Below are 71131 nucleotides of genomic sequence, written 5' to 3' on the forward strand. Positions count from 1 at the left end.
TCTTCACATAACATTCTTATATTTGTTCAAGTCCTTCCCTTTCCACCTTAAATGGTGCATCAGCCAGCTTCTTGTTCACATTTTCCCATTCCACCTTAAATGGTGCAGCAGTCACTTTCTGGTGCCTGAAGCTGCACCATTTAAGGTGGAACTGGAAAATTCGAACGAGAATCTGGCTGATGCACCATTTAAGGTGGAATGGGAAAATGCGAACAAGAAGCTGGCAAGCAAGAACCTAACCTCAGGTTTGTATAATAAGGTGCTAATCTATTATCAATATCTACACGGATTAAGGAGTGTAAGGTCTATTAAATGAAATAAGCTTAATATAAACCAGAGGAAAAACAATCACATCAACAGGTTCTCTGTGCTTCACCAACCTCACGGCCATATCTACATAAACATCACACAAACAATACTCGTCACACAAACATGAGCGTGGATCGCTGTGTTCCCTTCGTTATATGATCCTATCCCGCTTTCTGAGAGCAATATTCCTGAAATAGTGTAATTTTGGACAGTATCTTACTTAAACTGCCGCTCTGTAATGGTACTGAATGCAGTCCAACAGCGATGCTGACCGCCCTAAAATGGCGGCGCCGTTGACGTGCCTGGCTGGACCCAATGCGGCATCAAGGTATGAAAATATTCACTCAAGACTCTGCGGCTGCTTGACCTACACAGACTACCGTCATTGCTGCCACCTGCTGGCGAAGAAACATAGCTGCAGTTTCCAGCTGAACAGTTGAAGAGTTCCATTCCAAAATGCCGTTTCCATTACTAAACATTTCGTATGCAACACGTTTTTTAAAAAAGAATCACAGATGTATAATGAGAAGCACATTTTTAATTTTCATACATTTCATATATTTTTTTCTCACAATAACTGTGGTATATATTAAGATACTTCACAGTTTTAATGAAATAAAATGCCTGTTTTTGCTAAATAAACTATATAAACACAGCATGATATCAGAGAAAGCACAGCATTTTCAGTGATCTTGTGATGAAACGTCTAAATACTGAGTTAGTGTGTTTCACTGCAGTGTTTAAAGAAAAGTCTACCTTTATAAGTAGCCATTAGTTTATCTGCTATGCTAATGCTAACTGCTGTTATGTTAGCGCCAAGCTAACAGCGCGTTTATGTTCAGTCACTGGGTTTCAAATGTTTTTTAGCAGCTCTTTCAACTTTCGAAGGCTTGAAAACGGGAAAACCTTAAAGCTGAACCGGTGTGTTGTTGGGTAACCGTGTTATCTGGTTCTCTGATCCTGTTTCCTGGCCGTAGATGGGGAAGAGGGGGACTTTCAGCTCTACACAGTCTCAGACTCAGGGAGAGGTGACTCTGAGGTGAGACCCACTTTAGCTGCTGATTCACTGCAGCAGAATCTCACTGAAGCTCGGGGGAGAAAAAAGTACCGAGCTCCTTTTTAACTGCTGGCATGGATTTTATTCAGTCTCTGTTTTAAACACATTTAAATTAGTTACAGATGAAACACCAGCAGCTTCAACTTCATTACTTTCAGAGTTTGTTTCCTTTTTTTCTACTTTTTCTTTTAACCTCTGTGGTTTTTATACTGGGTTTGTGTCAAACAAATGAAGATCTGGATTTGTTTTTAGTGGATTAAGAGACATTTTTGGGGATGTATTTACAGAGATGAGGTTGGTGAGAGTCCTACACCAGCATTTGTTAGTTAGTAATGTTAGCCTAGCATCTCCTGATTTGATTTTTTGCCGAATTATAATTACACAGTTGAATAAAAGCAAATAAAAACATATAGTCTCAGTATCATGACTGTTCTAAATGACTTGGCCGATTAGTGATAAGGAGGAAAAGGAATCTGGTCACATGCTTCTACCCAAGCCAGTCTACAGAGAGCTCACTGTACTGAAAGTTTACCGCAATACATTACAATACAATACAATAGCAACACAATACAAAACTAAAACTCATAAATAACTACAGCTGTATGGAAGCATATCAGTAGCAAAATGAAAACGTAATATGTAAAATGCCAACATATTCTTATGTTTGAATTTAAACTACCCAAAAAACTGAAAATTCAAATTCAGTTTTACAATTTCAACTTTCCATTTGGCAAACTAGCATTGATTTATACAGATTTAGACACTTTATAAGTAGCTTTCTTTACGCTTCTCCCCACGTCTAAACAAAGATGGCCTCCTGCCATCTGTTGTTATTTTAGAAAATCTCTGGTAGCACTGCTGAGGCAGCGGGGGATTAGAGCAGCAGCAGCGCCTCCCCCAGTTTGCAGCCTGTTATTACAGTATTTTGTGAATTTGGAGACACAGTTGAATAATGAAGAATAAATACAAAATACTGTTAAAGATTTGATCTAGTAATATACATTAATTTGGGGGGAAAAATAATCAATATAACCCCCTAAAAGTGGCCTAGCGACGCCCCTGGCACGTAGGTTGTATTATTTATATTGTGACTGCTAAATTAATCCTCTTTGTTCAGAGGATCCAGTGAAAAATGTACACAGGAAAAGTGTATAAACTTAAAAGCATTTTCGTTTTGAAAAAAGTAAGAAAAATCAGTAACACTTTATTTTACGGGGACATGATCTGCCAGTAGTTAAGGCATTGAGTAATGAATAATTGATCAGAAAGTAATGAGCCATTATGAGCCATTATTGATAACACAGAGCCTCATGAGGGAACAGTTTATCCTATATTTACCACTGAACTTGGAAATTAGTTAATGATGGATACAGACAGTGCGGTGTCTTTTTCTTAGATAAAGGCATAAGAGTCAAGAATACTTAATTCAGGGGTTCCCAATTCCAGTCCTGGGGAAAACATACTGCACATTTTTGTGCTTTTCCTCATCCAGTACACCTGAACTTATTTACTAATAGACCAATGTAGTTGTGAGTCATTCTGTAGTCTGTGTTATGCCCATATTAGCAACTCCAGGTCTAAGTTCAATTTCTCTATGGCCAGAATGAATGTGGTTTTTGAAAAATCGCCTCTATCGCACCCTGTGGGAAATAAAAATGTTCAAGACCTGATACGTTTTGTCCTGTGTACATTTTTCTCCCGAATATCACAGGATCCTCCAAATTACGCGGTCATTAAAGAGCCTTAAGGCTAATATTGCAAAATGCAAGCTAATGCTACTGTGTATCAATTTGATGTCACTAAGCTACACTAAAGTAAATTGGGCTTTGGTGGTGTTCTTGCGAGTTGTGCTACCTTATCAGAATGTTCTACTGTAGCTTATTTTTATAGGTATGCTGTAATAAAACCTGTAGGCAGGTCATTTTGATAGCCTAAAACTCAATTTCAAAAAATACTACCAGTGTTAAAACTACGAGGCTGAATTTGGCTTGTTTTTTGCCAGCTTTTTTTTTTCAAAATGAAAACGGTTTAATGCTTATACATTTTTCCTGTGTACATTTTTCACTGGATCCTCTGAACTAAGAGGATTCATTTAGCAGTCACAGTATGAATAATGCTACGTACATGCAAGGGGCATCACTAGGCCAGTTTTAGGGGGCTTTATTGATTATATTTCCCCTCAAGTGAATGTACATTACTAGTTCAATTCTTCAACAGTATTGTGTGTTTATTCTTCATTATTCAACTGTGTCTCCAAATTCAGTGCTGTAATATTAGGGCGAGAACTGGGGGAGGCGCTGCTGCTGCTCGACTCTACTGCTGCCTCGGCAGTGCTACCAGAGATTTTCTAACATAAAAACAGATGACAGGAGGCCATCTTTGTTTAGACGTGGGAAAAAGTGTAACGCTCATATCAGACCTCGTAAGTTATAAGTCAGTCATATCAGACCTTGTAAGTTATGTCAGTCATATCAGACCTCATAAGTTATAAGTCAGTCATATCAGACCTTGTAAGTTATAAGTCAATCAAGTTGTAAGTTTGTAAACCAATCATGTCACCATGACACTTTATAAGATGTATCAGACCTCATAAGCTGTAAGCCAGTGATATGAGACCTTGTATGATGTATAAGACCTCGTAAGTTATAAGCCAATCATGTCAGTCTTTGTAAGTTCAATCATATCAGACTTGTAAGTTGTATCAGACCACATAAGTTGTAAGCTAGTCACATCAGACTTCGTAAATAATAAGTCAATTATATCAGACCTTGTAAGTTATAAGCCAATCATATCAGACCTCATAAGTTATAAGCCAATCATATCAATCACATGCTCTCAAAAACAGTTGCCACAACCTTTGCTGTTACAAGAGGCAGCATCTCTTCCAGCTCATCGTGGATGTTAACAGGAGAGCCTTCATGATCACTCAGCTGGTCAGACATGGTGGACAGCTGAACAAAGTCCAGCATTTTACTCATCGTTGCAAACAGCAATTTTTGAGCAACGTCCTTCCTGGAGCTTCCGGTCAACACTGATCCGTGACGGGATACCTTGGTGAGGGGTGGAGTTCATCTAATGCAGTGAATTCACTGGTTGAGCCTTTATAAAATTCACAATTCAGACAGCAGAGTCTAGGACAGATTTTAAATCCTCAGGCATTTCCTTGACTGCCAGGGCCTTGCGATGAATGCTACAGTGCATCCATTTCATCTCTGGTGCAGCTTCTTTAATGCGTGTAAGTACACCGCTGTGTCGCCCAGTCATCGCTCTGGCACCATCTGTACAAACTCCAACGCATTTTTTTAGTCGATGCCATGGTTTTCAATCCATTCATTCAGAAGTTGAAATATGTGCTCTCCTGTAGTTCGTGTTGGTAGCAGCTTACAGAACAAAAAGTCTTCACGCAACCTGCCCTCAAACTCATATCTCACGTAAACAGGCTAATTACAGTGATTTTTCTTCATGCTCACAGTCTCGTCTTCACTCAGAGAAACTTCCTCTCAACGCGCCAAATATGCAAAGGAGCAGAAATCAAACTAACCCTTCCTTTCATTCTCCTCGATGTGACATCACTGCTGCGCAGCTCTATGGCTTCATCTGACAAACCCAATACAGTAACCACAGAGGTAAAAGAAGTATATATATATATAATATATATATATATATATATATATATATATATATATATATATATATATATTCTAACTATTTTCTTCAATTCAATTCATATTTAAAATATTAATCAAAAGCATGTTATAGCATCACTCAATCATTATGTGCTTCCTGTGCTTTATTTAGCTTGAGATTTGTCCCAGTGATCCTAAATTGACAATATTTGCTATGTCCATTTTTCAGCTGAGCGTGTCTTGGTTTCCAAATAATGAATAAAAACCATTAAAGTCAACAATAACTATTTGTTCTGCTCCAGAAATGAGTGAATACCGCCACCTCGTGATAAGAACGGGTATTGCAGTTTTGGGTTTGTGAAGAGTGCAGGTGTGCGACACAGATGCTCTACTTCTTATTTGGTTGTACCCCAGGAGTTTATGGCTGTGAGTGGTAAGCAATGTAATACCAACAGTCTACTTTTTACCTGTTAGAAGGTTTTTGAGTTTGCTGGAGGCTGGACATTTAGCGTTTACCTATTGTTAGCTAAATTTGTGAATTTGTGAAAATGTGTTAGGCTACCAACAAACAGCATACAAACAGACTGAAGTATGAGTTTAATAAGCTTTATTTGGGTGATTTTACAGAAACGTCCTCTTTTCTGTCTCTCCATAGGAGTCACTGGTGTTACCAGTCCTCACTGGTGTTACACATAAGAAAGGAAACACCAGAGACATTTTTAATGAAAAAAGCATTTTACAAAATGGCTGCTGCAGAGCATCAAACCACATGATGTCAATCATGGAATATCCACCAAAATATGTAATTTAATCCATTTGTATTCTATTTTTTCACAATTACCTAAGAATAAAGTCGGTCACACCAGTGACGTCAACTAAAAGCTTCATATGAAATCTTGAGCTAAATGAGAAAATCTCTGATAACTGAAAGACACAGTGGACTCACCATGTGCTTTTCTTCATAGATCCTCAGAAAACAGGTAAAAGGAAGTCAAGTGATGTCATCAGTGTGATTTTTATTTCAAAATAAGAGATTTTTTGTTACACCGTAACACCAGTGACACAACTCCTGGGGACAACAACTTTCATTATGTATTTTATAATATTTATTTGGCATTTGTTTTCTTTGTGTTATTTCATTTAGATATTCCATAGTCATGTATAGATTATTGTAGTTAAAATTGCAGAAAAATGTGGTTTTTTCTTCAAAATATGGCCTCAGCCTTCACACATGACTGTGGGGACGAGCTCTTCTATGGTGTTTGGAATTCTATATAATTGATTTAAAAACCAATATCGCTAAATTGATGGATCAAGAAAGTGTTTAAATAACTTATTGTTTTATTTGAAAATGTAAAAAAATTTAACCCTAACATGTTTTTTTAAGCGTAATATATCTGTAAACATTTTTGTATCATATTTCAGTTTTTCAAAGACACGAGAAAGAAAGAAAAGAAATCCAGAACCAATAAAGTGATTAAGCTTTCGCCAAGACTTGGTATTGTTAACTATCTGCTAAGAATCACAAACGGTGAATGCTCTCCCATTCATGTCTAACACAGGCCTCTAACTGTTCAATCGTCTTGGGCCTTCTTTGTCGCACCTTCCTCTTTATGATGCGCCAAATGTTCTCTATAGGTGAAAGATCTGGTCTGCAGGCTGGCCATTTCAGTACCCGGATCCCTCTCCTACGTAGCCATGATGTTGTGATTGCTGCAGAATGTGGTCTGGCATTATCTTGTTGAAAAATGCAGGGTCTTCCCTGAAAGAGATGACGTCTAGATGGGAGCATATGTTGTTCTAGAACCTGAACATAGTTCTCTGCATTAATGGTCCCTTTCCAGACATGCAAGCTGCCCATGCCACAAGCACTCATGCAACCCCATACCATCAGTGATGCAGGCTTCTGAACGGAGCGTTGATAACAACTTGGGTTATCCTTGTCCTCTCTGGTCCGGATGACATGGCGTCCCAGTGTTCCATAAAGAACTTCAAATCGTGACTCATCTGACCACAGAACAGTCTTCCATTTTGCCACACTCCATTTTAAAAGACCCCTGGCTCAGTGCAAACGTCTGAGCTTGTGGAGCTTGCTTAGAAATGGCTTCCTCTTTGCACTGTAGAGTTTCAGCTGGCAACGGCGGATGGCACGGTGGATTGTGTTCACTGACAATGCTTTCTGGAAGTATTCCTGAGCCCATTCTGTTATTTCCTTGACAGTGGCATTCCTGTTTGAGGTGCAGTGACGTTTAAGGGCCCGGAGATCACGAGCATCCAGTAGAGTTTCACGGCCTTGACCCTTACGCACAGCGATTGTTCCAGATTGTTTGAATCTTTTGATGATGTTATGCACGGTTGATGATGATAACTTAAAAGTCTTTGCTATTTTACGCCGGGTAACACCATTCTGGTATTGCTGCACTATCTTTCTGCGCAACAATGGTGGAATTGGTGATCCTCTTACCATCTTGGCTTCAGAGAGACACTGACACTCTGAGAAGCTCTTTTTATACCCAATCATGTTGTCAATTGACCTAATTAGTGTTAATTGGTCTTCCAGCTGTTCGTTATATGCTCAATTTCCTTTTTCCAGCCACTTATTGCTACTTGTCCCAACTTTTTTGGGATTTGTTGACGCCATGAAATTTTGAAACAACATATGTTTCCCTTAAAATGATACATTCTCTCAGTTTAAACTTTTGATCTGTGATTTGTGTTCTATTCTGAATAAAATATTAGATGTTGGCACCTCCACATCATTGCATTCAGTTTTTATTCACAATTTGTTTAGTGTCCCAACTTTTTTGGAATCCGGTTTGTAGTTTGTCCTGATAACATGACCAGTGCTGAGAACTGAGAACTGTTCTGCTGCCCAAAACCCTGTTGCTGTAGATGAAAGGAAATATGTACATCTTTGCTGTTTTAGTGAAATACATCCTTCTATTTTCTAATATTAAAGGAAAGTTTTGGGCGAGTGATTAGAAACTATTTTAACTTTCTGTTTTTAGCCATTGAGCTCCATTTACTCCCATTCATTGAGGACTCGCTCATGGGCACCCTCTGCTGTTTAGCAGTCCTGTTTTTGATATAACGGGTGAAATAGGAAGTGGCCAGGCTCCTCATACACTGGCTCTGAACAGCATCACATGAGGTAATTTTCCTCTGTGGCGGCCATATTGAACACACTGTGGTGAGCGTCCTCTTATTTTTTTCAATATTTTATCCATAATAGCACTTTGTCAGTGAGTGTATGTTACAAACATTTTTATTGGTTACAATTTTCATGATTTTAATTCAATTATATATTCAAATTAGAGAATAGTGTGTTCATGAAAATGACTTGTGGTCAGCAAGACAAGGCCTACCACTGAAGTTATGGGTGAAAATAGGGAAATTGTCAACTATGTTATCTGTCAGCTAAGTTACCTGGTAGTCTTCATCATTATGATATCATTATCAATATCAGTCTACATGTGTCACAACACATTCATATGGGCACAACTTCCCCAACTTCTTCATCAACACATTTTTTAAAAAATCCAGTGGTTTTTAATAGACGTCAGCAGCTGAGAAACAGCAAAGATACAGGGCTTGGCAGGATGCTGATCCTGCGAGAAGGGCATTTATTCATTTTTATACATATTATTTAAATATTGAAATTACTTTGCTGTTTTTTTTATATATTTATTTTTTGGGTCGGGCTTCACTTGGACCCATGCACTAGTTTGAACCCATTACAAAAACACTACTTTAAAACTGTTCTTTACTTGTTTCTCTTCTATAACAGTTCTTTCATTTTTTGTCTGACATATAAGTGACTGTCAAATTTCTCAATGTAATGTAAACTATTTAGACTATTCTGTATGAGCTGAATGACTCTAAATAAATTCTGAATGTATGAATAAAAAGCACCAGTTACTGATGAATAATGAATCACTAAATTCATACAAAATACTCAATACATTTTAAATTCCCACTGTGTGAATATGCTGTGCCACTAAAGAGCATACAAAAAACACTATGCTGAATCCAATACAGTGAAACATGTTGTAATATGTTGTTTTGTTTTGCTTGTTAATACATTTAAAATGTATTGATTATTTTGTCTGAATTTAGAAATTAGTGTTTTATCATTGAATTCTTTATGTATTGAAAGTTTTAGTAGAATTTTGTACTGCTGCCTTAAAATAAACATATTGCTGATGGTTAATAATGTGTCCAGTCAACTATGTTAGTTGCATCAGCTGAGGGTCAATTATGTTACACCTCATTTTTTAAATTTAAAATACCTGAAATAGTACTTCTGATAAGTATACCGCACATCTACACAGTTTGGAGTTTTGCGAGACATCTCTTAAAACTATTAAAGTGATCCTTTTTTATGATTTATGATTTATTATTTTATGTTTTACTTCTGTTTTTAAAGGCAGAGCTGAATATATCACATGTATATCTGAAAAAAATCAATTCTTAAAATTAATTGTATTCATTGTATATTTGGCAGAATAGAATCACAAGCCCTTAAAATTGTGTTTTACTTGAAGTGCAGGATTCAATCAATCGAATGACTGTTATCACACACAGTTTGTCCTTAACAAAGTTGACAAACTGATTAGTAAAAACATTCTTTCCCTTAAAAAAATAAAAAAATAATGTTTAAGCTTTGCAACTAGTGAATATGTAACACTGAAGGAATATATTAACCTGAACCACTGATTGTTCTAATGAGAGCCACTCTTTCAGCAATGCGGGTCCATGGGGGGGCGGAGTTTCTGAAGGGAGCTCTGTGTTTCTTTTTCTGTTGAGTTCAAATATCACCAATCACTCTGCGAAACTGTATACTGCTCCTTTAAGTTATTTTCTTAGTATAATACATAAAGCATGTCCATCACCCACATAATATCTGCTTAGTGGTGGTCCAGTGGAAATCCTGACCATTGATGAACTGGCTAGATGATGCAGAGAAATAGATGGACTATGGTCGGTAATTGTAGAAACACAGTGTATCTATATAGTAAGTGGACTTGATAAAACGGACAGTGAGTGTAGATACAAGGTGGGTGTACGAAGTGAGTGTAGTTTGCAGAAACATAAGTGTTGAAGTTAAGAACAGCTCATAATGAAACAGATGTTCCCTGTTGCTTCCACAGTTGGATTGATGGAAGTCCGTTCCTTTTGTTTTTATGTGTTCTCCTTAGGCTTCCTTAGTGCCTTTAGTTTCCAGCAACATAGGGAATATTTGGAAATGTGCATAAAAATCAATCTCACAGTTCTTTTAAATGGTCCATGAGCATTTTATTAAAATAAAAAAGTGTATCAAAGAGTTGCAGGTATTTAAAGGACAAGAAAAATAACAATTAAATAGACAAAAGTTCACATAAAACAACAAAACTGTCTGAGAAATGAAAAATAATTTAAATCAGTTAAATAAAATATAGAACTGAATAATTTACTCAATAATTTACTCTATAATTTAGATGTTGCCATGGCTCTGCTGCACCACTGCCTGCGTGGTATATAGACCTCAATGATTAACATGGTAAGAAATAGTTGTTATTAAGCACACGTAGGAGTCTTCCATAGCCAAACTCAAACATGCGTGGTCCGCTGTAGAGGTAGGTGAAACCTGAAAAAAGATGAAGAACAAGATGTCAGAATTCTAAAACAAACTGGTTTATTTTAGTCCAATTTGACGAGTCCGATTATTCAGGAGTTTCTTTGCATTTGTTAAATACTGACCCCTGTACTGGAAAGCTGCAGTGACTTTTCTGGTCATTCCTGGGAAGCCGTCTTCCACCCGTTTAGGGTAACCTTTGTCCATCCTCTTTGTGGTCTCATCGTAGCTGTAAAATGTTTCCATTAGTTAGTAACAGTCTGTGAAAAAGCTCTTGTATTACCAAATATTCTGGTGTTACTTACCTGTAATAACGGTTATTAACAAAGAACAGCGTCTTTCCAGTCTCCTCGTCATAAAGGGCGGCGCTGATCTTCTTCACTTTAGGGGGCAGGCCCATGCTGCTTAGGGTCTTGGGAAACCCCTTTGCAATGTCATAACCATAGAAAGCCCAAACCTTCTGACCTGAGGGTCAAGACCAGACATCCACATTAATTCTTAACTAATAAGACTATGACTTTATATGTTATATATGAGTCATATTCCAACTAGTTCTGACCATACACTCTGATTAGATTAAAAAAAAAATACTGGGCCACATAAAAGCACAATTTTTTCCTCCATACTTGTATAATTTTTCTGATCACCCACTGCTACAAAACAACAATGGTTGCTTTACTCTAAGCTGCCAGAACTTCAAAGCTGTTGTGTAAAAGCAATACAACATTTCTACTCATGTCCAGTTATCTTACCCTTAATGAGGTACACCAAGTCGTCTGATGGACTCTCATAAGCAGCGTCGATATTATCTGGAGCCTGAGGCCAGAGGCTCTTGATCAGATGTTGCTCAGACTGGTAACTGAGTGGCTGATTACGCCAGAAGAGGCTGAAAAATAAATTCGGTATCAGATGGTCAGACCTAAATCCTCTTAAGAGATCATGTAACGTTTTATTTAGTTCAATCTGTACCCATTTTTAAAGAAGAGCATCTCTCCCCGCAGCATCGTAACTGCATCCAGGACCAGTTTAGGGTCACAGGCGTTAGGGGTGACTGGAGCTGTGGGTTTAGGCTCTTCAGGGTCAACAGGTACTTCAGTGTTTGGGCCTGTTGAATTATATTCACCTTGTTAATTAAATATTGGACAAAACATGAAGTTACATGTTTGACTTTAATTAGAACTTACCATAGATAGCCTGAATTCCATTGACATCATCTTGGGGCAGAACAAACGTCTTAATGTCTCTGAAGCTGTACATAGGATACATCAGAGCACCGGGATCCCCGGAATGTTCAAGGCCCAAGGCATGTCCGAATTCATGGGCAGCCACCAGGAACAGGTTGTATCCTGTAGCAGACCAATAAACGTTGGCATACATGGCGTTGTATTGTATGTTGTACTGTGAATGTTTCAAGTGTAAACACATGTTCATTCTCACCATTAAAAGATGAGAAGGTAAAGGACTCATCATCATCAAAGTGGGCGTCTCCACCAATGCCAGTACCAGGGAAAAAGGCATGAGCCAAGAAACCATTTGGTCCATCAAATGGGTAGCCATCGCCATGATCTGGAAAAAGAAAACATTTGCTTTGTTTCTGGGAACCTGAAGATATGAGCTCTGACGAGAATCTGCCTGTGAGAAATGATGCCATCTTTAATCTACCCTGTCAACAAGAACTTGGGGGTGTATCACAAATTTTGGCCAGATAACTGAAGCCTAAAGTGAAGCCTGCTCAATGTAGAACAGTTGAAGGACAGTCGTGTTGGACAGTTCTCAAATTTTGGCTTTAGTTGTCTGACTAACTCAGAAATCCTGCTTTGTGAGAGACTCCTCTGTTCAACAGAGTCTGATGCTGCAGTAATCTTGCCAGTAAGAGCCCTGCTAGAGAAACGAGCTTAGGCCAGCATTGCTGGTCACCACCAAAACCAGCATAATGCTGTTGTCGGAAAAAACTCTGCATCATCATTTTGTGGTTTTTCACTTTTTGTCATAATCTGAAAATGCCTGTTGCCCTTTACATTGTGTGTAAACTTCATGAAGAATGGACCAAAAGAAACAGCCCAGAATGACTTGGAAAAAAATTCTTCCATTGACTGGTTGTTCCATTGACTTACATTAAAAGTAAAGCATGTTTTTTTCTGTCTTCTGTAAATTTACCATTTTGGAGATACGAGGTTTTCTTCCAACAACAGCTATGTATTGTGGTTTGGATGCTGGTATGCTGGTCAGCCAGAAAGACCATGCTAGGTGACCAGCTAAACCAGCACCAAACCAGCTAAAACCAGCATAAACCAGTTTAGACCAGCATGGAATCCATGCTAGTCTAAGCTGTTTTTCAGTGGGGAGGTACCAGCATTAATCCCTAAAGTTAACTGGGAAAATTTTTTTTGGTGGGAATTAAGCGGGAGACTGACCTCTGACACCGAAGGAGATCATGATGTCGGCTACACCACTGTAAATGCGGGTGAACCGGAGGGGAGTGACGTCAGCCCAGACTTTTAAAGCTCTCTCAATAGAACTGTCCACTTCAGCCTGAGACATGTCAGGAGTGTAGTTCTTAATCCTGTGGTGGAAAGAAATCACAAAACTTCTCTTACTGACCCCTTTAAACAACAGCTTTACAGAAACCTGGGCCCTGTTTCTCTAATGAGCCAGACTATGATGACTGTGGGAAGGAGAAACTCTCTAATAGCCTGAGGAAGAAACACTGTTGTCTGCTTGGAAGAGCTCTCATTAAGATAAAGATACCACTGAGCTAAAACACAGGACAATAGTCAGTGTCGATACTTTAGTCTATAAAAACACAATATACAGATTACAATAGAAACACTGAGAGGAACCTTTTAGCCCTTAGCAACAGGGCTAACACCTGCTAAGTACCTGTAGGTCAGCTGGTTTGTTTTCCATTTGTAGTATCCAGGAACAACAGCATACGCAGCCACATCTGGAACCCCACAGCGAGGCTTCTTCATCACCTCCAGTGTCTCAGAGTCCAGAGTTCCGGTCACTTTCAGCCCGAAAAACTCCTGCATCTCTCTCAGCTTCTCACTCATCTCACTGACTGAGTGGTCAGTGGACCGAGCGGACCGTGTGTGCTCCTCTTTCATGTTATACAGCTTCTTCAGGTAATTCTGGTGAGATTGACATGATCTGCAGTTAGAAATCTGACTGAATCAAAGCCAGTGCATTTCTAAGCTGCAGTAATTAAAGTTCTTACCTTTGCCAGGTCCTCCTCCTCCTTGCCAATAGGTGGCGGTACTGGACCTGAGTGAGTCTTGATCACCAGGCCAATGAGAATGCAGAGCTGATAGAAAGCCTTCATGTTGCTGCTCTTTCAAGAAGCTGATGCTGTTTGGAGTTCAGTGCCTGCTTTTATACGATCAACGACAACAGACTGAGCAACACTTTGAGTCATACAGTAATGAAAAATGAGGAAGGAAGTTAGAGATGACTGGCGTAAATTCCTTTTAATAGCCTACGAAAATTGTGCTTTGTGCTTCGGCAAAGTATACTGACAATATTTACATAGCAATGAGGATCCGTTCTGTGCTTGAACATTAATTTAAATATATTTTTTTATTTTTTTTATTAAATTTTATAGGCTAGGAATGACTAAACAAATCATATTTTTTACATCATGCCTACGACTCCCACAACGGGTATATTTTAAGTCTACAATTATTTTATATTTAATTTTATATTAATATTTATATTTATATTCATACAACCCTAATTCCAAAAAAAGTTGGGACGCTGTGTAAAATGTAAATTTATGTAAATAAAACAATGCAATGCATTGCAAATCTCAGGCACATATTTTATTCACAGTAGAAAACAGAACACATATCGGATGTTGAAAGTGAGACATTTTACCATTTCATGAAAAACATTAACTCATTTAGAACTTGATGGCAGCAACACATCTCAGAAAAGTTGGGACAGGGCCATGTCTACCAATATGTAGCATCCCCCCTCTTTTAACAACAGTCTGTAAACATCTGGGAAGTGAGGAGACCAATTTGGGAGAGGAATGTTGTCCCATTCTTGTCTGATATAGGATTCTAGCTGCTCAACAGAAGTAATCCCTGTACACAAGAGTCAAGAAAAAGAAAGGTCTGGACAGCAGGCAGGCCAGTTCAGCACCCAGACTCTTCTTCTGCGAAGCCATGCTGTTGTGATGAATGCAGTTTGTGGTTTAGCATTGTCTTGCTGAAATATGCAAGGCCTTTCCTGAAAGAGACGTTGTTTGGATGGGAGCATATGTTGTTCTAAAACCTCTACATACTGTTCAGCATTGATAGTGCCATTCCAGGTGTATAAGTTGCCCACACTATAGACACTAATGCAACCCCATACCATCAGAGATGCAGGCTTTTGAACTGTGCGCTGATAACAAGCTGGATGGTCCCTCTCCTCTTGAGTCCGCAGGACACTGCGTCCGTCATTCCCAAAAAAGAATTTTAAATCTTGATTCATCTGACCACAGAACAATTTTTACATTTTGCCTCAGTCCGTTTTAAATGAGCTTTGGCCCAGAGAAGACGGCAGCGTTTCTGGGTCATGTTGACATGTGGTTTCTTGTTTGCATGATACAGCTTTAACTTGCATTTGTGGATTGCACTGCGAACTGTGTTCACAGACAGTGATTTCTGGAAGTGTTCCTGAGCCCATGCAGTGATTTCCAGTGCAGAATCATGTCTATTTTTAATGTAGTGCCCCTGGGGGCCGGAAGATCACAAGCATCCAATACTGACCGTCAGCCTTGTCCATTGCATACAGGGATTTCTCCAGATTCTCTGAATCTTTTGATGATGTTATGTATTGTAGATGGTGTGATATCCAAAGCCTTTGCAATTTTACGTTGAGGAACATTTTTCTGAAATTTTTCCACAATTTTTAGATGCAGTTTTTCGCAGATTGGTTAACCTCTGCCCATTTTGGCTTCTGAGAGACTCTGCCTCTCAAAGTTCTCTTTTAATTCCCAGTCATGGTAGACACGGCCCTGTCCCAACAATTTTGAGATGCATTGCTGCCATCAAGTTCTAAATGAGTTAATATTTTTCATGAAATGGTAAAATGTCTCACTTTCAACATCTGATATGTGTTCTATGTTCTATTGTGAGTAAAATATGGGTCTATGAGATTTGCAAATCATTGTATTCTGTTTTAATTTACATTTCTTTACATTTTGCACAACTTTTTTGGAATTGGGGTTGTATTTGGAGAAAGATTAATTACAATCCCGCATAAATCCTTATATATCTAGGGCCTGCTGGCAGGAACAAAGTTTTACTACACACTTTTATAACCTAACAATAGCTTAACCAGTTTGCGTTGAAGTCCCTGTACTGAATAATAAATCTTAGTATGTAACAAGCCTGGGGTTGTAAGGAGTTCATATACTTAGTACCAGTTGCAGAACTGGAAAAATTATATATTTGGTTGTGAAGGATCAGTTTGAACAGTTTTACTATGGATGATGTTTTTCGTAGTAGTGAGGCTATTTTGGCTGGGGAAATCCAGCTGGTGTACTTTAAAATCAGCTTCCTTCATCATCTGTTAATGTGTAATGATGTAACTCATACAGGTCAGTTGGCTGCTACTGTGTTTGGTGTCTTTAATTGAAACCATTGCACATTCTGTCTGATGAGGTGTTACTGGGGGCTTTTTCTAAGAAATTATTGACCTCATTTCCACGCTGACAAAAGAAGCCCAGGTTTGTCTCTCACCAAAGTTGACCATATATGCTGTGTTTTCTCACAGCAAAGAGCTGATTAAGAACTCCTCATACATCACGTCTTCAGTGGCTGGACAATGATAAAGAATATGCTGGTTATTTGGGCTCATTTTTTTTGCATACCAATACATAGTTTATCATTATTACACACATATATAATGAAATACACACCAAAATGTCCAATCAGAGTGAAGAAAAATAAAACAAAACAAAACAAAAAAACAAAATTCACAATCAAATAACTACTGATTGAAGCAGTAATACTATGTAGATATTGTTTGATTTTCAAAAATTTTAAAAAGAGTTTCAAAAATTTTAAAAAGTTTCAAAAATTTAAAAAGACGTTGCTTGTTAAATTTCCTTTTGTGAATCTGAAATTTAGCAAAAAGTACAAGAAGGTTGATCACAGTATTTTTCTTTACAGCTATTGTAAAACTGAAGTAATGCATCTTCATGCATATATGTATTCTGTGCAATAATTTGTAATTAACATCCTTAATTTTATTTGTGATAAAATATCTGAAGGGAATAGTCCAAAGTTGTTTTTTTTTCCATTGAATTTCTACCACAAAATACTGCTAGTAAGAATTACATATGGAATGACTTTGATTTTTGGAAACAGGTAGATGATATGTTTATTTCGAGTGGAAGGTTAGAGCTCATTTTGTACTTTACTGCTAGTACATTTCAGTAGCGTAACCACACCTTGAGGTATGTCATCCATAAAAATACAGAATTCTTTTGAGAGTTAAATAATTGAGTAATTAATAAAATATTATTATGAAATCAATTATCAAAGAAGATTGAATTATTCTTATAAAAGATATGTAAAATTAAACAAATTTATGTTCAAAAATAAGAGAATTTGTTTATGAAAATGTGCATGTTTGCATGGTAATTTATCAATATTGTAGTTGCACATTAATAAAAAGGTCAAACTGCCTGGTCAATTATTTGGGCACATTCTCAGTTTGCATCTGTATCCACTGACATCACGTTCATCATTAGAACTGAAGCTCCAAGAGGTTTGATGTTGATACTGAAACTCTGTGAAAATCCTAATCATGTACTTCTTCACTGTTCAGGCTGTAGACCCCCCAAACTGTGCTGAAGGTGTGGACAGCTGACGTTTTGGACATGTCTTTGCTCATTGCCCGGTCGGTGTAGCATGTATCACAATGATGAGGTAACTGGCTTGAGAAGTGTCCAGTGACCCACGGTTCATCATATTTACTAAGAAAAGCTGAATATCCAGGTTACGTACAGTAGTTCTACAGTTCGGTTCCCTCATCTATTATGTCATCTAAGATTGTGTCAGCATCATGACATTATTAGCATCTTCTACAGTCATGTAGGTCATGTTTTCCCTCCTCCACATTGAAGCCGTAAGTTTTCAGGCATTTTATTATTTTAATAAAATTGGGTTGAGGTTTGGGTTGAATTCCAGATGCAGATTCCCCAGAAGAAGCAGAGAAGTTCTACAGACCAAGATGAACTGAAATGTCTCTGTGGGAGCTGTTTACCCTTATAAGTTACTCAGAGCTGGTCGTGACCTGCCTGGGGCCCTAAGAGAAATTCTGCAAAGGGGCCCAACATATAAACCATTTGCAGTTGCCTCACAGTCACACTCGACACCCCAGTGCTCCCACTGCAGTCCTCCCTCCTTTAAAAGTTTGTTCCATCTGTCCATCTAAGAACAGGTAGATCTATACACAACAAAATGAGGGATATACAAACAATATTTACTGACTTACTGACTTACTAACTAACTAGCCAGCCAAAACGTGGTCAGTGAATAATTAAAACTGATAATGATGATTAATAATCCGCTGTGAGTGTTGTATCTTCTGCATCATGCCCCATCCACCAAGCTTGAATCCTTGTTCCTCTTCTTCCAGTCCTGCTTCTATTATTATACAGGGCGATTCACTCGAAAGAGGCCCCAAATATTCTGTAATAAGTCTCGCAAGGACAAAGCAATCTGAACGAAACAACATGCAATGTGCTCCTCAGTATATGGAGCTTCGAACAAGCTGGGATGCCCCTGCGTCAGAGCGATGAGGTCGGCACCGGACAGCCGTCATGACGTTTAATCTCAGTTTGCAACTTCCGGGTGCAGACCCCCGTACCCCTTCATGTGTCTGGCAGAAAACTGAGATCACTTCCAGCATTGCATGGAACGCAATCGATTACACATAAATCAAGATATGTAGCAGGTATTTTTGGTGCAGATTGCTTCATCCTAACCGGAGTTACAACAGAATATTCGGGGCCTCTTTCGAGTGAATCTCCCTGTATGTTCACCATTCAGGATAAACAAATACAGTGATAGTTGGCAGCCCTGTCTAACTCCTTTGCCAATCTGGAATAAAGAGAATAAAAAGAGCCACCACGTTACATGCTTTCTTCTCCTCTGATTCATCTTTAATGAGCTCTTTGAGTTCCATCCATAGCTCCTCTGACTTTCTATCAGTTATGTCTAGCATCTGAAACTGGTTCCTGTTATTTTCTTTGAAGACAGCTAGTATGTTATCCAAGTCATATTTTGAAAGCTGGATGGTTTGATTGATTTTCTTCAACCTCACTAGGAGCACGAACATTAGAAGTTTGTAATCTTTTCCATAATCAGCTCTAAGCCATGTCTTTGTGATTAAAATAGAGCTCTTCCATCTATTAGTACCAGGAATGTACTCTATTCAGTTTTAGTGAACTCCATTGGTGATGTCTAGGTGTCATTTTGGTTGCTTGAAGAATTTATTAGCAATGAAAAACACATTGTACTCTCAGAGGCTTAGTCGTTCTCTTGCTTCATGACGGTTTCTTAGGCCAACTGTATTTTCTTGTAATTGTAGAACTACATGTGCATCTATATGGTAAGTGGACCTGATTAAAATGGACAGTGAGTGTACCAAATGAGTGTAGTTGCAAGATGCATAAGTGTTGAAGTAAAAAACAGACCATGTGCATAAAAAGGAAATCTCACAGTACTTTTAAAGTGTCCATGAATGTTTTATTAAAATATTAACCCGTGTGTGGTGTTGATGTTGTTGTTACTCAGTGGTCTGCTGGACCCACCGCATTATTGTTTTTTGAAATCAATACAGCCATAACAATTCATGTAAAAATATCAGATGTTTAAAATATCATAAGTGTCCAGCGTAGGGTTCTCCTTTAGCAACTGTAGCCAGTCAGCAGCCTGTCTGTGTAGTCCACCTCTCTCACACACACACACATATACAAACACAGACACACACACTGACAGCAGGCCATGTAGGAGGAGAACAGAGTGAAGGACACAGCACCTCCGCACTTTTACTCCCCGCTGCTTCACCCAACACCACATGTGTAATATAAATGTGTGGGGGGTGAACAGAGTGAAGACCCTGAAAATGGGTTATTTTATATGTTCTTCACAGAAAATGAGCAAAGACCAAAGAATCTGAGGTTGAAATTATAATAATAAGTTGCATCATTTTTTATTTTGGTAAACATTGAAAATGGGTCCCACAGACCTGAACACCACACAAGGGTTAAAAATGTAACTCGAAGAGTTCAGGTATTCAAAGGTAAACCAAAATTACAAGGACAATAAAACAGACAAAAGATGTAAAACAACAAAACTTTATGAGAACTGAAATATAACTTAAATCAGTTAAATAAAATATATGACTGAATAATTTACTCTATAATTTAGATGTTGTTACAGCTCTACTGCACCACTGCCTGCGTGGTATATAACCTTGAATTATTAGCACGGTAATAAGTAGTTGTTATTAATCACTTGTAGGAGTCTTCCATAGCCGAACTCAAACACGTGTGGTCCACTGAAGAGGTAGGTGAAACCTGAAAAAATGTGGAGAACAAGATCTGAGATTATAAAACAACTAAGTTTACTTTAGTTCAATTTGATGAATCAGATTATTCTAGAGTTCCTTTGAATTTGTTAAATACTGATTCCTGTACTGGAAAGCTGCAGTGACTTTTCCGGTCACTCCTGGGAAACAACACACACCTGTTTAGGGTAACCTTTGTCCATCTTCTTCTTGATCTCATCATAGCTGTAAAATGTTTTGATTCATTAGTAAGAGTTTATGAAAAAGCTCTTGTTTTTTCTTCACATAATATTCTTATGTTACCTACCTGTAGTAATACTTGTTAACAAAGAACAGCGTCTTTCCAGTCTCCTGGCCATAAAGGGCGGCGCTGATCTTCTTCACTTTAGGGGGCAGGCCCATGCTGCTGAGGGTCTTGGGAAACCGCTGTGCAATTCTTGTAAGCATAGAAAGCCCAGACCTTCTGGTCTGAGGATCAAGACCAGACATCCACATTAATTCTGATCTAGTGAGACTACAACTGTGTATCAGTCTTTATACAACAAGTAGTTCTGACTATATAATCTCATTAGCTTAAAATGAATTACTTGGTATGATATCAGCACATACCTGCATAATTTTGCTAATCAACCACTGCTAAATTAAAAAAAAGCAATTAGTTTGCTTTTTAATTTAACCTGCCAGAACTATTTTTTCCCCAATAAAACTGCACCAATTTAAATATGTACATATATAAGGACTAAAGATTGGGCAACACTTTGAGTCATACAGCGATGAAATATGAGGAAGAAAAATCCCAGATGACTGACGGGTATAAATTCCCCTAAACAGATTACAGTGACTGGGCAGCAGACTTTAGTCCAAATTCATTTAATGACAAATATCATTATTTTTATTTCTTGTGAAATATGAACGTAGCCATGATTTAAAAAAATAATAATACGGGCAGTGTGTGCTAAAATTATTCATTATTCATGTTAACACTATTTTAAGGGTGCATAGCCTGCCAGTAATTAAGGCATTTACTAAGAAAGTAATGAGTCATTAATCAGGAAGAAATGAGTAAGTCATATATTAACAACCATAAGATTAAATTACTCAGCATTAACTAATGCATGTACTAATGAATACAGATGAAGGTAATAAAGGCTTTCTTCAACAAGGAATTCATTTGTTAATAAAGCATGCAAAAAAGCAAGTTAATACACATCGACCTACTGCTAGAAGCTCTGTTGGTTTCATTCTCTCCATGCAGTTTATACTATTACCCATGTCATACTGCAGTGTCATACTGTTACAACATGAATGTAAACTGTTGTGTTTATTTTGTGTATCTACAAAAAAACAGACATTTAAGACTGTGAATTATTTTAATATCACTGTTGTTGTGAAACATACACACCATCTTTAGAAAAAAACAAAAATGTGCTTCCCATCATACATCTGTGATTCTTTTTAAAACGTGTTGCATACGAAATGTTTAGTAATGGAAACGACATTTTGGAATGGAACTCTTCAACTGTTCAGCTGGAAACTGCAGCTATTTTTCTTCGCCAGCAGGTGGCAGCAATGACGGTAGTCTCTGTAGGTCAAGCAGCCACGGAGTCTTGAGTGAATATTCCCATAGATGTACATTCCTAGACGCTGCGTTGTCTGTTGTTCTCTATGTGAGGCGATGCGTCCGCCATGTTGGAGCAGTCAAGATCCGCTTGTAAACAAATTCCCTTGTATTGAGAGATGACGAGTCTCAGGATTAAATCAGCCACAACTTCATTATTACTCAACCGATTCTCACCAAGTTAGTTTAGTTATAACCCTCAGACACAGATTAATCTGGGCTGCTCTCGGTAGCTTTTATGTCTTTAATAACTGATCGTGCTAATTATCCGTCCGGACAAGCAGGAAATTATTCAGTCTGCACCTGACGCTAAAAACCGAGTTTAGTGCGAGAAACAGAATCACACACAGCAGCAAATCCATCAGTGTGTGAATCACTTCTGATCTTAATGCACATAAAAATAAAATAAACCCCAAAAACACAGTAAGAGAGACGAAGCTGAACTTGGCTTCCAATTCGACATCTTGTTCGAGTTTTCCCGTTCCAGTCATTTTCTGCTGCCTGAAGCAGCACCATTTAAGGTGGAACGGGAAAATGCGAACAAGAAGCCAGCTGATGCACCATTTAAGGTGGAACGGGAAAAATTCGAACAAGAGGTTTGCAAACAAGAAGCTGACTTAAGCTTCGTGTAAGAGGTGCCAACGTGAATCTATTATGAATATCGTTACGAACATGTACACCTTTCTCATTTGTAAACAAACAGAACAGACACGCCTGAGGCCACAATATTAACAGCATCACACAATTTTCCTGAGAAACACAAACTCATTACTACTCTTAAACCAAAACGTTTTACTGCAAATAAGTAAGCACCAAACCAAACGATGAATAGAGCCTATTTTACAACGACGTCAGTAACAACAGCATCTGCAAATCCGTCCTCTTTCACCGCAGATACAGCGGCATGTTTTACAAGTCATTCGCACCAGCATAACCACAACTCTCAGACCTCCAGGCAACAGCACGTAAACATTACTTCAGCAATGAAAATTGTGTTTAGAATCCATCATATGCATTTTTTACCAATTCACCTGTAAAAGTAAGAAAAATGCTTTTATGTTGGAAAAAAAACAACTTTTTATTCGCTTAAACGGTTTCATAGAAATATTCACTCAAGACTCTGTGGCTGCTTGACCTACAGAGACGTCATTGCTGCCACCTGCTGGCGAAGAAACATAGCTGCAGTTTCCAGCTGAACAGTGAAAGAGTTTCATTCCAAAATGCCGTTTCCATTACTAAACATTTCGTATGCAACAAGTTTTTAAAAAAGAATCACAGATGTATAATGAGAAGCACATTTTTAATTTTATATACATATATTTTTCACAATAACTGTGGTATATATTAAGATACTTCACAGTTTTAATTAAATAAAATGCCTGTTTTTGCTAAATAAACTATATAAACACAGCATGATATCAGAGAAAGCACAGCATTTTCAGTGATCTTGTGATGAAACGTCTAAATACTGAGTTAGTGTGTTTCGCTGCAGCGTTTAAGGAAAAGTCTACCTTTATAAGTAGCCTTTAGTTTATCTGCTATGCTAATGCTAACTGCTGTTATGTTAGCGCCAAGCTAACAGCGCGTTTATGTTCAGTCACTGGGTTTCAAATGTTTTTTAGGAGCTCTTTCAACTTTTGAAGGCTTGAAAACGGGAAAATCTTAAAGCTGAACCGGTGTGTTGTTGGGTAACCGTGTTATCTGGTTCTCTGATCCTGTTTCCTGGCCGTAGATGGGGATGAGGGGGACTTTCAGCTCTAAACAGTCTCAGACTCAGGGAGAGGTGACTCTGAGGTGAGACCCACTTTACGGCCTGTGCAAAAGTTACACCACACTTAGAACTTTATAATTTAGAATTATATATTTTATATTCATCATTTCCTTTAAGCTAAACTAAGCAAACAAACAGAAAATGTGCAGAGAAAAGCCATATTTACGTTTGTTCTTTGTTGAAGATATTAAAATATTTTCACTTACAAAATTGTAAGCTGACAGTTTCAAATTATGTAAAAAGTAAAACGTGACAAAAGTGAAGAGTTTTGTTCTGTTAACAAACGGGTTGTGAACAGATCGTCTTTCTGTGCTGTAGGCTGGACAGTCAGGGTCAGCAGGCAGTGAGGATGAGCTCCCCTCTGAGACCTGTGGTGTGACCTCCATCATGAGAAAACAGATCAAGGAGAGATTTAAAAGAAAATGCTTGTCAGGTATGAAATACTTTCATACAGTATATATATAACATACAATATTTAAGTACAAATTCCTGTGCAGTTCTGACTGAATAAGAGTGAATATTTAATAATTGATATAATGTGATTTATGTATCATTAGTTTCTGCTCTGTAAGAATAAAGGCATAAAAATAAAGGCATAAAAGTGTAACATGGCTATTTTTGTTTTCTCAGTCTTTCCTTTCTCCACAGTGTTTTGTTGCATTGCGCTGAACGAGGATGTGGACAGCCAGGAGCTCAGAAGTAGCTCTGTCACTCTGACTGAGGAGTGAGTAATCGCTCTTTAACTATCAGCGTTTCAATATTTTCACCAACATCCTTATGTACATGTAATTAAATGTTTGTTTTTATTTTCTGTTTCAGAAAATGGCGTGAGATAAAGGCTGCAATGCCAGCTAGTGTAAGTATATCATGTTGAAAAGCCTGTGTATTTAGCTTGGAGAGTAAAATATGACCTGGGATGAGTTTACAGCTACTAATGATGTGATTGGCTGTTGTAACATGAAGTGCAGGAATAATGTTGAGTCTTTGATTCTTTGTTACACAATTTTCCAGTTAGAGGTCAACATGAACTACTAACTGCTGTAAATTCATATTTGTGTCGACCCTAACGTGACTAAGAAGTTCTCTGACTGTGTTCTGCTTGGTAATAGCCACGTCCAGTTTGTGTACGTGAAGGTTTTTAAGGTGATGTTTGTGTTGGTCGTCCAGAAGCACCAAAGACCCATTCATTATACCTCCTTATTCATTATACCTTCCACTCATTGTAAGTCTAAACTGCTACAATTAGAACCATACCCACGTACATAAAAAAGAAGGTTCTTTAAGGTTTCTTTAGTCCTATTCAGAACCATTTTATACTTAAGTGGTTCTTTATATGGTGAAATGGTTCTTCAGATTGATGGAGAATGTATTGTGAAGTTTTTTGAAAATGGTTCTAGATAGCACCTAAAAGCGTTCAGCTATTGTTACAATGTCAATCTTGTAACAATAGAGGAACATTGTTTGATGCTACACAGAACCATTTTCAGCATCATCTGATGTTTCATCTACAACATGTTCTCCATCACTCTGAACTATTTGACCATGCAAAGAACCATTAAGCATGAAATGGTTCTACATAGAACTCATGATTCTAAATAGAAACATTGTCTTTACTAAAGAACCCTTGAAGCACCATCTTCTTTAAGTGTGTACCTTTTCTTTCATGTTTGTTACATATAACATTGAAAATGATTTGAAATTGACTGACCCATCCATTTGAGCTCTGTTGACTCCATATAATTAAAAAGTTCTTTTTATTTCCGGTGAAACTATGACTTAAATATAATTTTTACTCTTTTTATTCCCTTTTAAAACATTAAAACAGATGACAAAGGAGGATTTCAGTACAGTGCTGGACAAAATCTCTGGCTGGGTGGAAGCAGCTGTGAAGGAGGTGTTTGTTCCGGCGTTACAGTGGAGCATGGAGCAGAACCTCTTCTCCTCTGAAAATATCCCGCTCTTCAGCAGCCCCGATGGAGTGGAGCGTGGAGAGACATGTGCCTCCCCCCTCTGACAGAATCTCCAGAGAGAGCCAGAGATCTGTTTTAAAGCAGAGAAGCAGTAGCAGCGCCTCTACTGGAAGCTCCTGCTCTCTTCTTTTGATGTCCGTTTCACCGTTCAGGTATGTTAACGCTCAAGACTTTTACCCTGGTGGAAAGTGTGGATCCAAACTGGTGAAACAGAACAAGAATTAACTGAGCTCATACAGAGGAGTGAGCTTGAATTGTGCCACTAAAATCAAAAATTAAATGTCCATTTCTTGTCTCTCTCTCCTCAAGGAGCACTGGGAAATCCCGGCGGGATGAAGGCAATAAGCCGCTGGTGGACTGAAATGTTTGTCCTCGGTGAGCTGCAGTGATATTAGCACAGCGCCCCGAAGTGAGCCTCTCAGATTCTTGTTTGGCATCACAAAGGACAGCATTTTCAGCAACGTCCACTCAGAGGTCACCAGTTCTGTGCGTAACATGCTGTTACCAAGGATGAAGGACACGCTTGCCATGAAAATGACGTGCAATCTCACCTCCACTCTTTTGGATCACTCGCTGATGCAGGTTAGTCACTATAACTTTCTGATTTCTTCCATGTTTCTCCCTACATTTGATGGGTTTATAGTCATATACGTCCCTGGTTAAATGATGTTTTGTTGATTTTCTATGTGAAAATAAGTTAACACATCATCCACAGGAAACAAACTTAAATATGAGATTGCTGTAATAATTGTTGTGTTTAATTTTTTGTTGTTTTTTATGTGTGATATTCAACAAATACATGGTAATTTCACTTAGAAAACAACCGAAACTTGTAATTTGACCGGGTGCTCAAACTTTTTCATAAGACTGTGATCACAGGGATTACAGAAGAAAATTAGGCAGTTTGCTAAGACTGACACGTTTACCTTTGGGTGAAAAATTGGCATTTTCTCATCTTCTTAGTTAGCTAGGCAGCTAGATAGACACACAGACAGACATATAGATAGATAGAGAGATACACAGATAGACCACACAAGATAGATAGATAGATAGATAGATAGATAAACAGAATCCTGAACAATTAAATGTTCTGTTATTGATTCTTTCATTCAGCTTATAGGCTTAAATGTATATGTCTTCTGTCTTTTTTGCACTAGATGAACTCCACCCTTACCGAGGTATCCCGTCAAGGATCACTGTTGACCGGAAGCTCCAGGAAGGACGTTGCTCAGAAATTGCTGTTTGCAACGATGAGTAAAATGCTGGACTTTGTTCAGCTGTCCACCATGTCTGACCAGCTGAGTGCTTCTGAAGGCTCTCCTGTTAACATCCACGATGAGCTGGAAGAGATGCTGCCTCTTGTAACAGCAAAGGTTGTGGCAACTGTTTTTGAGAGCATGCTGAACGTGTGCAGTGAGGGAACCTCAGAGGATTCGAAAGAAACTGGTTCCGATACACCTCTGTTTGACTTTGTCAAGGCTGTTCATGACAAAATTAAGTCTGATCTGTTCAAAGCAGCCACCCTAGGACAGTCCACTAATGGTTTCGGCGCCTGGAGGAAAGCGTCTTCTGAATCCTCCTCGACCGAAAGCTTGATCAGGCTGTGCTCGTACTCCACACACAGAGATACTGATGCTGGCAAGACACCAAGCCCGAGTAGTTCCTCACAGATCAGCTCGACTTCCAAAGGTCTGGCAGTCTGTTGGGTGAATGACGAAAATGATGTTGGCACTACAGTTCAGGATCTTCCCATGAACCTCGTCTCTTCCATTGGCACTAAGTTCCCAGAGGTAACATCGACTGCAATCTACCAGTCTCTGCAACTGGAGGAGTACCGGACACGAAAACCTCGCAGTGAGAGAGTGCTGGAGACGATCATCTTCAATGGCAAAGTGAATGGGAATGATGATTCGTCCCTCACTGAGATGAAGACACGACCACTTTTCAGGCTCTCCTGTGAGGCTTTTCTGGTTGAAGCCTCTCAAAGGATCAGCCATGTCATTGTGAATGAGACGGCAGAGATTACAAGCAACTCAAGTTTTGAAAGTGTGGATCTGAGCACGCCTCCTGCACTTGACGCAAAGCTGGAAAGCAGCTCATTAACTGCAGCCTCTGCAGTTGTAAATGCAGTGACAGGCAACTTAAAGAGCGTGTTAGCCGAGCCATCCATTGACACCTTGGTGTTTGCAGAAAAAGTGCGGATGGTGTCTGAAAAAGTGCTGGAATCCACCCAGGCTACACTGAAGGACGTTTTCTTGAGAAACCTCCTGACGAGAGCAGATGCAGCCATGACTGCCCACGACAGTGCTGAGCTCAGTTACAGCCTCCTGTCAGGCTCCAGAAACGTGGTGAAGAACATCATTGAGAGCATCACTGCCAAACTGCCACTCTCTGCAGTCAGTGATTCTATGGGAGCACTAACAAGACAGTTCCTGCAGACTTTGGATGAAGATCTGGACCTCCTGTTCATGTTGCAGCTTTCAAAGTCCTCTGCTGCATGTCCAGAATCATTCAGTGACCTCATTGTCACAGACATTTTTGAAGTGGTTGCTGATAAGCTGATCAGCACAGGTGCATGTGAGCCAGATGAGACATCTCCAGATTCTGTCTTGAAGACTTTGGACAGGATCTTATCCAAAGAGTCCATTCAGCAGAACTCCCATGAGCTGATCCCCCTAGTACAAAATCTAATCTTGGAGGGGTCAGCTGGTCTGGACAATGTGAAGGAGAAGAGCTCCACTTCTGATCACGGAAGCAGCTCCACACCTGGACCTCTGAACAAGAAAACACTGTCAGACATTGTAAGTGGCTTTATAAGGGCAACCACATTGAGGCTACTCCAGCAGTGCTTTGACTTTATTTCCTGCTGTGGGACCAAGACTCTCTTTTCTTCGAACCACCATCACTCTGAAACAACACCAACTGGGATGAAGCCTGAACTTCAGAGTGAGACCAAAAACCAGACGCTGACATTCTCTCAGGGCAGTGAGAGCAAACTTGCAGAGCTTTCCAGTGAGCTGGTCAGTCATGTGGTGGAATCTTTGCCTGCAGATCTGTTCAGTGAGGTTGAATCCAGGGAACTTGTTGCCAGTCCGTCTCAACTCAACCAGACCCTGCAGTCAAGTCCAGACTATGAGGATAAACCAGCCACATCCAAGAGGCTGCGCATCCCTCCATTCAGATTACCAAAAATTAGGTTTCCCAAGCTCAGACTTAAGGTAAGATCCTCAGACATATTTTCAAATGTTAGATTATTCCATATTGGAATCTTACTTCTTCTGTTTGTGAAAAGATGTACTGTGCTAAGGCATATTCAGTTATTGAGCTTAACACTGATTATTTAGTAGCTGCTATGAATTTTTCTTCAAGTTAATACAGTAATGAGAAAAGGGAACTGAAGTGTAGCGCAATGTTTTTGGATGATTGTACCACAAATGTCTCTTTTTACAGGGATGGAAAACCAAGGTGGAACCCCTGACCGTCATCCCATCAGACTGTGCTCAGCAAAGACCTTTTCCAACTGGTAAGTGTTTATGTTCCAAGCCCTAGTCCATGACAGCATTATATCCCCTTTTTCATACTGTTATGGAATTTGAACAGTCATTCATGTTAATTTTCTTTCTTATTTGCAGGGTTCCAGGCTGTACCGTCTGTGTCCAGCCCAACAGACAAATGATCAAAGTCTCTGGCTACCAGTGCGTCCACAGCCGTTCCTGTAGGAAAGTCGCTCTTCTCCAGAGTTTCCAAGGTTTTCTCTAAGATCATCAGAAAGTGAAGCAAACCATCTGCTTAAATTAATAGTTTCTTGAAAAAAAAAATAGAATTTATGCGATTTATCACTTACCCCATGTGCAGTCGATCAGCCAAGACATGTTTGATATCTGACGTCCACTTCTCTGGTGGGAGATGCTAATCTAACATTGCTACAAGAGCTGGTGTTGGATTATCTCTAAACTCATCTGTCTATCAAATATCTACGTAATTATAGTTAAAAACAACAATTTACTAAAAAGGCACAGATAGACCTTATTTAAACATTTAAGCTAAAATTGGAGCTACCTTATCATCCACATAACGCCCCGCTTTGTAGTGCTCCTCTGTCATTATGCAGGTAGCACACTTGTTTTTTAGCATAGCTAAGGCTTCATAACTGTTAGCTAGAAGTTGCATCTTGACAAAGCTACTAAATAAGGTTTTACTGTGTTTGTGTGAAACAAATGAAGATCTGGATTTGTTTTTAGTGGATTAAGAGACATTTTTGGGCATGTATTTACAGAGATGAGGTTGGTGAGAGTCCTACACCAGTGTTTGTTAGTAATGTTAGCCTAGCATTCCTGCTGTGGACTAGAGAAGCAGAGGTCAGACATCAAACCTGTCTTGGTTGATCGACTGCATCCAGGATAAGAGATAAATGATGTTAATTTGATTCGGATTTTGCTGAATTATTCCTCTAATTACACAATTAAACAAAGGCAAATAAAAACATATAGTCTCAGTATCATGATTGTTCTAAATGACTTGGCCAATTAGTGATAAGGAGGAAAAGGAATCTGGTCACATGCTTCTACCCAAGCCAGTCTACAGAGAGCTCACTGTACCTAAAGTTTAGTGCAATACATTACAATACAATACAATAGCAACACAATACAAAACTAAAATTCATAAATAACTACAGCTGTATGGAAGCATATCAGTAGCAAAATGAAAACGTAATATGTAAAATGGCAACGTATTCTTATGTTTGAATTAAAATTACCCAAAAAACTGAAAATTCTAATTCAGTTTTACAATTTCAACTTTCCATTTGGCAAACTAGCATTGATTTATACAGATTTAGACACTTTATAAGTAGCTTTCTTTACACTTTTCCCCACGTCTAAACAAAGATGGCCTCCTGCCATCTGTTGGTATGTTAGAAATCTCTGGAAGCACTGCTGAGGCAGCGGTGGAAGTATGTACATCTTTGCTGTTTTAGTGAAATACATCCTTCTATTTTCTAATATTAAAGGAAAGTTTTGGGCGAGTGATTAGAAACTATTCTAACTTTCCGTTTTTAGCCATTGAGCTCCATTTACTCCCATTCATTGAGGACTCGCTCATGGGCACCCTCTGCTGTTTACCAGTCCTGTTTTTATATATAACGGGGAAAATAGGAAGTGGCCAGGCTCCTCATACACTGGCTCTGAACAGCATTACATGAGGTAATTTTCCTCTGTGGCAGCATTATTGAACACACTGTGGTGAGCGTCCTCTCATTTTTTTCAATATTTTGTGCATAATAGCACTTTGTCAGTGAGTGTATGTTACGAACATTTTTAATGGTTACAATTTTTATGATTTTAATTCAATTATATATTCAAATTAGAGAACAGTGTGTTCAGGAAAATGACTTGTGGTCAGCAAGACAAGACCTACCACTGAAGTTATGGGTCAAAATAGGGAAATTGTCGACTATGTTATCTGTCAGCTAAGTTACCTGGTAGTCTTCATCATTATGACATCATTATCAATATCAGTCTACATGTGTCACAACACATTCATATGGGCACAACTTCCCCAACTTCTTCATCAACACAATTTTAAAAATAATCCAGTGGTTTTTAATAGACGTCAGCAGCTGAGAAACAGCAAAGATACAGGGCTTGGCAGGATGCTGAACCTGTGAGAAGGGCATTTATTCATTTTTATACATATTATTTAAATATTGAAATTACTGTACTATTTATATATATATTTTGTTTTTAGGTTGGGCTTCACTTGGACTCCTTTGCTGGTTTAAACCCAGTACACTACTATAAAAACTGTTCTTTACTATCTACTATGGGAGAAACAAGTAAACAGTTCTTTAAGTCTTTGACTTTAGTCACTAACTGTCAAATTTCTCAATGTAATGTAAACTATTTAGACTATTCTGTATGAGCTGAATGACTCAATACATTCTTAATGTAGGAATTAAAAGCACAAGTTACTGATGAATAATGAAGCATAAATAAATTCATACAAAATACTTAATACATTTTAAATTCGCACTGTGAAACATGTTGTAATATGTTGTTTTGTTTTGCTTGTTAATACATTTAAAATGTATTGATTATTTTGTATGAATTTAGACATTAGTGTTTTATCATCGAATTCTTTATGTATTGAAAGATTCAATAGAATTTTGTACTCCTGCCTTGAAATAAACATATTGCTGATGGTTAATAATGTGTCCAGTCAACTATGTTACTTGCATCAGCTGAGGGTCAACTATGTTACACCTCATTTTTCAAATTTAAAATGCCTGAAATGGTGCTTCTGATAAGTAAAAAAAAAATCAATTCTTAAAATTAATTTTAAAACATCATTATATATTTGGTAGAATAGAATCACGAGCCCTTAAAATTGTGTTTTACTTGAAGTGCAGGATTCAATTAATTGAATGACTGTTATTACACAGTTTGTCCTTAACAAAGTTGACAAACTGATTAGTAAAAACATTCTTTCCCTTAAAAAAATTTAAAAAATATTAGTTTCTGAAGGAGCACTAAAGGGAGGGCTGTGTTTGTTTTTCTGTTGAGTTCAAATATCACCAATCACTCTGCGAAACTGTATACTGCTCCTTTAAGTTATCTTCTTAGTATAATGCATAAAGCATGTCCACCACCCACATAGTATCTGCTTAGTGGTCGTCTAGTGGAAGTCCTGACCATTGATGAACTGGCTGGATGATGCAGAGAAACAGATGGACTATGGTCGGTAATTGTAGAAACACAGTGTATCTATATAGTAAGTGGACCTGATAAGATGACAGTGAGTGTAGATACAAGGTCGGTGTACGTAGTGAGTGTAGTTCTTTAAGTGTTGAAGTTAAGAACAGCTTATAATGAAAGAGATGTACCACAACAGTTGGATTGGAAGTCTTTTCCTTTTTATCTTTGTATGTTTTCCCTTGGCTTCCTTAGTGCCTTTAGTTTCCAGCAACATAGGAAAATTTGCAAATGTGCATAAAAATCAATCTCACAGTTCTTTTAAATGGTCCATTAACATTTTATTACAATTTTAAACAAATTTTATCAAGGAGTTGCAAGTGATCAAAGGACAAGAAAAATGATAATAAAATAGACAAAAGAACATGTAAAACAACAAAACTGTCTGAGAAATGAAAAATAATTTACATTTAAATCAGTTAAATAAAATATATAACTGAATAATTTACTCAATAATTTACTCTATAATTTAGATGTTGCCATGGCTCTGCTGCACCACTGCCTGCGTGGTATATAGACCTCAATGATTAACATGGTAAAAAGTAGTTGTTATTAAGCACACGTAGGAGTCTTCCATAGCCAAACTCAAACATGCGTGGTCCGCTGTAGAGGTAGGTGAAACCTGAAAAAAGATGAAGTACAAGATGTCAGAATTCTAAAACAAACTGGTTTATTTTAGTCCAATTTGACGAGTCCGATTATTCAGGAGTTTCTTTGAATTCGTTAAATACTGACCCCTGTACTGGAAAGCTGCAGTAACTTTTCCGGTCATTCCTGGGAAGCCGTCTTCCACCCGTTTAGGGTAACCTTTGTCCATCTTCTTTGTGGTCTCATCATAGCTGTAAAATGTTTCCATTAGTTAGTAACAGTCTGTGAAAAAGCTCTGGTATTACAAATATTCTGGTGTTACTTACCTGTAATAACGGTCATTAACAAAGAACAGCGTCTTTCCAGTCTCCTGGTCATAAAGGGCGGCGCTGATCTTCTTCACTTTAGGGGGCAGGCCCATGCTGCTGAGGGTCTTGGGAAACCCCTTTGCAATGTCATAACCATAGAAAGCCCAAACCTTCTGACCTGAGGATCAAGACCAGACATCCACATTAATTCTTAACTAATAAGACTGTGACTTTATATGTCATATATCAGTCATATTGCAACTAGTTCTGACCATACAATCTGATTAGATTAAAAAAAAATACTGGGCCAAGTAGAAGCATAATTTTTTCCTCCATACTTGTATAATTTTTCTGATCACCCACTGCTACAAAACAACAATGGTTGCTTTACTCTAAGCTGCCAGAACTTCAAAGCTGTTGTATAAAACAATACAACATTTCTACTCATGTCCAGTTATCTTACCCTTAATGAGGTACACCAAGTCGTCTGATGGACTCTCATAAGCAGCGTCGATATTATCTGGAGCCTCAGGCCAGAAGCTCTTGATCAGATGTTGCTCAGACTGGTAACTGAGTGGCTGATTACGCCAGAAGAGGCTGAAAAATAGAAATCGGTATCAGATGGTCAGACCTAAATCCTCTTAAGAGATCATGTAACGTCTCAAACTATTTATTTTGTTCAATCTATACCCATTTTTGAAGAAGATCATCTCTCCCCGCAGCATCGTAACTGCATCCAGGACCAGCTTAGGGTCACAGGCGTTAGGGGTGACTGGAGCTGTGGGTTTAGGCTCTTCAGGGTCAACAGGTACTTCAGTGTTTGGGCCTGTTGAATAAAATTCACCTTGTTAATTAAATATTGGACAAAACATGAAGTTACATGTTTGACTTTAATTAGAACTTACCATAGATAGCCTGAATTCCATTGACATCATCTTGGGGCAGAACAAAGGTCTTAACATCTCTGAAGCTGTATGTAGGATACATCAAAGCACCGGGATCCCCGGAATGTTCAAGGCCCAAGGCATGTCCGAATTCATGGGCAGCCACCAGGAACAGGTTGTATCCTGTATGAGACCAATAAACGTTGGCATACATGGCGCTGTATTGTATGTTGTACTGTGAATGTTACAGTGACCATACTTACCATTAGAAGATGAGAAGGTAAAGGACTCATCATCATCAAAGTGGGCATCTCCACCAATGCCAGTACCGGGGAAAAAGGCATGAGCCAAGAAACCATTTGGTCCATCAAATGGGTAGCCATCACCATGATCTGGAAAAAGAAAACATTTGCTTTATTTCTGGAAACCTGAAGATATGAGTTCTGAAGAGAATCTGCCTGTGAGAAATTATGCCATCTTTAATCTAACCCTGCCAACAAGAACTTGGGGGTATATCACAAAGCAAGATTTCTCAGTTTGGCCAGATAACTTAAGCCTAAAGTAAAGCCTGCTCAACAAAAAAGAGCTGAAGGACAGTCCTGTTGGACAGTTTTCAAATTTTGGCTTTAGTTGTCTGACTAACTCAGAAATCCTGCTTTGTGAGAGACTCCTCTGTTCAACAGAGTCTGATGCTGCAGTAAAACAGTAATGTTGCCAGTAAGAGCCCTGCTTGAAAAAACAGCTTAGACCAACATGGCTGGTCACCACCAAGATGAGCATATATTGTGGTTTGGATGCTGGTCAACCAGAAAGATCATGCTAGGTGACCAGCTAAACCAGCACCAGACAATCTTAGACCAGCATGGAATCCATGCTAGTCTAAGCTGTTTTTCAGTGGGGAGGTACCAATATTAATGCCTACAGTTAACTGGAAATAATTCTTTGGTGGGGATCAAACGGGAGACTGACCTCTGACAACGAAGGAGATCATGATGTCAGCTACACCATTGTAAATGCGGGTGAACCTGAGGGGAGTGACGTCAGCCCAGACTTTCAAAGCTCTCTCAATAGAACTGTCCACTTCAGCCTGAGACATGTCAGGAGTGTAGTTCTCAATCCTGTGGTGGAAGGAATTCACAAAACTTGTCTTATTGACCCCTTTAAACAACAGCTTTACAGAAACCTGGACCCTGTTTCTCTAATGAGCCAGACTATGATGACTGTGGGAAGGAGAAACTCTCTAATAGCTTGAGGAAGAAACACTGTTTTCTACTTGGAAGAGCTATCATTAAGATAAAGATACCACTGAGCTAAAACACTGGTCAATAGTCAGTGTCGATACTTTAGTCTATAAATACACAATATACAGATTACAATAGAAACACTGAGAGGAACCTTTTAGCCCTTAGCAACAGGGCTAACACCTGCTAAGTACCTGTAGGTCAGCTGGTTTGTTTTCCATTTGTAGTTTCCAGGAACAACAGCATACGCAGCCACATCTGGAACCCCACAGCGAGGCTTCTTCATCACCTCCAGTGTCTCAGAGTCCAGAGTTCCGGTCACTTGCAGACCGAAAAACTCCTGCATCTCTCTCAGCTTCTCACTCATCTCACTGACCGCACGCCCAAAGGACCGCATGTTCTCTTTCATGTTGTACAACTTCTTCAGGTAATTCTGGTGAAATTGACATGATATGCAGTTAGAAATCTGACTGAATCAAAGCCAGTGCATTTCTAAGCTGCAGTGATTACAGTTCTTACCTTTGCCAGGTCCTCCTCGTATTCGCCAATAGATGGCGGTACTGGACCTGAGTGAGTCTTGATCACCAGGCCAATGAGAATGCAGAGCTGATAGAAAGCCTTCATGTTGCTGCTCTTTCAAGAAGCTGATGCTGTTTGGAGTTCACTGCCTGCTTTTATACGGTAAAGGACTAAAGATTGGGCAACACTTTGAGTCATACAGTGATGAAGGATGAGGAAGGAAATCCCAGATGACTGATGGGCATAAATTCCCCTAAATAGATTACAGTGACTGGGCAACAGTCTTTGGTCCAATTTCATTTCATAACAAATATTGTTTTTACCTAAACACGTGTGTTTATTTATTGTGTAGTCGAAACATAGCTATAATGTTCATATATCAGTCTTTACTTGATTTTTTAAAAATGTTTTATTTAGGAAGATAATAGAAAATTAATAAAAAACTTAATGAGTGATATTTTTTATGTGAAATCTGAACATAACTATGATGATCATTTATGACTCTGTATTTAAAAATTAATTTAAATATGTTTTGCTGAAAAAAGTAAAGGTAATATGTGCTAAAATTATTTTTATAAGTCAGGAATGACTAAATGAATAATTTATTTTTATGTCATTCCATGATCCGCCCTATTTAATCACTCATAAACGTGTAAACTGTTAACCCCATAATGATCCTCCCACTGTCCGAAGACATGCAGTCAGGCCAATAGGACACACTAAATTGCACCTAGGCGTGTGTGTGAATGTATGTGTCTGTCTGTCTGCCCTGCAATGGACTGGCGACCTGTCCAGTGTGTATCCTGTCTTCCGCCCAATGGCCGCTGGGATAGGCAGTGATTATGAGGTATACAGCAAAAATATAGCCTTTTTATTCACTATCCAAAACCCCCAGTGAACCTACATGTGTCTTCTGAAATTTTATATTTAATAGTAAAAATGGTAAAATAGACATAAATCTGAAAAAATATACATTTACTTTGGGGACTATTTTGCCTCACAACACCCCGCATGTACCCCTCCACCACAAATGGATTAAAATAAATGGTTTAAGATACATTTTTAGTCAAAACTTTATCACAAAACTTTCATAAGACAACATGTCAGACATCAAGCAGTGAATTCATAACCATTTCATGTAATAACTTTCTTTGAGGGAGCTTTCAGAGGTATGAAACTCTTCATACGTCTGGTTCCTATCACCACCACTGTGAACAATTCTGAATTGGCAAATTTCTCTACAACAGAGTTTGACTCTGAATGACTTTGTTTACATCTCAATCATTTAATTATGTAGAATATTTTAAAAACTGGTGGACTTCCCCTTTAATGGCTGTTTTGACTGAAAATAAACAAAGGGTGGTCTGTGCCATGAATAGATTTTAATGAAGTATGCTTTAGGCCAAAACTATATCTCAAACTTATAGTAAAACAGGGAGTTGTCAGAGCCATTAAGCTCTTCAGACGTCTGGTTCCTATCACCACCACTGTGAACGATTCTGACTCACTTCAAACCACTGTGGAGCTTAATGATTTAATTATGCAGAATATTTAAAAGATTTCAATTTAATGTCGTATCGGTCTGATGGGTAAAGACTCCAGACAGACTGTACTGATGACATTTAGATGCTTCATTTCGTTCTAAAAAAATCAACCAAGTAGAGCAAATTAGTTGCTCAAACATCTTTTGTTTTCCTGCACTCTGTGGCTAGTTTGGCTGGGAAACTCACACTGGCTTAAAAATCACACATCAGCTTCCTTCGTCATCTGTCATGGTGAGATGAGACATGACCATACAGTTCATTGCGCAGGTTACTATGTGCATTCTGTGGTTTCTAGTGTGACGTCACTGAACACAGCTGGTCTCATATTCACGCTGCTAAAGGAAGCCCCCCTCAGCAGGTTTGAACTTGTCTTCTATGTTGAGTTGTTTACACTTTAAGTCTTTGCTCAAGGCAAAGAGACACTTAACAGTTTAAATCTCCTGCAGCTGGACACTGACAAAGAACACTGGGACCAACTGGGCACATTTTCAGTTTGACGCTGTATCCGCTGACGTGATGTTCGTCATTAGATTTGAAGCTGGAAGAGGTTTGATGTTCATATTGAAACTTTGAGAAACCCCTAATAAAGCACTTCTTCCCGGTTCAGGTTGTACATCCCCCCCCAAGCTATATGCCGACTCTGTAGACAGGAAACTTTGTTTGGGTACATACTGTCTTCACTTACTGCCTCGTGTTGCATGGATGTGTTGATTGGTTTGAGAAGCATCCAGTGACGAATGGTTCGTCATGTAAACTGAGAATGCTGATTAGTCTGGTTGGGTACAGTAGTTCTGCAGTTTGGTTCCCTGATCTGTTCTGTCATGATTTTGTTGACATCATATGACATCCATTAGCGTTTATAACTTGTAATAAATGGTTGTATTTCACTCTCACAGATTAGAGAGAGACGAGCTGCCCAGCACAAGTTTACCTGATTGCTGTTCTGCGATTCACTCTGTTTTGAGAAGAGAAATTTAACAAAGCTGGAGAAACTAGGGAAGAGAAACTTCCATTGTGGACAGTCAGCTCAAAAAATGGGATCTTCGTCAACATTTCACAAGTGTTTAACTTAATTTAACAATTCACTGTCAAATCTGTAAAAGGTTCTCCTGGATTCTGATTCAGATTGTTCAGGTTTTGCTATTACATTAAACCTATAATCTTTAATGTAAAGTAAATATAGAGCAACCACACTAAACAATGACCAAATTCCAAATAATCTATTGTTTTTAGAAACCTAAAGGCAAAAAAAAACAAAAAAAAACAAAAAGTCTAAGTGCTACAATTTTTGCCACTGCAGTAGTTAACTGTGCATACTTTTAGCTAGGATGATAGCTAACCAGCCAACTTACAGTATCTCCTTTATTATTAAGCTGGTTAGCACACTGGGCTAACTTTCTGGGCATGGGTGCCATACCTGACCCCTCAGCTGTGAGAGGAGGTCCCTGCACTCAGAACCCCATATATCAGAGACAGCAGCAGAGAAAACTATGGCTGATATGGCCATGTGGGGCCTCTACAACGGCGCGATGACTCTCCCATTGGACTTGGTCCAGCTCTGCTGGAATGAAGGGTAGTGAAGGGAAGGCATACAGCAGTTCCCTTGGCTTTCCTGCACCAGAGTGTCCTGACCCAATGGGCTGTCCTGACCTCGCTCTGAAAACCACAGTTGGCAGTGAGTCGTGTTCGATAAGGTGAACAGGTCCACCTGTGCCACCCAAAAAAGCAGCAAATAACTATTTTCTATGTAAAGACATAGTGGAGTAATGACTTGATGAGAAGAGAATCAAGTCCCACCCCCTCTGAGTGTGTTGTAATCTGAGCTTCTCTGTTTTTTTCTTTTCATAGCCGGTCCAGCCGTGTGTGCATATTAGTGCGGCCCGGTGAAAACGCTGGCTCTCCCCATGTTTTGTTTTGCCCTCTCCAGACAGTGACCACCCACACAGCATTGTGCATGCACCATTTAAGGTGTAACGGGAACATTTAAACAAGAAGCTGACTTAAGCTTTACTGAGAGTTGAAATGAAAAGGCATGAGGAGGTCACTCCTGTTGGACAGGTGGGTAATGGTAACTTATTTTGCACAGAACCAGTAGTTCAGTATTTTGTCCAGTTTGCTAATGTTTGTGATAGCAGCTGGTAAGTTTCACAGCAGCAATTGTAGCGACAGTCTGCTAACCCACATCCTAGCTAACGTTAGTTACATTACTTGCTGTGTCATTGTTCAGTCTAATGTTGTATCATGGTATTTGTACAATGATTGCAAAGGTTTTTATGGCCACAAAGACCTAAACAAGTGTCATTCACCACACAGCAGTGTGTGTCCATGGATTTGGGGTGCAGAGTTTTTAAAGGAGCACTGAAGGGAGGGGTGTGTTTGTTTTGATGTTGAGTTCAAATATCAACAATTGTTCTCCAGAATTGTAGACTGCCCCATTATTTTCTAATTAAAATGTACAAGAGCATGTCCACCACCCACAAAACATCTGCTCAGTGGTGGACCAGTGGAAATCCTGACCATTGATGGGCTAGTTAATGCAGAGAAACAGATGGACTATGGTGTGTAATTGTAGAAGCACAATGTATCTATGTAGTAAGTGGACCTGATAAGATGACAGTGAGTGTAGACAGAAGGTGAGTGTACGTAGTGAGTGTAGTTTGCAGAAACATAAGTGCTGAAGTTAAGAACAGCTCATAATGAAACAGATGTTCCCTGTTGCTTCAACAGTTGGATTGATGGAAGTCCGTTCCTTTTGTTTTTATGTGTTCTCCTTTGGCTTCCTTAGTGCCTTTAGTTTCCAGCAACATAGGGAAAATTTGGAAATGTGCAAAAAAGATCAATCTCACAGTTCTTTTAAATAGTCCATGAACATTTTATTAAAAGTTTTAAAAAAGTGTCTCAAAGAGTTGCAGGTATTTAAAGGACAAGAAAAATGATAATAAAATAGACAAAAGAACATGTAAAACAACAAAACTGTCTGAAAATGAAAAATAATTTAAATCAGTTAAAATAAAATATATAACTGAATAATTTACTCAATAATTTACTCTATAATTTAGATGTTGCCATGGCTCTGCTGCACCACTGCCTGCGTGGTATATAGACCTCAATGATTAACATGGCAAGAAGTAGTTGTTATTAAGCACACGTAGGAGTCTTCCATAGCCAAACTCAAACATGCGTGGTCCGCTGTAGAGGTAGGTGAAACCTGAAAAAAGATGAAGTACAAGATGTCAGAATTCTAAAACAAACTGGTTTATTTTAGTCCAATTTGACGAGTCCGATTATTCAGGAGTTTCTTTGAATTCGTTAAATACTGACCCCTGTACTGGAAAGCCGCAGTGACTTTTCCGGTTATTCCTGGGAAGCCGTCTTCCACCCGTTTAGGGTAACCTTTGTCCATCTTCTTTGTGGTCTCATCATAGCTGTAAAATGTTTCCATTAGTTAGTAACAGTCTGTGAAAAAGCTCTTGTATAACCAAATATTTTGGCGTTACTTACCTGTAATAACGGTCATTAACAAAGAACAGCGTCTTTCCAGTCTCCTGGTCATAAAGGGCGGCGCTGATCTTCTTCACTTTAGGGGGCAGGCCCATGCTGCTGAGGGTCTTGGGAAACCCCTTTGCAATGTCATAACCATAGAAAGCCCAAACCTTCTGGTCTGAGGATCAAGACCAGACATCCACATTAATTCTTAACTAATAAGACTATGACTTTATATGTTATATATGAGTCATATTCCAACTAGTTCTGACCATACAATCTGATTAGATTAAAAAAAAAATACTGGGCAATACAACATTTCTACTCATGTCCAGTTATCTTACCCTTAATGAGGTACACCAAGTCGTCTGATGGACTCTCATAAGCAGCATCGATATTATCTGGAGCCTCAGGCCAGAAGCTCTTGATCAGATGTTGCTCAGACTGGTAACTGAGTGGCTGATTACGCCAGAAGAGGCTGAAAAATAAATTTGGTATCAGATGGTCAGACCTAAATCCTCTTAGGAGATCATGTAACGTCTCAAACTATTCGTATAATTCAATCTGTACCCATTCTTGAAGAAGATCATCTCTCCCCGCAGCATCGTAACTGCATCGAGGACCAGCTTAGGGTCACAGGCGTTAGGGGTGACTGGAGCTGTGGGTTTAGGCTCTTTAGGGTCAACAGTTACTTCAGTGTTTGGGCCTGTTGAATAAAATTCACCTTGTTAATTAAATATTGGACAAAACATGAAGTTACATGTTTGACTTTAATTAGAACTTACCATAGATAGCCTGAATTCCATTGACATCATCTTGGGGCAGAACAAAGGTCTCAACGTCTCTGAAGCTGTATGTAGGATACATCAGAGCACCGGGATCCCCGGAATGTTCAAGGCCCAAGGCATGTCCGAATTCATGGGCAGCCACCAGGAACAGGTTGTATCCTGTATGAGACCAATAAACGTTGGCATACATGGCGTTGTATTGTATGTTGTACTGTGAATGTTTCAAGTGTAAACACATGTTCATTCTCACCATTAGAAGATGAGAAGGTAAAGGACTCATCATCATCAAAGTGGGCGTCTCCACCAATGCCAGTACCAGGGAAAAAGGCATGAGCCAAGAAACCATTTGGTCCATCAAATGGGTAGCCATCGCCATGATCTGGAAAAAGAAAACATTTGCTTTGTTTCTGGGAACCTGAAGATATGAGTTCTGAAGAGAATCTGCCTGTGAGAAATTATGCCATCTTTAATCTAACCCTGCCAACAGGAACTTGGGGGTATATCACAAAGCAAGATTTCTCAGTTTGGCCAGATAACTTAAGCCTAAAGTAAAGCCTGCTCAACAAAAAAGAGCTGAAGGACAGTCCTGTTGGACAGTTTTCAAATTTTGGCTTTAGTTATTTGACTAACTCAGAAATCCTGCTTTGTGAGAGACTCCTCTGTTCAACAGAGTCTGATGCTGCAGTAAAACACTAATGTTGCCAGTAAGAGCCCTGCTTTAAAAAACAGCTTAGACCAACATGGCCGGTCACCAAAACCAATATATATGCTCATATGCTTGTCAACCAGCAAGACCATACTAGGTGACCAGCTAAACCAGCACAAGACCATCTTAAACCAGCATAAACCAGTTTAGACCTAGTCTAAGCTGTTTTTCAGTGGGGATGTACCAATATTAATGCCTACAGTTAACTGGGAATAATTCTTTGGTGGGGATCAAACGGGAGACTGACCTCTGACAACGAAGGAGATCATGATGTCGGCTACACCAGTGTAAATGCGGGTGAACCGGAGGGGAGTGACGTCAGCCCAGACTTTTAAAGCTCTCTCAATAGAACTGTCCACTTCAGCCTGAGACATGTCAGGAGTGTAGTTCTCAATCCTGTGGTGGAAGGAATTCACAAAACTTGTCTTACTGACCCCTTTAAACAACAGCTTTACAGAAACCTGGGCCCTGTTTCTCTAATGAGCCAGACTATGATGACTGTGGGAAGGAGAAACTCTCTAATAGCCTGAGGAAGAAACACTGTTGTCTGCTTGGAAGAGCTATCATTAAGATAAAGATACCACTGAGCTAAAACACTGGTCAATAGTCAGTGTCGATACTTTAGTCTATAAATACACAATATACAGATTACAATAGAAACACTGAGAGGAACCTTTTAGCCCTTAGCAACAGGGCTAACACCTGCTAAGTACCTGTAGGTCAGCTGGTTTGTTTTCCATTTGTAGTTTCCAGGAACAACAGCATACGCAGCCACATCTGGAACCCCACAGCGAGGCTTCTTCATCACCTCCAGTGTCTCAGAGTCCAGAGTTCCGGTCACTTGCAGACCGAAAAACTCCTGCATCTCTCTCAGCTTCTCACTCATCTCACTGACCGTGCGCCCAAAGGACTGCGTGTTCTCTTTCATGTTGTACAACTTCTTCAGGTAATTCTGGTGAAATTGACATGATATGCAGTTAGAAATCTGACTGAATCAAAGCCAGTGCATTTCTAAGCTGCAGTGATTACAGTTCTTACCTTTGCCAGGTCCTCCTCCTCCTTGCCAATAGATGGCGGTACTGGACCTGAGTGAGTCTTGATCACCAGGCCAATGAGAATGCAGAGCTGATAGAAAGCCTTCATGTTGCTGCTCTTTCAAGAAGCTGATGCTGTTTGGAGTTTGCTGCCTGCTTTTATACGGTAAAGGACTAAAGATTGGGCAACACTTCGAGTCATACAGTGATGAAATATGAGGAAGGAAATCCCAGATGACTGATGGGCATAAATTCCCCTAAATAGCTTACAGTACCTGCGCAACACTTTAGCTTTAGTCCAGTTTTATTTAATAACACATTGTTCTTTTCCTGACTGATATTTATTTATGTGAAATCTGAACGTAGCTATGATGATTATCTATGACTCTGTATTTGAAAATGAATTGAAATATGTTTGAAAAAAGTAATAAAATTATTAATCCTTTTTTATAGGCAAGGCATGACTATATTAATAATTTATTTTTATGTCATGCTATGATCCACCCTATTTAAACACTTTTAAAACTGCTAAACAGAAACCCGACAATGGGCAAATTTATACAGAACTCACAATTTTGACTCCATACTGACTCCAGTTGCTTTGTTACTGGTCGAAATAACAACTCCTCTAAAACACTTATAATGTATTTACTACTGTTCATTGTCTCTAGCCATGTGTGTAGAGGTCAAATATCAATTTCTGCGCTGATTTTTGTCTTTTAAATCTACATAATTCCATTGTTGAGATGTAAGAAGTCATTCAGAGTGGTTTGATGTGAAATGGTTCATTGTAGGGAAACTCACAGACTCTGATTTCTTTACAGTGGTGGTGATAGGAACCAGACGTCACAACACAAATATAGCCATTTTCTTTACTATCCAAACCCACCAGTGAACGTACACGTGTCTTCTGAGTTGTTATACGTAATGTTGATGGTTTTTATTGCTACACCCTGCATATACTGTGCAAAAGTGAGGGACTACCCTTCATTTAATTATTTTTTAGTCAAAATGGCCATTAAGTACAAGTTATTCATTGTTGAGGAGGTTAGATACAAGATAATCCACTTGCATAAGGACGGAGAAAGTCAAAGTAATATAAGTTAAAAGTTTCTAAAAGTTTCTAAAACTGGATTCCTAACAGCTGCCTGAAACACCTGGTAGATACCAAAACTGTCCCCATCAGATAAACAGCACTTAAAGCTTTCATCTGTGTGAGAGAGGAGAAAATCAAGCTGCTTCAGATCTGAAAACATCCACAGGTGTTTCTGTCCATCCTTCCACTGTGAGAAGATGACTCAGTGCTGTGGGTCTGAAAGGAAGTGTAGCTGTTCAAGAAGCCTCATTGAGAAAAGGAGACAGAGACATCAAACAAAGAAGCTGTACAATGGAGTGACCACCCCAGAGTCCAGACCTCAACACCACTGAATGTGTTTGGGATTATTTGGATGGTGAGAAGCAGAAAATACAACCACAGAATAATACAATCAAGGCTGAACTTTGGAGGTTGAGAGAAATATCTTAACTTAAAGCAAACCTCCTAAAAAGAATGGAAGCTGTAATAAAGGTAAAGAGTGGACACACTAAATAAACATGGAAAAGTTTGATATTATATTTAGTGTATATAACATATTCAGTTGAGTTTTCTGTGTAATTTTCTGTTAAATATGTTTTTTCTACTGTTTTCCTCACACTGAGTGAATGAATAAGTTGATCTTAACCATTTAATTATGTAGAGTTTTTGAAAAATTAGTGGACTTCCCCTTTCATGGCTGTTTTCACTGGAAATTAAGTAAACAAAGGGTGGTTTGTGCCATGAATGGATTTTTTTCAGACAGCATATTCATAACCATTTCATGTAATAACTTTCTGTGAGGGAGCTTTTAGAGACTTTAAACTCTTCAAACGTCTGGTTCCTATCACCACCACTATGAACAATCCTAATTTTCTTCAAACCACTGTGAATGACTTTGTTTACATCTTAACATTTAAATTATGCAGAATTGTTTGAAAAAAACTGATATAATTCTGATGGGTAAAGACATCAGACAGAATGTATTGATGAAATGTAGATGCTTTATTACATCTTAATTGTAATAATGAACCAAACAGAAGAAATTTATTGCTCAAACATCTTACGCCTCCCTTTACACTGTGGCTAGTCTGGCTGGGAAAACTCACACTGGCATAGCTTTAAAATCACACATAGTCTTCCTTCGTCATCTGTCATGGTGAGATGAGACATTCACCACACGGCTGAATAGGCAGCTACTGTGTACATTCTGTGGTTTCTTATGAAGTGTCACTGAACACAACTGAGCTCATTTCCAGGTTGGCCAAAAGAAGACCAGCAAGTTTTAACTTGTTTTCAGTAGAAGTTGGGCTGTGTGTCTTTGCTCAGCGCAAAGAGCTGAACCTCACGTCTCCACTGCAAAAGAACACTGTGGCCTTTTTGGGCACATTTTGAGTTTGAATGTATGTCCACTGATATCATGTTCTTCATTAATCCTGGAGCTGCAGAGAGGTTTGATGTTGCTATTGAAACTGTGAATGTATTTCTTCACTGTTGTACATCCCCCAAGCTGAGCTGAAGGTGTGGACACAAGACATAGTTTGGACATATCCTGTCTTCACTCACTGTCTGGTGTTGCATGCTCCATGTGGTAATTGGCTTGAGAAGTGTTTGTGCACCAAGACAGCCAAATCAAGCCAGATAAGGTAGTCCTGCAGTTTGGTTTCCTAAAATGACTTGTCACATATCCATTAAAGAAAAACCACAGTATAATTTGGTCGTCATATTTCATAAGCTACATTCAAAAGGTGGGGGTCATATGAGAGCTGTAACTGTCTTCTTTCCAGTCAAATAGATGGGTGATGTAATTTTAAACCCTTATAATAAAAGAAGCTGGATTCACAATTTTTTTTGTCTACTGAAAGTCGACCCATTTTTCCACAAATCTGGGCTATAAACTATAAACAGATGGCGTCTCTTCAGCGATCTGCTCTGTAAAAATTATTTTTATAAAATAATACAAAGAGCGTCTAAGATTTTTGGCTTTCTGCAGTAAATTGTAAGCATATAGCGATATGTGTGATCATAAAACACATGTTCTGTTAATTTGAGGGGAGCTTTTACAAAAAATAAATAAATAAATCAAATAAAAATTCACATTTATTTCATGCAGTCACTGAATAATTTGCCTTATGATTTGGTCATGTAAATTCAGATTCACAAACCAAAATATACCCTGGAGAATAAGAGGTTGAAGGAAAACCACAGTATGATTTGGTCGTCATCATGTGACTTTATGAGGTTCCTCTGCGTCCACACTGATCTTGTTTGTTCCTCCTCTGCATTTGAGCCATGCGTTCGCAGGCGTTTTGCTCATGATGCGCCTGAGGTTTGGGTCGAATTCCAGCTGCTGATTCCCCAGAAAGAAGTAGACAAGTCCTAGAAACCAAACAAAAGAAGCACAAAAGTAGTCAGAAGCAGGTGATACTGACAGCCTTCAGAAAATAGTAATATCTGATCTAAATGATATAGACTTAAAAAGAGAAGACTGCTTGGTTTCCCTCATAGTTTAGGCCAAGTTTTTGGTCTCTGTTTACCTGTAATGGGCTTAATGAACTGGATATCCAGTTTAGTCTGTAGGACATATATTTGTATCTGGAAGAGGATTAGTGAATCACAAAATTCATAATACAATTAGATGTGATATGGTGATTTCATACGTTTTCAGATACAGCAGAAATAGAGTGGCTGTAAATATAACATGTTAATTTGTTGATGTTTACATTGTCTGCTTATTATAAAAGTTCAATATTTTGAAAAAAAAACATTTGACTCTAAAATGGTAGTGGAAAGAAAACATTCTTTGAATGGAGGTCAATGAATTTTTTTTTTCAAATAAATTTTGGATCATTTCTATTACTCCATCCTTCATGAAATTTCAAAGTGTACTTGATTAACTGAACTAGTAACTACACTAGAGTATATTAGCATGAGGTTTTGTTTGGGTATTGCTGAAAATGAATGGAAATGTCTTATACAAAACAACAGAAATGTTGCAGTTGTGTTTGATATTGTTCTCCACAATCCATAAAATCAAACCACAAACATGATTAGAGGTGGATATATGTGTTACGCTAAACTACAGAAACATTTTGCGTAATGTTATTGGCCTTCAAGCTTCTGTGAGAAGTGTTTACCCTCATATAAGACTGATGCATCTATGGGTGAAGGGACTCCTGGCCACTCATCAGTTATCATTTTCGGATAGCCATCCATCATTTGCCTCTGCTCCTCATCATACCTGAACACAGAAGAAATTAGAAACAGGTTGATTGAAATAAGTTGCAGCATGAATGTAAAAAACAGAGGCTTAATAGACACTGCTTTTACACACTTTGGGCCTATCTTGCTTGGAGAAGTTCTTATAAGGTTTTTATTCCACCTGTCATCATAGATTACATTGGTAACTTACTGCTTATTACGGCAATTAATCAAGTTAGTCAAGATTTTCAATGTGAAGCACTTCATGGATCTGGCTTGTAACTCACTCACTCACATTTAGCAGGCTGAAGATTCTCCACAAGGTGGTGCTATTTGCACTCTTGTAGCTTTTGATATTCATGAGAGAGGTTTGGTTTAGAGTTTTATAATAAAAATAATAATATATAAAAGTAATTGTGACTCCTAGTTTTTCACAGAGATACTACCAAACATAACACACCTCCAGCATTCTTCCCCAGTGAAGAACTCAGTGAGGTGGGTTTCACGGAAATGAAGGGCAGCATCAATGGACTTAATCCTGGCTGGGAAGCCAAAATCAGAGATGTTCCTTGGGTAGCCATCCTTCACTTTCAAAGTTTGCTTGTTATCAGTGTGATGCCTATTTCTCCGAAGTTGGGATGTGTTCGCCACATAAACCTAGGATGGACATGTTTTCAGGCAGCAGCAGTGGACAATGGATTCTGAACTTGACTGGTTAATTAACTGATTATAAATCATTGAATACTTAGGCTAGTGGATATTTGATCCATATAACAGCATAGCCAGGTTACCTGTCCTTGAAAAAGACAACCTCTTGTTGCAATTCTGTTACTGCATCAAATGAAAGACCATGGTCACATTTATCTGGTGTTTTGGGAGGTGGTCTATCCAGTTTGACTGAGCTTTCGCCTATAAACAATCAATCAAACAAATAACCGGTTCCTGTCTATGGCAAACAGAAGTTTTAAATTATTAATTATAGCCGAATCCATGTTTTTTTTATTACTTACGCACCATAGAGTTCTTGGATATCTTTGACATCCTGGAAGGACAGCAGTACATCAGCATGTGGTACAAAATTATAGGCCGGGAACATGACTGCCCCAGGATCAGATGAATGAGCAAGGCCAAGGGCATGTCCAAACTCATGAACAGCAACGGCAAAAAGGTTACAGCCTGCAGCAAAAGCACAAACACATTCAGTTGAATCACTTAGACAAACGTCATTATTTAAAATAGTGTTATTCCAGTCAGAGGAGATCAACAGATTACGCCTAGTTTTGGACCATATTCACTTGTATTATGTAGTGGATATCTCCGGACTCGGCAACACAAATGTTAAAAAAGAGCCGTTTTGTCCTTTTAACAAAAATTAAACCAATATGTCTCAGTATGGGCTAATGTACAACCCCATTTCCAAAAAAGTTGGGATGCTGTGCAAAATGTAAATAAAAACAAAATGCAAAATATGCGTTTAAACCGTATATTTAATTGAAAATAGTACAAAGACAACATATCAAATGTTGAAACTGAGAAATGTTGTTTTTTTGAAAAAATATATGCTCATTTTGAATTTGATGCCAACAACACATTAAAAAAAAAGTTGGGATGGGGCGACAAAAGACTGATAAAGTTGTGTATTGCTAAAAAAAATCATCTGGTGGTTAATTGGCAATGGGTCAGTAACATGATTGGATATGAAAAGAGCATCTCAGAGAGTCTTTCAGAAGTAAAGATGAGGAGGGGTTCACCAAAAGGCTGCACAATCAAATAGTGCAACAATTCAAGAATAACGTTTCTCAACATAAAATAGTAAAGAACTTGGGGATTTCCTCATTTACAGTACATAATACATTAGTACATTAAAAGATTCAGAGAATCTGGAGAAATCTCTGTATGCAAGGGACAAGGCCAAAAAACAGTATTTGCTGGCCGTGATCTTTGGGCCTTCAGGCGGCACTGCATTAAAAACAGACATGATTCTGTAGTGGAAATCACTGCATGGACTCAGAAACACTTCTGAAAACAACTTTCTGTGAAAACAGTCAAATACAAGTTAAAACTCTAAAACACAAAGAAGAAACCATATATAAAGAGGATCCAGGAATGCTGCCACCTTCTCTGGGCCCGAGCTCATTTAAAATGGACCGAGAGGAAGTGGAAAAGTGTCCTGTGGTCCGATGAATCAACATTTGAAATTCTTTTTGGAAATCATGGACGCTGTGTCCTCTGGGCTAAAGACCATCAGGCTTGTTATCAGCACGCACACATGTGAAAAGCCAGTATTCATGATGGTATAGGGGTGCATTAGTGTACATGGCATGGGTAATTTGCACATTTGTGAAGGCACCATTAATGTTGAATGGTACATATGTACATATATACATATATGCTGCCATCCAGATGACGTCTTTTTCAGGGAAGGCCTTGATTATTTCAGCAAGACAATGTCAAACCACATTCTGCACGTATTACAACAGCATTGCTCCATATTAAAAGAGTCCATGTGATAAATTGGCCTGCCTGTAGTCCAGACCTGTCACCACTGAAAACATGTAGGCGCATTATGAAATTAAAAATACAACAAATGACACCCCAGACACCCAAAATGGGGAAAAAAAACATTTCATTTTCAAAACTACAGCAATTGGTCTCCTCAGTTCCCAAACGCTTACAGAGTGTTGTTAAAAGAAGAGTTTTTTTTTTTCAAAAAACAATAACATTTCTCTTTGCCTTTTTCGTTAGCTATTAGCTAGGCGAGATTGTTGTCTGCGTTGCTACGTGACCAACAGTCTGTCGCCAATCTTTAGGGTTAAAGGTTAGTGAATTAGCAGTTATAGGCTACTTTATCTCCAGCGTTTAAGACCGTTGCTAAAACTATGTTAGAACTGTGTGTTAGAACGATCAGCCAAGCTTTTTTACAAAAAAATTCTAATTCATCTGTGCTGGAATAACAAGTTTGATCTGCGGCAGGTCGCAATTTACACGCCTTCACAGGGCACCTACTGAGGTCTTGTAGAGTCCATGTCTCAGCAGGTTGGAGTGATTTAGGAACAACAGCATAATGTTTTGGCTCATCTGTGTATATCCATGTTTTCATGTATCCAGAAAACTGACTCTTTAAAATCACAATACCAGAGCACACTAGCAGAGCTTTTGCTAGTTGGCTATTGTTGTAATGTATAATTGTCACTTGTGAAAAAAAAGATGGGTTCTGTACTGCTGCTGTGTAATGCTAGACTTTGACTGGTCCCCTATTTTAGCCCTTAGAAATCATAGTTATCACCAGCAATAATAAAAGCAAATCGAGACTGATGATTTCTCACTCCTAGCTTATTGAAACATGCAGAGAAAGTGTTGCAAGTGCAGCCTCAGTTTGGTCATTTCTTGATGTCTCAACAACAGGAAAAACAACAGACTCTAACTTGTTGATACAGAATGTACATGCAATGTAAATGTAATTCATTATGTTATTGTTTAATATATAATTATATTAAAATAGTACAGCAAAATGACAGTAATAGTCAGACTTCTAAAGGCAAAACAAGGACTTCCTAAAGCACTTGAAGTTGTCTTTCAGCTGCAGGTTATCACCTGTAGCATTGTTTGTCCAGTCCTCTTCAGCATCAAAGTGGACATCCCCACCAATGCCAGGTCCTGGGAGGAACGCATGGGCCAGGGTGCCACCTTTACCATCAAACGGTGCACCATCCTCGTGATCTACAGCATTTAGCAGAAGATAGACGTAGTAGCAAACTGCACCGGTTTTCATACTGCTTTTTTTTTTACATTACCTCAGATTAATTGTACTTAGAGTCTAATAAGATCAACTAATAGATTCTAAAAAGAACTTTCAACAGTTTCCACAACCATTTAATAATCCTATCAGACTTTTCAATATTGTATCAGTGGCTAGACCTGGTTCCTGCATAGTTACTGACCATTAGCTCTTGCATCTAGAACTCTGACCATCGTTTTTTGCATCTTGCATTTAGAGGCAAAACAACCCATTCTCTTATAGAGGATTACAGTACAATAGGAAGTAGGGTGACCACTTTGTTATGACATATGAATGCAACTATATTAAATTGAAACAAACGATATTAAACAGCATTAACAGTGTTAAACAGCACAGTTTGCTCATTTCCATACTGTAAACCACCATGTGGTTTCAAGAGGGAAATCACCAAACTGCATAGCAATGATTTGATGTTTCAACTTTTTATTTAAGAAAATTAATTTCGCTGCCCTAAAGGTGAAATTTGACTGAACTTTAAATTAGTGGCAAATTTGACTGAACTTTAAATTAGTGACAAACCATGACTATTGATTCCAGGCCTTCAATTTGGGCCAAAAATATCAAAACTCTGTCAAAACATGAGGAAAAACGCCTCTACAATAATGCTAATTTCTGCAACTGTCCCTATGGGATTATAACAGTCTGTTAACGCTAAGATAACTGTGATTCACATGAACAGTTTTTTTTTTTTCCATTCTAGATTAAAAACAGACATTTGAAGCTTCCAAAAGAGATTCTATGTTTTACGTGAGGCTTTTGATAGACAGTTTGGCATATTGTGGCTGTCCTAAAAAAACAAGTATTTTTGATCATTTTTGTTTTTGAGCTCAGAGGCCCTTTATATTGTGTGAGAATGTCATAATGAGTGGGCCGATATAAACCCCCAATATTGCTGAGAATAAAATCTCTTTATATTAACTTACATTTAAAATAAATTATGTTTTTTCTCTCTCCTGTAAAGTTACCATTATGGAGATTTTTGTCTTTGGACAGCGCCGATATATTTTACCTTGCAGCAGTTTCACAGCGACTCTTTCAGTAGAGAGGCCTGACTCACTGTTTTTGTTACTAACAACCCACGGATTAAGCGCTATATTCAGTCTTATTCAGTCACAAGGCCTCCAGAAGGCCTAGAGTGACTTTTTTCCTTGCAAAATTGATCCCACCCATTGGAAATCAAAACTTGATTGATTCCTCTGACTCTTCGTAACTATCCTGATAGATAATCAAACATGTTAGACCCTCTTTTCAGCTCCTGAAGTCCTAAGCAATGGGAGAACTCACTTAGCTATATCTACCTAGATACCACAGAGAAACACAATTCCTGATTGGCCAATTGTCTTGTACAATAGCAGCACTGTAATACTAGCAGGGTTTAAATACAGACATGATTCTATTGATGAAAAACTAAAATTACAGCAGCCAGGTTAGTTAGTTTTAAACTGGGCCCTTCTCTTCCAGAGTCTGGCTATGGCTCTATTCCTTAAAAGTAGCCTATAGAAGGTGGGGTGTGAGTGCTTTAAACTATACATTATTTCAGGGATATATTCACTTAAATGATATACCAAGTAGCAAAGAAAACCACTGTGCTCTCCAGACCTACGTGCTGCAGGGCTGTTTTAAACCAGTTTTGACTCATTTGTTTTTAATGACTCCTAAACGTGTTTTCTCCAGACCAGCCGAGTTTTGTGTACACTTTTCAATGACTAATATACTACACCAGCCTCTCAAGGGTCAATCCAGGTGACAATGCACCCGTCCACACCTTTGTTATTGAAGGAAATCTCAATGTCTGCGCCTCTCCTCTTCCTTCTTCTGAATGTCAAAGGCGTTACCTGGGCCCAGAGCCTCCAGGCTTCCCTAATCGCTCTACGGATTTGGGAATGTCTCATCTTGGGGGTGTAGTTGGAGATCCTGAGCACAGAGACACATGTGGGAGATCAGAAGAAAAGCCCTTTCCCTGCTGGTTGCCCACGTTTTAAAATTAATTTGTTGGTTTACCTACAAAAAGTAAACATTTTGCCTTAAAATATTGAGTTTATTGAAACTCCAGTTACCAACAAGAAAAACAGACTATCTGTACAGAAGAAGGGAATCTACATAGAACTGGCAGATTATTAGAAACAACTAATTAGTACTCATACTCATGGGCCATTTTATTAGAAACACTCATCATATAGGTAGACTTATAATAGGTTAGGTTTATAATAACTTTCTGCAGCTCATCTGTTGCTGTACAATCTAGCAGCCCATTCATCAGCAGAACGGGCCCACCATTGACCTGATATTATTTGGGGGGTGGTCCATTACAGTAACACTGATATTGTGTGGTATGAGTGTATCCCACATAGTGGTGTTTTACACCAATGGGAGTCCCATTTTCTCTACCTTTTAATCATTTTTTGAAATCCAGTTTTGGAAACTCCTGCTGTTTTACTCATTTTCTTTAGAAATATCTCCTGAAAAATCAATAACTTTGAAGTATATTGACTGGAAAGGAGTTAAATGAAGAGTGTCTGACTTTGGCAGAGTTTACTTGACAAAAGAAATGTTACAATAGCAAAAATCTAGATCACTTTTACAGTGCGTTGCTGGGCCCAACCTGTAGGTCAGGGTGCGGTTCCTCCAGCGCATGGTTTCCCCAAACTGCTCAGCGTCTGACAGACCACAGCGGCCTCTCCTCATGGAAGTGAGGGTCAGTTGGTCCAGATCTCCGCTCTCCACCAATCCAAAGAAGCGTTGCATCTCTCTTAGTTTGGCCGTAAACTCATGTGAGGCCAACCCTGCCATCCGCCTCTGACGACTGGCTTGCGGCCTGAAGCTGTAGAATTTCTCCAGATAGCCCTAAGATCGGCCAGCGTGGAGAATGATAAAGCCATGATGACATATGTTGGTAAAGGAGCAAAAAAACAGAGGTCATTTTTACACATTTCAAGGTCTTATTGGGTTTTGAATCTTGACAATGGTCACTATCATCGAAACCAGAAAATCAATTTTCCTTTTTTTTACCATTCAGAAATACCAGCTGTCCTATACACTAAGAATCCAATAGAAATGGTCCAAAATCAAATTGCCTGAATGTAATTTTAGAACATTTCTTCTTTCTTTGATAAAGTCACCTTTACTTAAACTACATAACATTGACGTAACTGTGCCATAAACATGTCTTGGAAGATCATATGCTGTCATGAGTGTAATAACATATTTATGGCATATTGTTATGTCAATGTTATGTTCAAGTTATCTTTTATGGAGATATAGAGCAAATAACTTGGTAAATGGATAGGAAATAAGTGTTAATTTAGTTACTTATTTATTTCATGCAACTTATTTACTTTCAAATTTGGACTAACATGTCAAATAACATGGTGCTAACAGTAAATGCATTTAGTAGAGAATCTGTTGTTATTAATTTGATTTCCAATAAACTTGATGTACACACCATTTTCATGTAATTGATTTACTTCGACTACCATTCTATCCATATACAGTAGAATGCAAAAGTTTGGGCGCCTATGGTCAGATGACAGGTTTTGTTGGTTTTATAAGTAAAATTATAAAACGGACAGTTCTGGTCCTAAAATCTGATTGGCTGATCCGCGTTCTAAGCTGTTGTAAAGTCCACAATATACACACACCTATGACCACCTCACTGAATTGTATATTACTACTCCACTGCATGAAAAAAATCTAGTGCTGTTAATGGAATAATCTTTGACTCTCGTGCTGCTCACATGGACCACCGAGTATACGGATGAAGTAAGAACCAGTTTTTGGTTTAAGCTGAGCGGCTGGCAACTTATGTTCTTAATTTGAACTAGGCTGGTCAGCTAGCTAACAGGCTAAAAGATAGCTAACAGCCAACTCCATCATTAATATCACAGGCTTGAATTAAAGTACTTATGATATGATTAAATCGGCAGTATAAAAGTAAAAAAAAATGTCACTTAAATGGCTAACATGCTTCAAATGTCTGTGTTTCAGTCAGAAGTCGCGTCAAACCCAGGCTGAGTCCCAAACGGCTCTGCACTGCATCATTTATCAAGTGTGTATGTGTCTGAGACACAAATGACTATTTCTTAGCTATATTTTGCACTGTTGGGCTGCAGGATCCAGTATTTAAATTCCTACATAGTGCACTATGTAGGGAGCAAGGAGCCGTTTAAGATTCAGCCCCAGCATGAGAAGAGTGGCGCCGCTGGATTGGTGCTAAATAAGACTCGCGGTGGTAATTTGGTGACCAAAAAGTACTTATAAAGCGAAAGTTTTTGCATTAAACAGTGCTGTGTTATCATATGTTCATTGTCATATGATAATAAGTAAAGATTAAATAAGAAAAATTGTGTATTTTTTTTATTATTATGGCCTCTTGTGGCTTATTGCTTTAATAAAACACATACTTTACAGAGAACACGCTTTTAATGCACAATTACTCAATTTAACCTTTTGGAGCAAAAACAAAACAAAAATATGGCCTGTGCAAAAGTTATGGCACATTTTGTGTTTTATGTTTTATTGTGTTACAATGGCAATTGTGCAGTAAAGTTTGCAGAAAAATGCTGTATGTAAGTGTGTTCTCTGTAGAGGATGTGTTCCCTTATTTTTGTGTAGAAAATCAACAAAACATGTCATTTGACCAGGGCTATTAGAAATGGACTGTATGTGTGGTGGAAGGCCAAGCAGATTCCTGTAAATATTCCAGGAATTTTGAGAGCCATCTGCCATCTGTTTTTGTGTAAGTGTTCATTTAAGTTGTCACCCCCTGAAACACTACCTGTTATCCTTTTTTTCTCTTAAAAATCCAAAATACAGCCTTGAGCGACTCATTTCAACATATGGGGAGAAAAGCGCTTCAAGTGGGAAAAACACGGGCATAAATCTACAGTCGCATCAGGTCAGTTTTCTTTAGGGTGATTTACAGTAGACATCATTGTGCTGTATCTTCAGTAATCCAGTTTACTTTGTACCACATTGTTAATGGGCCGTTCCGTGGTTTTAGTGAAGTTGTAAGCCACTGTATACAGACACGACTGCACGAATCCTGAGAACGTTTTTGAGTGACGCCACGAACCACAAACCATTTCCTAACACTTTGTGTCATTGTTTATTACTTGGTCAAATAAACATTCATCCAGTTTTCATCACAGGCTGGTGTGAAATGCAGAAGTAGTTTGTAGTGTTGCAGAAATATCCTGCTAAACAGGCTGCAGCAATATACAGTTACATAATTGATCATTACCTCATTACCTTACATCCTTTTTCTTTTAGATGGGAATCTACAGTGCTGTGCAAAAGCCTGAGATCACTCCCACCACCAGTTATTTCAGTTCCTGTCATAATGAGCTTTAAATACAAGCTATTCATTTTGCATTTGATATTTTTGAAGAAATTAGATTAAAAAATCTACTTGCACAAGGAAGGAGAAAGTCAAATGTAATTGAGAATAAAAACAAAAATATTATTAAAAGATACAGAGAAAATGGGACTCCTAACAACTGCCTAGTAAACTGTCCCCATCAGATACTTGATACATCAGATACAGATGCACTCTGTTAACATATTCTGATAACCTACAAAGACTGAGGACTAACAGTACACTCTTTAAAATAAAGGTTCCTCATCAGTTCTCGGCTTGAATGTACCGTTCTATGACAAAATAATCTTCCATTGATATGAAACTACATGATATGAAGGTTCTTTAATTTCCTCTTTTTCACATACCCATCTCATTTGGTTCTTAAAGTTTCTCCAGGGAAGAGCTTTTTCTATTTTTAAGAGCATTATGGACAATTCCTGGATCATTTCTTTAGCGGTGTTCACATTCAGCTCATCAGGGTAAGTCTGATGTTCTGTGAATCCATCCTGAGCCTATATTTAAACGCAGTACACCCTTTACTTTACTGAATAAAAGAAATGTATAACAATCACTGCACAGCATCCATCACTATTGAACCAATAACTATGATTTGGATCTGTTGTATAATGCACGACTGTGCAAACTGCCACAGTAAATAGTTATAATAACATATTGTGAAGGAAATATTTGACCTCAGTGGATTCAACCTGAACAGAGAAACTTTGTCTTTTATGTTCTATTCCATTATATTATTTTATTGCTGCGTGTCGTTCCAAAAGTCACCTGTGATCTGAGATTAATCATGAAACATAATTATGAGTCATAACCAGCAGAACTAGTTTTACAATGAGGGTAGGCATGAGGTCAACCAGAACAGACTTATCATATATCATCACTGTTGTAACAAAATATGTAAGATTTAATTATGTAAGATGTAAATACACCGATCAGGCATGACATTATGACCGCCTCCTTGTTTCTACGCTCATTGTCCATTTTATCAGCTCCACTTACTATATAGGTGCACTTTGTAGTTCTACAGTTACAGACTGTAGTCCATCTGTTTCTCTGCATACTTTGTTAGCCCCCTTTTACCCTGTTCTTGAGTGGTCAGGACCCCCATGGACCCTCACAGAGCAGGTACTATTTGGGTAGTGGATCATTCTCAGCACTACAGTAACACTGACAGTGAATGTGTGTTGTGCTGGTGCGAGTGGATCAGACACAGCAGTGCTGCTGGAGTTTTTAAACACCTCAGTGTCGCTGCTGGACTGAGAATAGTCCACCAACCAAAAACATGCAGCTAACAGTGTCCTGTGACCACTGATGAAGGACTAGAGGATGACCAACACAAACTGTGCAGCAGCAGATGAGCTATCGTCTCTGACTTTACATCTACAAGGTGGACCGACAAGGTAGGAGTGTCTAATAGAGTGGACAGTGAGTGGACACAGTGTTTAAAAACTCCAGCAGCTCTAGTCCTTCATCAGTGGTCACATGACGCTGCCCACAGGACGCTGTTGGCTGGATATTTTTGGTTGGTGGACTATTCTCAGTCCAGCAGTGACACTGAGTTGTTTAAAAAGCACTGCTGTGTCTGATCTATATATATATATGTGTGTGTGTGTGTGTGTGTGTGTGTGTGTGTGTGTGTGTGTACACCACTATTGAAAAAGCTCCTATTTTCATAAATTTACAGAAAAACTTCAGTATATTTTCGATATAACAATTCGAATGAAAGTACAATATTTGAAATTTTAACATGAATTTCAGAAATGTCTCAGTTTTGATACGTCCTTCTTTTGCTTTAATGACAGCATGCACTCGAGCTGGCAATGGCTCCCATAAATGTATGCAAAAGCCTCTGATGAGCAGGAATCCACCTGAGAGCCGTCTAAACACAAGCTTGGATGGAAGAGAAGACTTACAAAATACCTGACTTTTCTGTACAGAGGCCTTAACATGGTCAGTGTCACAAATATAGAAATACTGCAGAATATTTCTACTTCATTGTACTTGTCATAACTTTTCTTTGCTTAAATTCTTTTAATTCTAAAATGTTTTGTTGCTTACCTCCAAGTTCAAAAATCTATGTTGTCTCAGACTTTTGGACCCCACTGAATGTATATACATACAAAGAGTTTAGTCCAGGCTAGTCTAGTAATATGCTACAGGATTATTTGACACATACCTCTGCAACCTCAGGTCGGCATCGCTGGGCCACGCTGTGGGATACGCTGGAGAGGCCAAAAACACTCCGACTTGGACAAATAACCTCAACCAGAGCTTTCCCATGCCTGCCATGAGCTTTACTCCATTAGACGAGCCTTCTTCTACCTATCATGACATCCTAAATCTGGAACAGAGGCCACCTGGAGCACAGCGTTAATTATACGCACGCTCAGGCTGAAACAGACGTCACCTAGCATGCTTTCACTCAGCGCTTTCTTCTTAAAAATATGTGATTAATGTGTGGCTTACCACCACTCAACAGCTGACAGTCATTATAAGGCACATTTGCATGGAGAGATATGAGGCCCTGTGATGTTTTGGGTTGTTAGAATAGTCCACAGTGCAGATGACGCCTGCGCCTCCGAGGATCTACAGTATACGCATAAATATGTATTTAATAATGGCAAAAATTATGCTTGGGGAATAACACCCATAAAAATAAACCACTCAAAATAAATCTGACACAAACGTCTAATTAAAGTTCCTTGTAGGCCTGGGTTATGTAAGCAGAAAAGTGGGTTAAATAAGGTCATAAAGTGTAGAGCATATAAAATATTCTCTTAAAATGTTCCCTCAAGGGTTCTTTAGTGAAGTCAGTAGTTATATATAGAACCATGACATCTCAAATAGTCAGTTCAGACAATAGTTCTTTACGATATTCTAATTAAGCTTAGAATATCTATTATTAATATGTATAACCTGCATAACGAACCTTCAGCATAGTTCTTTAAAGGCCTCATATCATGGAAAACCAAATACTTCAGATATAAGACTTAAATACAGTATGTAAACTTGGCCTGTTTCATATTCACTCTTTTTGTGATGTCACAAAAACCAGCTTATTTACATATATCTGCCTACAGCAGTTTAGCTCCACCCATTCACACTGAAGTTATAAGAAGTGTTGGAGTGCTTTTTTAACAAGTGGCAATGCATGGCAGCCAATCAGAACAGTACTAATTTACATACATCAGTCTTAATGGTGCCTGTTTAAATAATAAGTTTGTAGACACCTACAGTATTTTTTCTGAAATGAAGGGTATTAATAGGTAGGTTGTCCTCCGTTGCTGCAGTAACAGCCTCCACTCTTCTGGGAAGGCTTTACACTAGATGTTGGAGCATTGCTGAGAATTTGATTGCATTCAGCCACAAGAGTATTGGTGAAGTCAGGTACTGATGTTGGATGACCAGTTCTGGATCACTCCAACTCATCCTAAAGGTACTGGATGGGAGCTCCATCACTCAAGAGAATGCAGTTCCACTGACCCACAGGCCAGTCCTGGGGGGCTTTATACCCCTCTAGCTGATGTTTGGCATTGGCTCATGCGTGGCTGCTCCAGAGCATCCCATTCTATGGTCAATGCTTTTCTATGGAGATTTTACAAGCATAATTGTTTGTGCACAGTTAAACACCTGGATACATTTGGACCGATATTGCAGTCTCTATAGCACCAGTGCTCTGACGTGTTTAGAAGTTGTTGAATCATCTTCTTGGTGGTCCAAAGACAATGCTGAACAATGAATATGTCTCTAATGGTTGCCACAGATTTGTTATGATCACTAAATATTGTGTCTGCTACTGACCACAAAGGCTTTAGCAAGGCAGTATTACATCACAGGAGTTTCTCCTAATTCTGTTTTCCTTCCTGTTGAGTCAGTAAACAGTTTTATGGGGTAACATTCCAAGCACTTCCAGCACAACTCAACTCAAGGGCGTAAGCTGCGCTTACGGAGATCTACAGTGAAAAATCAAATAAGGTGTTAGCGATTCTGAGAACTACTCCATCATTTTTAACCTAGCTTTTATCTACCATGCACAAAAATGTTCCTTGTAGTTAGTAAAAGAGCACAAAGCTCCCTTGACAAAGCATAGTTATAATAGAAACCACTGGACGGATGCTTAAAAGTGTCAATGGTATTTTTTTTGTATTCAAATGCTGCATTGAACTTAAATCAGAAGTGGGAAGATGGAGTTTGGAAGTATGCCATTTTGGACTTACAACATGGGAAAAATATGATGCAAGTATTGTTAGCAACAAGCTAGCCAGCTAATGTTAGCAATATGAGGGATAACTTTAACATTCATGATATATTTAGCTTCTCAAAACAGCAAACTTCATGATTCAACCAATATTTCTGTATGTTAACTGTGGTGTATACCAAATACAACTATTTGAGGCATAAATGTCAAATGTTTCTGCTAGCACCCCAATAGGATTCTAGTAATACCTTAGTGCTAAGCTAACAGCAACTCACATGAGCATTTCTTGGCTATTCTACATTAAACATGGATATGTGAAGCTTGTAAAGTACATTCCATGTTTTTGAAGCTTGTAACAGACATCAACATATATTTTACACTGTAGCAGTTCTATAGTAACTTTATACAGTAGTACTTTCAGTACTACTACCGGTAGAAAGCTACTGCTGTTTTCCACTTCTAACAACTGACTGAAACCTGGTTTGAGTATGACGCGCATTCACAGACAGTGATGCATTTAGAACTTCCAGAAGGCTTAGAGTGAGAAAAAACTCATCTTACTCACTGTAAATCAAAACATGGTTAATTCCACTGTCACTTCCTGAGTATATTGGTGGTTAATCTGATATGTTAGGCCTTCAGTTTGGCTCCTGAATTCCTAACCAATGAGAGAGCTCGCTTGGCTATATTCACCAAGATACCATGCAGAAAAAAATCCTGACTGGACACTTGTTTTTTGGGCATTTTAAGAATATTTGGGACCAAATTTCTTGCTTTGCTGCTCCGCACAAACATAACTAGAGGTGAAAGATGGCTAAAATTACTCACCTTAATTTGGAAGAGAAAAAACGTTACCTCGACAAAGGCGATAAAATAGGGTGCGATCCTAATGCAGTTTCCCCCGAACTCCTGATCCCACTTAAACTGGCGGATTTTGACATGAATTTTTTTATTTTACAGAAACCGTTAGGCCTTCTCTGAAGAGTTCTCCTCCGTTATCATCTTATTCAAAAGTAGAGCAGTGGTGCTTTATAACTGTTGAGCTGTTGATGGTGTGAGCAGCCATGTTAATAGGGGTGTGAATAAAGTTTTGGCTAATTAATTTTAGTTTATAGTTTAGTTTTTAGTAATTTTAGTTCATTAGTTTTATGAATGAACTAGTCTGGACCAGTAATCTCATGTTTGTGAGGTTTGAATTGATGTATTGTTTTTGTTCATCTAAATTAAAATGCTGCTTTCATTCAAAGTATTTACACACACACACACACATTATCTAAGACACTTATTCTCCTGGGTTGCAGGGGGGGTGCTCACTGGGCAGACGGCAGAAGACACCCTGAACAGGCTGCCAGTCCATTACAGAGTAGATACACACTTTCACACCTAGGGGAAATTTGGCAGCCAGTTCGCCAGACAGTATGTCTTAGGACTGTGGGAGGGAACCGGAGCACCCTGAGAAAACTGACACAGGCATGGGGAGAATATGCAAACTCCACAAAGTAACGACCCTGGTCACCCGGCCAGGGAATCGAACCAAGCCCCCCATTTGAGCTTAATTAACTGGTTAAACACATTAAGTAATTTTACCACATTAAGTAATTTTTTTAGGTTGAACTGCCAACCCTTCTTACAGTGTATACTGACAGAAAGAGACAGAATTCACTGAAAAAATGACTGACTCCAGAAATGGACCTAAGTGAACCCTAGCCTTCTTTGGAAATGAACTGTAACCTATGTGGTTGTAGTTTTATAATTTATGTAAAGTATGATGTTATAAAAAGGAGCCAGAAATATCTGTCTGTGCAAAATTTAAACCACTATTGAAACAATACACAAAAATTCATACTAGTTGCATTTTTGTTGCGGCATCACATCAAAATGGCTGAGCAAACAATAACAAACTAGTGTTTATGGCTCATACTGTATGATTACTGTGTTAACTGACTGCACAGCCAGACATGCATGTACATATATATTCAAAGGCCACTTTATTGGATACCCCTACCATCCTACCTTGTATTGTTTCTAATAAAGTGGCCAGTGAGTGGAAGAACAAAGTAGGTGTTTCTAATAAAGTGGCCCGAGAGTGGAAGTACAAGGTAGGTATTTCCAATAAAGTGGCCATTAAGTGGAAACACAAGGTAGGTGTTTCCAGTAAAGTGGCCAGTGAGTGGAAGTTCAAAGAGGGTGTTTCTAATAAAGTGGTCAGTGAGTGGAAGTAGAAGGGGTTTCTAATGAACTCAACTCAGCAGATAGCTAACATACTAACAGATCAGTCTATTAATATTCAGTGTTAGGCTTTGAATTGAAGTTATCACTAATACTGTAATATAGAAAGTAATGAAACATGTTGTGCCTAACAACATCCATTATCAGTGATAAAATCTTGTGTCTTATTGTTTTAATAACATTGTTCAAAATCATACTGTTGTATCTAAATAATATAATATTGTCAATTTTGACACAAATCTGTGTATCTCCAAAATGGTAATGTTACAGGAAAAGGAAAAAACATTCTTAACTTGTAATGGAAGTTAATGTACAATATTTTTTCCAAGTAATTTCGGACCATTTCTTTTGGTCCTTTAATCATGAAATTTTAATGCAATGCAAACTTTACAATATGAGTGATTTTCACAGAGCATTTAATCAATCAAATCTCAAGCAAGTAGTAAATAGATAGGAGGATTAAGTTAAGTTATCCTTTTCTTGTTAAATGTCATGGAAGAAGTCATTCTACTTGTGTAAGAGGGAAGCTATATCTGCTTAAACGTTTGTAGTTCTCTTTCAGGACTGTAATGTCATTTTACACTGAGTAGAATTAGAATGACAGTATCAGCAACACAGACTTCATAAGGAGGGCATGTTAGAAGAGTTCAGCCTGTGAATAAGCTATGAGCTAAAAGCCTTTTGTGTATTTTATCAATAAAATCAAACCCCGACATGATTTTGCAACTGCATTGGTGCAGACTGATAAGAGAGCTGGCAACCAAACAACTTCCCAACGTGAACTTATACAGTATTATTTATACAGAGAGTCAGCGGACACACCTGAACCTCACCTTCTTTACATAATTTTGTGATCGAATAAGCATGAAATCATTCAGCAGAGCATTTTATTGGAGGAAAATCTGGTTTAATCTGGCTGCACTGGAGGCTTGAGCATGAATGACGGGCATTCAACTCAAACCTAATTTAGTGCGAACATGTCAGTGCTTGTATCTGGCTTACGTGAGCCGGGCAATCACTAGAGTGAGTCCTCTGGATGAGCCGTGTGGAAAAAAGTCCCTTCCCACACATTTCGTACACACCCTCGAGCCATATCAACACAAATACTGACAGATCACCTTCACAACCTCTGCGGAGATACAGCTGAGATCTGGAGGTGGTCTTGTTTTGTGTTTCGTGTGTGTCATGATGAGCGTTAAAGGGGAATTCCACTGATTTGTAGAACACTCAGCATCATTAAATCGCTAAGATGTAAACAAAGTCATTTATAGGGGTCTTGCCTGCCAAGACAGCATTGTTCACAGTGAATCAGATCTCTGAAGTGTTTAATGCAGGCATCTCAAACTCAAATGGTCTTCTCAAAGGGTCTTCTCTAAGGGGGGCCCAAAAAGTGCCATATTTTGTTTCAAGTGTGGATTCTAACCGCATAACATATACAGTCATTTAAGCACTTAGTCAATGTTGTGCTTTACAGTAGCCGTACTGTAAGAGAGTGGAAGTAGGTAGGTATTTCCAGTACAGTTGCCATTAAGTAGAAATAGAAAGGTAGGTGTTTCCAGTAAAGTGGCCAGTGAGTGGAAGTACAAAGTAGGTGTTTCTAATAAAGTGGCCCGAGAGTGGAAGTACAAGGTAGGTATTTCCAATAAAGTGGCCATTAAGTGGAAACACAAGGTAGGTGTTTCCAGTAAAGTGGCCAGTGAGTGGAAGTACAAAGAAGGTGTTTCTAATAAAATGGGCAGTGAGTGGAAGTAGAAGGGGTTTCTCAGCAGATAGCTAACATACTAACAGGTCAGTCTATTAATATTCAGTGTTAGGCTTTGAATTGAAGTTATCACTAATACTGTAATATAGAAAGCAATGAAAATGTTGTGCCTAACAACATCCATTATCAGTGATAAAATCTTGTGTCTTATTGTTTTAATAACATTGTTCAAAATCATATTGTTGTATCTAAATAATGTAATATTGTCACTTTTGACACAAATCCGTGTATCTCCAAAATGGTAACTTTACAGGAAAAGGAAAAAACATACTTAACTTGTAATGGAAGTTAATGTACAATATTTTTTCCAAGTAATTTTGGACAATTTCTGTTGGTCTTTTTATCATGAAATTTTAATGCAATGCAAAGGGTAACTGGGGTTTTCAAATTATTCAAATAAAAAAAAAAACAGGAAAAATAGAGATACAATTAGTGTGTCCCATATTTTGTTTCAAGTGTGGATTCTAACCGCATAACATATACAATAATTTAAGCACTTAATCAATGTTTAATCCTTAAACATCTTAGGCAATGAGGATTATTGGTTTGTCACCACAAACCACAACAACTACTATTAATAATGATAGTAGTAGTAGTAGTACTATAAATACATAGTGTCTTTTAGTGTTCAATTAAATCAAGTAAACATACATTTAACATTTTATGCTGTATTTTATATTTTATATGGGTCTCTTATTTTGATAGCATTGGCATTCTCGCTGATTTGAAGCTGTCTCACATCCAGCTTCAAGCCTCCTGGTTTGAAGCCTCTAAAAGAAAGTTATTACTTGAAATCTTTATGGAAAAAACTAAGTTTTTTTTTTTGAGATAAGATTTTGGACTTAAACATTCAGTGTTTACCATTATTCTCTCTACTGTCTGGGTTCGATACCCCGGCCGGGTGACCAGGGTCCTTTCTGTGTGGAGTTTGCATGTTCTCTCCATGTCTGTGTGGGTTTCTCCAGGCGCTCCGGTTTCCTCCCACAATCCAAAGACATGTGGTTATTGTAATTTGGGACATAAAATCTGCAGGATAACAGACCAGATAACAGAAGTATGTAATATTAAACATTGAATATTAAATATTAATATAAATCTATGTAAGATGTAATATAGCTTATGAAATGTTTTCTGTGTTACTTTCTTACTTTTTCCATTTTTTTCAGTTGTTTCAACCATTTGTTTATTTCAGATATGATGTAAATCAGTGTACATGCTTTGTGTTAAAAGGCTCAGAATGATATATGAATATTATTATGATATAAAAAGTATTAATTCATATTTTGGTAGCCATCATGCAGAAGTCCAGGTAGTTCCAGGAGTACAGAAACTTTTTCATGCAATTATATGTACAGTAAACAGCGAAAAAGTTCAGTGCTTGCTTTCTGTCCTGCTTTGTTGATGACAGTAAATATGTAAATTTTTCCAGTAAATTGGACACTATATATATATATATATATATATATATATATATATATATATATATATATATATACATATACATATATATATTATTCCCAGTAAAATACAAAAATATAGATTCACATATTAGGTATTGCTTCACATGCTTCATAATAAAACATTATTTGTTTTTATAGTGACCAGTCTCAGGACTGAGGAGGTCATACTCCCACAGCAGCCACACAAGATTACTATGAGCGTCCATTGTTCCCCACCTTAAACAGCTATTCCCTCACAGCTTTAAGGTGCAGTAAGGTGAGCTGTCTGGCTGTGATTGAGTTCTTATCTGGCTGAAGGGAAATGACTCAGTAATCTTTTGGTGTAACTGCAGTGCAGAGTTTCTGCACGTTGGTGCTCTCTGCTGTTCTGATGTGCAACTGCAGCCAGATTTCAACACCACTGTCAGCTCTGCTACGATGGGAAACTGTGGTGAGATACAGGCCCCAAAAAGTATTTTGGCGTTTGTGCCATACATAAAAATACATTCTGTCCATTTTGTTAGGAAGCAAAATGTTAAACCAAGTGACGTTTATTCTGAACACAGACTCACTGACCCCATAGTAAGTAACACTGCCCCAGACTTTGATGTTTCCACCTCTGTGCTTTACAGTAGCCTTAGTGCAGTCTGGTTGGAGATCTTCTCCACACTCAGACTCCACCATCAGTCTGATCCCTGATAGCAAGATGATAGCGGACCGCTGTTGGCCCGCTGATGGCAAAGCTGGTGGTCCACTGGCATTTTGCTCAGCATTTTCTGGGCAGCCCCCTGGTGGTTAAGCAGAGTAACAGACAAAATTCCACTCTTCATTTTCCACTCATAGTCCAAATTACATATTTTTCCTTCCTTCCTTTCTTTAGTTATACTTTGTAAATTAGTCTGGTAAATAATTTGAATCTAGCTCAGTGTCGGTAACAACATTTTCTATAAAATCATTTGTAAATCAGGCCTAGTCATTTTTTTTTCTCTAAGTTGTTTGTAACATTTGTCTAAGTTTATTTTCTAAAATAAAAGACTGTGTGCATTTAAAACCTGTTTGAGGAGATTAAAATCTAGGTAGAGCTTGAATGCAGGACAATAATCTGGGTGGTCCAAGGGTGGACCAACAGTGGCAAACAGTCAGTGGGGTGTGGACCTTATCAAGCCAGCGGAACGATATATGCTTGCTGTTTGGGATGTTATGCTAAAAGTGCTTCTGGGTCATTCTACAGAAACATCCATTTTTGTGTCTCTAGCATTTACAGATATATTACACTTGAAAAACATGTTAGGATTACAATTTATTTATATTTTAAAATAAAACAATGTCATTTTAACAATTGCACCTTCTTGAGCCTCAATTTAGCAATATTGTTTTTTAAATCAATTATATAGAATTCCAAACACCACAGAAGTGCTTGTCCTCACAGTCATGTGTGAAGGCTGAGGCCATATTTTGAGGAAAAAAACACATTTTTCTGCTATTTTAACTACAATAATCTATACATGACTGTGAAATATATGACTTAAATGACATAAAGAAAACAAATGCCAAATAAATATTATAAAATATATAATGAAAGTTGTTGTCCCCAGGAGTCGTGTCACTGGTGTTACCACGTAACAAAAAATCTTATTTTGAAATAAAAATCACACTGATGACATCACTTGACTTCCTTTTACCTATTTTCTGAGGATCTATGAAGAAAAGCACATGGTGAGTCCACTGTGTCTTTCAGTTATCAGAGATTTTCTCATTTAGCTCATGATTTCATATGAAGCTTTTAGTTGACGTCACTGGTGTGACCGACTTTATTCTTAGGTCATTGTGAAAAAATAGAATACAAAGGGATTAAATTACATATTTTAGTGGATATTCCATGATTGACAGCATGTGGTTTGATGCTCTGCAGCAGTTATTTTGTAAAATGCATTGTTCATTAAAATGTCTCTGGTGTTACCTTTCTTATATGTAACACCAGTGAGAACCGGTAACACCAGTCACTCCTATGGAGAGACAGAAAAGTGGATGTTTCTGTAGAATGACCCTTCTGTCTGAAATATAATTTATTTACAGCTACACTATATGCGTTTTAGTGGTTTTGGAGACCTCTCTGGTGGAAATGTGTAATTGCACGTTCCGTGCATGGGTTGTGCTTCGGCCTCTTTCCTGGAGCGGAAGAACCTGATGATTGTGAATGCGTTGAATTTGGTGAGTTGTATTCTGAGGATGTAAGTGAATTACCTACCACTGTCATCATACAAACACAATTTCAAAAAAGTTGGGACAGTTGGTGAAATGCTAATAAAAACAGAAAACACTGAACAGTAAATTCTGTTTGAGCTTTATGAAATTGAAGAGTGTAAAAAATACTATATTATATGTTTTACTTTGTGAACACTTTTTTAGTATACACTCATTCTAAATTTGATATCTGCAACATGTTCCAAAAGAATTAGGACAGGAGCATGTTTACCTCTGTGTTAAATCACCTTTCCTTTTAACAACACTTAATAATCATTTGGAGACACAAAATCGTTTGGAAGACACAAACTGATCCAGTTTTGAAAGCAGAATTTTTACTGCGAGCGTCCATTGTTCCCCACCTTAAACAGTTATTCCCTCACAGCTTTAAGGTGCAGTAAAGGAGCTGTCTGGCCGTGATTGAGTTCTTATCTGGCTGGAGGGAAATGACTCAGTAATATCTTTGCTGTGACTGCAGTGCAGAGTTTCTGCACGTTGGCGCCCTCTGCTGTTCTGATGTGCAACTGCAGCCAGATTCCAATAACACTATCAGCTCTGCTGTGACAGGAAACTGTGGTGAAATACAGGCCCCAAAAAGTATTTGTGCCATATATAAAAATGCATTTAGTCCATTGTGTTATGAAACATGTCAAACCAAGTGGTATTTATATAAAAAAGACCATTCAACGATCTTTTGAAAAAGTTATTTCTTTGCAGACTTCTTCAGGCTAGTCCAAGTTCATGATCCCATCATTGACCACAAACTCGCTGACCCTATTGTTAGGAAAACAGCCCCAGACCTTGATGTTTCCACCTCTGTGCTTTACAGTAGCCTTAGTGCAGTATGGTTGAAGATCTTCTCCAGAATTTCTCCCCACTGTCTACCGTCAGCCTGACGCTGTGCTAAAAGTGTTTCTCTCTGAAACAAATATCATTTATTTAAAGATACACTGTGTAAGTTTTCAGACTTTTGGAAACCTCTTTGGTGGAAATGTGTAATGGCACGCAACATGCAGAAGAACACTTTGCACGTAAGTTGTAACACGCAGAAAGTGGCTTGGTGTTGCCATGAAAGAAGAAGCTTGAGCCCAGAGAAGTCGGAGGTGTTGCTGGGCGTTGTTGATGTATGACTTACACTGTGCATTGTACAGTCTTAGCTGTATGATGGATTCTGTTTATTGACAACCGTTTGCTAAAGTATTACTGAGCCCATGTGGTGATAACCAACACAGAAGCATGCCAGTTTTAATGCAGTGCCATCTGAAGGGTCAAAGGTCATAGGCATTCAGTTATGGTTTTCGGCCTTGCCTTTTACCCACAGAGATTTCTGAATTACATTATTTTTAAACAGTTGGATTTTTTTGCTTATGCATTTTTGGCAAAGTGACGAGCCTCGATGCATCCCTGTTCATAAAGGACCCCTGAATCATTAATGCTACTTCTTTCATTTTTAACAAAAAAAAACCTTACATAGTGCATCTTTAAACATTTTATGAAGTAACCTCAGGAGCTTCATTAAGGTTTACCAATGGTTAAAGTGTTCAAATACATTTTGGGGTCCACTATTTGCCCTTCTTCATATCATGATATCAGCAAAAAATCATATTTCAGTTCTCACTATTAAGTATTCAGGGCTGTTCGCAGTTCAGTATAATAAAAGTGTAACTAGTATGAACAACATTTTTACATGTACTGAAGCAATTATCACAAACAAATGCTCTTATATCAACACTTCTGAACTGAAGACTAAATGGCTTTCCATATACTTGAGCTTTGTCCTGTGTATGCAACTCTGCAATGTGTAATGTAGGATGTAGTGTAATTAAAATATGTTAATGATTAGCAAAACAGTCATGATTTGCATCCTAATGACTTTTAGATTACGCATAATAGGAGTTTCCACTCTGCAATAAAATTTGTTGTCTCTTTTCTAGTATCCAAGGTCAAGTTTGACAAATATAATTGATTTGAACAAAATATTGTCAACATCTGTAAGCTTGTTATATCTTAAACATTTATCTGTAAGACTTACGGAGTGTTTATTTGAAGGTCATTGCATGCACTAATCTTTGCAAGCTGGTCTCCTATGAAGTTTAGAATCAGTTCTTTCAATGTTTTTAGGGCAAGCAGAAGAGTTCTCATAATGTAATCACCTTTTTTGGCCCATTCTGTCAAACAAGAACTTGTATTTACAAAATGAAGCGGAATTTCATTCACCATTTATGTGATATTTACATTATTTGCCAGTACTTTAACCCATACTCCACTAAATCGCATTGTTACTATAGCAGAAGTAGAGCTACTTCTCCAACAAGAGAACTTGAGTAGAAGTACAAAAGTTGATTAACAAGTAACTTATAGAACTACAGCAAAGTTTCTTCGTGCATCCAGCATCTATCAGTGTAAGAACCTAAGTTAGGCTCCATTCTTCTCTTTT

At 38.3% G+C, this 71131-nt stretch overlaps 3 protein-coding genes and 1 pseudogene across 3 annotated transcripts; all 4 read right to left on the reverse strand.

The window, feature by feature from the left end:
• Window positions 1–10309: 10309 nt before the first annotated feature.
• On the reverse strand, window positions 10310–13930 carry LOC118824569 (collagenase 3-like). The gene is made up of 10 exons (XM_036594819.1): window positions 13824–13930; window positions 13487–13737; window positions 13021–13169; window positions 12044–12172; window positions 11791–11952; window positions 11576–11711; window positions 11359–11492; window positions 10912–11071; window positions 10732–10835; window positions 10310–10618 (listed from the first exon to the last, which is right to left on the reverse strand). Exons 1-10 carry the CDS (start codon window positions 13926–13928, stop codon window positions 10524–10526), a joined length of 1425 nt encoding a protein of 474 aa, XP_036450712.1. The 5' UTR covers window positions 13929–13930; the 3' UTR covers window positions 10310–10523.
• Window positions 13931–32736: 18806 nt separating this feature from the next.
• On the reverse strand, window positions 32737–35936 carry LOC118824759 (collagenase 3-like). Its single transcript, XM_036595142.1, has 10 exons — window positions 35825–35936; window positions 35500–35738; window positions 35034–35182; window positions 34328–34456; window positions 34086–34247; window positions 33871–34006; window positions 33644–33777; window positions 33199–33358; window positions 33020–33123; window positions 32737–32906 (listed from the first exon to the last, which is right to left on the reverse strand). The coding sequence occupies exons 1-10, from the start codon at window positions 35927–35929 to the stop codon at window positions 32812–32814; spliced, it is 1413 nt and encodes a 470-aa protein (XP_036451035.1). The 5' UTR covers window positions 35930–35936; the 3' UTR covers window positions 32737–32811.
• A 4283-nt stretch (window positions 35937–40219) lies between these two features.
• Window positions 40220–43506, reverse strand: LOC118824758 (collagenase 3-like). Its single transcript, XM_036595141.1, has 10 exons — window positions 43384–43506; window positions 43059–43297; window positions 42593–42741; window positions 41890–42018; window positions 41637–41798; window positions 41422–41557; window positions 41196–41329; window positions 40870–41029; window positions 40690–40793; window positions 40220–40576 (listed from the first exon to the last, which is right to left on the reverse strand). The coding sequence occupies exons 1-10, from the start codon at window positions 43486–43488 to the stop codon at window positions 40482–40484; spliced, it is 1413 nt and encodes a 470-aa protein (XP_036451034.1). The 5' UTR covers window positions 43489–43506; the 3' UTR covers window positions 40220–40481.
• Window positions 43507–46675: 3169 nt separating this feature from the next.
• LOC118825080 lies at window positions 46676–59138 on the reverse strand (annotated as a pseudogene).
• Between the last annotated feature and the right edge of the window lie 11993 nt (window positions 59139–71131).

Source organism: Colossoma macropomum, unplaced genomic scaffold, assembly GCF_904425465.1.
Source record: "Colossoma macropomum unplaced genomic scaffold, Colossoma_macropomum, whole genome shotgun sequence".
In the NCBI taxonomy this organism is placed as follows: Eukaryota; Metazoa; Chordata; class Actinopteri; order Characiformes; family Serrasalmidae; genus Colossoma; species Colossoma macropomum.

Coding starts and splice junctions, on each gene's coding strand:
- LOC118824758 (XM_036595141.1), bottom strand. CDS start 43,488: ATGAAGGCTTTCTATCAGCTCTGCATTCTCATTGGCCTGGTGATCAAG. Junction 41,330..41,421: donor ATGATCTTCTTCAAGAATGG/GTACAGATTGAA, acceptor TTTATTTTTCAG/CCTCTTCTGGCGTAATCAGC. Junction 40,794..40,869: donor GTTAATGACCGTTATTACAG/GTAAGTAACGCC, acceptor AACATTTTACAG/CTATGATGAGACCACAAAGA.
- LOC118824759 (XM_036595142.1), bottom strand. CDS start 35,929: ATGAAGGCTTTCTATCAGCTCTGCATTCTCATTGGCCTGGTGATCAAG. Junction 34,457..35,033: donor GATCTCCTTCGTTGTCAGAG/GTCAGTCTCCCG, acceptor TTCTTTTTCCAG/ATCATGGTGATGGCTACCCA. Junction 34,007..34,085: donor TGGAATTCAGGCTATCTATG/GTAAGTTCTAAT, acceptor TTTATTCAACAG/GCCCAAACACTGAAGTACCT.
- LOC118824569 (XM_036594819.1), bottom strand. CDS start 13,928: ATGAAGGCTTTCTATCAGCTCTGCATTCTCATTGGCCTGGTGATCAAG. Junction 13,170..13,486: donor ACAAACCAGCTGACCTACAG/GTACTTAGCAGG, acceptor TTTCCACCACAG/GATTAAGAACTACACTCCTG. Junction 12,173..13,020: donor GATCTCCTTCGGTGTCAGAG/GTCAGTCTCCCG, acceptor TTCTTTTTCCAG/ATCATGGCGATGGCTACCCA.